This window comes from Phyllostomus discolor, chromosome 3 (genome assembly GCF_004126475.2).
Source record: "Phyllostomus discolor isolate MPI-MPIP mPhyDis1 chromosome 3, mPhyDis1.pri.v3, whole genome shotgun sequence".
NCBI classification, from domain to species: Eukaryota; Metazoa; Chordata; class Mammalia; order Chiroptera; family Phyllostomidae; genus Phyllostomus; species Phyllostomus discolor.
This window is the reverse complement of record NC_040905.2, coordinates 58769583-58841671: the sequence shown is the minus strand read 5'-3', so window position 1 is coordinate 58841671 and position 72089 is coordinate 58769583.

The window sequence follows — 72089 nt, the reverse complement described above, 5'->3', positions numbered from 1 at the left end:
AAGAAGCCTGAAACACAAATTCAAAAGAAACTGTGTACCCTGATGTTCATAGCAGCGCTACCCACAACAGCCAAGTGCTAGAAACAGCCTATGTGCCCATCAATAGGTAAGTGGATTAAAAAAACAGTGGCACATTTCCACAATGGAATAATATGAAGCAGAAAGAAAGAAGGAATTCCTACCCTTCATGACAGCATGGATAGAATTGGAGAGTATTATGCTAAGTGAAGTAAGCCGGGAGGGGAAAGAAATATATCATATGATCTCACCTATAAGTGGAACCTAATCAATAAAACAAACAAGGGAACAAAATAGAACCAGAGACATGGATATAACTAACAAACTGACAATGGCCAGAGGGGGTGCTGGGGTATAATGGGGGAAAGAAGGGGAAGGGTGATCAAGGAACATGTTTAAAGGTCCCATGAACAAAAACAATGGATGAGGGACTGAGAGGATTGAATGTGGGAGGTGGAAGTGGGTAGGGCTGGGGAGAGTAGTGGGGGGATATGGAGACAACTGTACTTGAACAAAAATTAAACAAAAATATTATAAGAATATTTGTAATTTTATTTAGGATTGAAATGTTACAGGTTTTGAGTTAAAATATCTTGTTTTTTACTCTATGAATGAGGTAATAGAGGAAATAAAAATTTATAAATGAGCAAAAACAGAAGAGGTAATGCAAAATAGTTCATAGAAAATGTAGGAGAAAAAGATACTCTTGACCCATAGTATAGTTTATCCCCACATTAAAAATATATTTAGCCCTGACTGTTGTGACTCAGTGAATTCAGTGCCGGCCTATGAACCAAAGGGTTGCTGGTTTGATTCTCAGTCAGGGCACATGCCTGGGTTGTGGGCCAGGTCCCCAGTAGGGGGTGCTCAAGAGGCAACCATTCATTGATGTTTCTCTTCCTTTCTCTCTCCCTTCCCTTCTAAAAATAAATTTTAAAAATGTTTTAAATGTATATATTTAGATTTTACACCATTTTTCAAAACTCTCTTTGAGTATGCACATAATTTCTTGAATACTTTTGCTTAAATATTCTGAACCCTTGATCTACTGCAGTACCTTCTCCATAAAGCTTGATAAAATAAATGGTCTGAACACCACTGCTTTGCTTTCCTCTCCACCCTCATCCTGTGTAGCAGATTTGATGTCCATCCCCACTATTCCACTGAAAACACTTTTTTTAAACACACCATTAATTTGTGTTGTTAATTTGGTATTTTTGTTAATTTCTTGCTTGATTTCATTTTATTTGGATTTCCTTCTTCCTGAGATCATTTCTAATATATCAAGCACCTTCTCCCCTCTCCCATTACCCTTACTCTTCCTTCCTCTAAAAATGACTTCTCCCTCTTCTCTAAGTATATCCAATCTATTTTTTAAGAACTAATAAAATCAACACCTCCTATTGTTCCAGCTCCAAAGAATTCACCACACACGGCATTGAAATGGATCACCTAGTAGAACTATTTAATGAATATATTTAATCTCACAATAAATTTTAAACTAATTGAAGGGAGACTGCATGAGAATCTTATATTTGTGCATTTCTTTGCTTGTTCATTTCTGTCAAGGAAGCCATATTATTGGCAGAGTGCTGGTATATTATAAGGACTAGATGACTCTAGAATCTCGAATAGTTTATAATTAAAACTGTCTCCTCTACAGCCCTTCCTCATCTACTCTGTGTCATATGATATTTGCCCTACCATTGTGACATTACCATGGGCATTCTCCCATGAAATAATACATTTTAAAGTGTCTCATATAGTATCTAAAATATAGTAAATAGTCAATACATTGATACTATGTCCTAGTTCTTGCTTCAATTCTCAGTCTTTATTACCACATTTTCTGTGAAAATTGGCCATTTCTTGGCTTCCAAATATCTAACTTATGTTCTTGTTTGTGGGAATCTCCCTCCACATTGTTCTATAGAATCAGTTCTGCTCTAAGGTAACATATGTTCTCCTAAACATTCCCATGCTAAGCAAAATTATATAATAAAGCCACTAGATCTACAGGAAAAAAATAGGGCTAGGCCACAACTTTATCAGTGTCATATTTAACAACTTTTAAACCTAACAAAAAGAGTAGTACTACTTTACATGTATCAAATAGTTAATAAATACCCATATATTATAATAAGTATTGAACTTTACCTTCATAAACTCCTGAGGTTTGCTTATGAGTGCATGATGGTAGGGATGTAGCATGTGAGTTATTGTGAAGTGCTGGGAGGAGGGTTATATGAAGCTGAATAGGCCATTGTTACACCAGATGTGGATGGGCTAGTTCACAATGCATATGGTGAAGTGAGGCAGCTGGTAGATGTCTGAAGTGTGTTTGTGTTGGGTGTGTTTTGTTTAGTCCTAAGTGGTTCGATTCAGCAGAGTGTAGTTTTCTGCATTCATCTAGTCTTTCTCATAATTATAATTACAGAAACATAAAATGTGTGTTATGCTCAAATTGTCTTCCAATCTATCAATTGAAGCTTATCTTTTTTCAAAGTGAGTGTTATATCAGACTATGTGCATAGAACGCCATTAGAGGTGCTTTCTTATCCCAATTACTAGATGCCCCAAACACTGCCAGCTTTGTGTGCAATTCAGAACAAGAACAGGATTTTCAAATGTTTCAGGTTTAATGCATGTGGCTCTGTCATTTGGCCCATGTGAACTAGTGGGTCTACTGGTATTCTCTATACCTGAAGTGGGTGGGGCTGGTGTCTAGGACTTGCTACATACAAAGAAATAATCACATCAATGTCTTTGGGTGTATACTAAAATCACTAAAATCATATCTTCTTCAAATAGTTGTTTCCTTTTTGAGAAATAGCTTTTGATTTTTTATACCTTTACTGTTAACAGATACCCATATGCCCTGACCTGTTTAATGTTATTCAAAGCCATGAACTCAGATATACCCAACATCTGTTCATAGTCAAGTGAATGTTTTACTCACTGTAAAGGCCAGGAGGGTCTTAATGTCTAAGTTGCAGGGATATTTGACTTACACTAAACTTGGTAATTCCTGCTCCCACTATGTTTCTATTGGTCTCTCAATCTACGTTTACTCATGGGGAATTTCATATGATTAGTTAACTGAGGAAGGGAAAACTAAATTTGGTTTACAGGTGACTTTGTACTATATTCTTGTTCCAACCAAAGTGTACCTCAAGGATAAGCCCTAAAGAACGAGAAGAGAATCTTCTCTGGGGTGGAACTTTATTTATACAACATCTCATTACCCTCTTTGCCAACAAGGAGAAATAGTCTAATACAGGCTGGTGGTTACAATTTGGTCAGAGGGTCGGAGATTCACAATCTCTGTTATTTTTTGAAAATTAATAACAAACTGGTTTAGGCAAAGTTATCTGGGCATATCTCTGGAAATGAAATAGTTCCAATGTGGGAGGATGTTTGTGTTTTCAAATGTTCATCTCCACTCTGAAAGAGGTTCTCAGTAATCAAGTGGACAAGATATCCCTCTCTGTGGATGCCGTTCAGCCTCTTTTCCATAGTAACCCCCTAAAGCAAGTATTTTCACAATGGCTTACAAATAAAGTTTAGCATGTCAAAGACAGAAACCATATATGAGCCCATTCAAATGGATTCCCCTTCACCAAAACTAACCTTGTTACTACCACTGCTAAGGGTCAAGATTGCAACATGATAGATAAATCTGAGGCCCCCATATTTTGCCATAAGGCTCTAGAACTTATCATCCACATGATGGCTTGCTAAACTATTTCCATCATGGAGAGAGCAAAGATTTGGCTTACTAGAAATTTTTTTTTCTAAATTTGTATTTTCCCTATCTGTCTACCATGTTTCTGCCAGAAAAAAAAATCATCTGGTTACTTACTGCATGTCTCATTCACCATTGTCAAGGAATATGCTTCATAATTAAAGAAGTAAGTAAAGGATTGACGCTTACCAGTTGCATTCTTCTTATTATATCCATTCTGAGAAATAAATGAATTTATATAGAATTGAAGATGGTCTATTAAATATAATGGTGTCAGTAGGTAGACAAGTTATTGAATCATTGGATTGCTATTTCATGTGATGAAGTGTTTATTCTAGACTGGAAACATTATATGGAAAAATGGAACTGCTATTTACTGAGAAGGAAAAGACTGCAGAAGGAAGTATAATAGAGACACTCAGGATTTGTTTTGACATTTGAATGTTTAGTGCCTTTTAGATATCAACATGGAGAACTAGGGAAAGCGGTCTGGGAAGGATGTATTTTAAGAGTCATCAACAAACAGGTGGTATTTAAAGCCAGAAAACTGAATGAACTCACCCAGGAAGGGAAAGTTGACAAAAATGAGAAGAGGCTCTGTGAACTTATGGCTCTCCAGAACCAACCGAGGGGGCACAAACAAGCAGTCACTGGGCAAGACAAACGAAGAGGAAGATGTCTTGTAACTTAAGTGGAAAAACAGTTTCAAGAAGTAGAGGTGATCAGTTATATCCAAAGTACTGATGTAATGTCAGGCTGTAAAGCAATCCCCACATTCTGCAATGCAGAGGTCACTACTGCCTATTACAACAGCTGTTTCAATGGATTGTCAGGAGCACACACCTGTTTGGAATGGGTTCAAGACAGTTTGGGAGAAGAAATAATGAGTAAATACAGGATTTTTAAGTAACTTTACTGTGAAGGAAATACTGGTAGGTTGTACATAAAATAAGGATAAACTGTTATTCCATAGGAATAACAAGAAAGGGCAGAACAGAAACATGCAAGTACATTGATATGCATTGATAGACATGGGAGTGTGGAAGTTTTCTTCTGATTTTTTTCTTGCTTCTGTTTTCTCTGTGAAATAGGTAGCAAGAGCACTGGTATAATGTGAAGATATGGCACTGGGATAAGAAGTTTGAGGAGAGAAGAGAAAATGTGAAGTCGTCTAGTACAATAAAAGATTGTGGGAAATGTCACTCTGCAAGAATGATTTTTCTCTAATCTCTTTCAGCTCTTCAGTGCACCCATGAAAGTAGGTAGAGAGCTGTTTACAAAAAGAGATGGAAATTTGCTAAGCCACTAAAGATGCAGAAAGAGGCAGGAAATGGGAAAAATGCAAGGGCATCATTATAATGGGCCATACAATATAACCAGAAGAAAAGGAAGCAAGAATCACATTTTATCCCACCCTGCAGAAAGCATTTAAATTCCTTAGTTTCTGCTTATTCATCTGGGCTCCTAACAGACACAATTTCATACAATTATTTAACAACTTTGTTGTATGTCTTGAAGAGTAAGATTTCTTTTTTTTCTTTTTAAGATTTTATTTATTTATTTTTGTTGTTTTTGCAAGATTTTTTTTCCGTTACCATTTAGTCCCCTAATACCCACTTGCCTTGACCACACTGTCATCCATGTCCATTAGTCCTTTCTCCTTTTTGCTTTACCCCTCCCACTACCCTCCCCCACCTTAGGTGTCATTCAGCTCTCTGTCTATCAGTCTGTCTCTGTTCTGCTTATTAGTTCAGTTTGTTCATTAGATTCCACATATGAGAGAAATCATATGATATTTGTATTTCTCTGACAGGTTTATTCCATTTACCACAATGTTCTCTAGGTTCAACCATACTGTCCCAAAGGGTAAATTTTTTCCCTTTTTATGGCTGAGTAGTATTCCATTGTATAAATGTCCCATAGTTGTTTTATCTACTCATTTGCTGATGGAACTTGGGCTGCTTCCAAATCTCGGCAATTGTAAATAATGCTGCAATGTATATAGGAGTGTTTATGTTATTTTGAATTAGTATTTTAGGATCCTTCAGATTTATTCCCAGAAGTGGGATCTCTGGGTCAAAAGGCAGATCCAATTTTTTTTTTGAGGTATCACCCTACTGCTTTCGATAGTGGTTGTAGCAATTTGCATTCCCACCAACAGTACAAAAGAATTTCTACCCCTTTCTCCACATCCTTGCCAGCACTTGCTATTTGTTGACTTATTGATGATAGCCATTCTGAGAGGTATGAGATGGTATCTCATTGTAGTTTTAATTTGCATTTTTCTAATGATTAGTGATGTTGAACATCTTTTCATGCCTATTGGCCATTTGTATGCCCTCTCTGAAAAAGTATCTATTAAAGTCCTTTGCCCATTTTTTAATTGTTTTTTTTTGTTTCATTGGGTTGTGTTTTGGGTGTTGAATTTTATAAGTTCTTCATAAATTATATCTATTAACCCTTTATCAGATGTATCAGTGAATATGTTCTCCCATTCTGTGGGTTGTCTTTTTATTTTGTTGATGTTTTCCTTTGCTGTACAAAAACTTTTTAGTTTGATATAGTTCCATTTGTTTTTTGTTTTTGTTTTTACTTTTGTTTCCCTTGCCTGGGAAGATACATCTGATAAAATATTGCTGCAAGCAACATCTAAGATTTTGCTGCCAATGTTTTCATCTAAGATTTTTTGGTTTCAGGCCTAGCATTTAAGTCTTTATTCCATTTTGAATTTAATCATGTCTGTGGTATAAGAAGGTAATCTAGTTTAATTTTTCTGCATATATCTGTTTAATTTTCCCAACATAATTTATTGAATAAACTATCTTTAACCCATTGTATGTGCTTCCTTTCCTCTGTCAAATATTAATTGACTATAAAGATGAGGGTTTATTTCTGAGCTGTCTATTCTGTTCCATTGATCTATGTGTCTGTTTTTATTCCATTACCATGCTCTTTTGATTACTATGGCCTTATAGTATAGTTTGATATTAGGCAGCATGATTCCTCCAACTTTGTTCTTCTTTAACAGGGTTGCTGTTGCTATGTGGGGCCTTTTGCAGTTCATATAAATTTTTGAAATATTTGTTCTAGTTCTGTGAGATACATTATTGGAATCTTGATAGGAACTACATTGAATCTATAGATTGCTTTGGGTAGTATAGACATTTAAATGATGTTAAATTCTTCCTATTCATGAACATGTCATGTGCTTCCTCTTATTTGTACCTTCAGTTTCTTTCTTTAACGTCTTACAATTTTCTGAGTATAGATCTTTTACATCCTTGGCTAGATTGAAGAATAAGATTTCAAAACACAAACAGTAAGATCTCAATAGCAACTCAATAATATCAATAAATAAGTGATCTCTGGCAATGTTTTACATTTTGAAATAGTCAATTATTCTATTTTGGATCCACAGGGAGAGACAAAAATTAACTAGTGGACATAACTTAGTAGTAAAACATTTTCAGGAAATAAGACTACAACAAATCAGGAGCTTTGAAATCAAATAGACCTGGGTATGAACTCTCGTTCAGCTGTTCATATGGTTTCTACCACAAAAGCAGTAACTAAACTAATCTGAACCTTAGTTTTTTCATTTCTAAAATGAAGATAATACCTACCAATTAGCTTTAAAGTAAATATTAAACAGGATAATATTATATTACTTAATACCTATAAACCAGTTTATTTTTAAATGGAATTACTTTTCTCCACTGTCAATTGATATATCTAAATGGTATTATCTGAAATTCTAGTTTCCCTAAGTATTATGTAGAACAGTGATTCCACAAATATTTTTTAAAGATTTTATTTATTTATTTTTAGAGAGAGGGGAAGGAATGGAGAAAGATAGGAGAGAAACATCAATGTGTGGTTGCCTTTCGTGAGCCCCCTGCTAGGGACCTGGCCTGCAACCTAGGCATGTGCCCTGAATGGGAATCGAACCAGCGACCCTTTGGTTCACAGCCCACACTCAATCCACTAAACTACACCAGCCAGGGCCACAAATACATTTTAAAATGATGTATCAAACAAGGGTAAACAGTTTTCTTGATTGTAGATCTTTTCAGAAAGGTTGATATGTTAATAAGCTTTTAAAATTTGAGAGACGGTTATAACATGCACACTGCCCTATGTATTTGACAGGAGAATTCATTTTTCCAGAATATTTAAATGACCTACTATTTCATAAGATGTACTATTGGAAAAAACTGTTTTAGACCTTTCTGTGCCTAAATTTCTACTTTGAAAAGTCATTCAAGGAGGGCCAAGCTCTATATACTCTATTTGGCACAGCTAATGGTGTTTTAAAGGCCATGCCATACTTTTAAAGATCTAGCCTAGTTATTTTTTAAATAAAAGAATTTTATAGCTTCTTGAGGAATCAAATCAGAAATCTAATTTTAAGTATAGATTTCTTATATCTAGCTAAATCCTCTGTATTTCAAGTTCAGTTGATTTCCTCTTACTCAATGTAATTTTGTTACAATAGGTATTTTGTCACATCCATAGAATTTGTAAATTGTAATACAAGTGATTTCATGTTTTCATTTTTTACTAACTCAGTAAGTTTTTATATAATATATTAAACAATTTTTGTTCAGTAATAAATCTAAGTAAATTTTTGTAATCAAATTATCTTATGTCTGACATAGAGAAAACAAGTCAGCTAATATCTAGATATACAATTGATGGAGGAGATTTGAAAAAAATCCCCAAGCAAGGACCAGTTATAAAACTATATTGGAAAAATAATACAAGGACCTGCTCTTTTTTTATCAAAATAATGCCATTCATTTAGCAGGTAGATAACAAATATTCATTTTTAAAAAAATTAAAAGCAGGGTTATTTTTTCTTATTTTATCCTAAGATTTACCTTATTGTGCTAGTAAGGTCTAGAAAGTTATTCTTCCTGTGTCTCCCTCATCTGTTATAGAGTAACCAAGAAGTGAACAAATAACAAATAAAGGATCATCACTCTTTCACATAATCATTTTTTCCTGGAATTGCAAACACATCTGTGGTCTGCCTTAACCACCGGAAATTGACATTTCCCATATCTTCAGGCTAGTATGACATTAACTGGAGCATCACATTCTGCTAGTATCTCTTTCCTTTATTATTTTTATGCATTTTTTGCTATTTTTAAAGTCATGCTGTTGAACATGTCATGACTGAATATGAGTGAATCCAAATATCAGATCTTTTAACATAAATACAAATGTCAGATTGTAGGCAAGCCCTTGTTGGTGGAATTTGGTAACAGAGAACACATCCCGTGTCCAGCTAATGCTAGAATGTCATCTAACCAAGTATCCTTATAAAATACAAGTGTTACTGGTGTGAAATGTTTTATATGACTTCAGGAAAAGATAAAAATGTCAGGTTAATTTTGAGAAAGGAGTAAAGCTTCAAATGTATTAGATTCAGTTTCAACTAATTATAATATGTAGGGAAATTAAAACTGTATCTTCCTAAGTAATTTAACTACAGTTTCAGATTATTAGTGAATAGTTTGAATAGGATAAACTGAAAATAAAATAACACTTCCCCTTTTGTTGTTGGATTTTACATTTACTCTCTTTATTGGGAAGTGTACATAGCCATGTCATTTAAATTTTCAGTAATGTATTTCAAAAAGTGACCACAGTTGACAGGGGCCTTTCGACATTGTTTTGTTGTTGTTGTTGTTGTTTTGTTTTGTTTTTTTAAGTTCTGATGCAACCGTTTTTGAAGGAAATCACTGAAAGCCAGATGACCCCAGGATTCAGGGCCCTTTGACACACCATATTTAGAGCATCAAACATAGGTGCATGCCAACTTGAATCTAATTATCTTGGCCTGCTTGAAAGAAACATCCTTTTACTTCGTTTTGGTCTAACCTTCATTTTGCCATTCAACTGAAAATAATAATACTTAATGTGCACTATATAAAGACTTATTTTGCCTTTGCAGCATCCTGTGCTCTGAGCAATGTCAATCCATACTTCTTTTATTTGGGCAAATCATTTTCTCTTTGAGTCTGTGGAAGAACACCAGCAGAGGGAAGGATACTTAGTAGAGTCGCAGTATATAAATAGCTCTGCCGAGAGCATTACAAAGGCTCTGTTGTGCTATCACACAGCAGAGCCAATAATGTACAATATGAAAAATCCCTGCCAAGTGCACAGAGAATACTGACAATGTTTGCCATTTCTCTGATCGGCTGTTTGTTATGTGTTGCAAGAGTTTATAGCTATAGAGTCAAAAAAGCCTACCACACCCCAAAGCGCTTCTGTTAGAACAACAACATAAACCATAAACATACATATCCTTAAAGACTTCAGAACCACATCAACAATAACAAAAACAAACAAATAAATAAACAACAACAAAAAAAACAGTGGGTGGGAGTGGAATTAAAACACAAATATTTCTATAGAACAGAAATAGAATTTTCACAAAGCACCAAAACTGTATACAACCACTTCCTTGCACATGCCTTCTGTTTTCTGAAAGCACATCAATCTACAAATTTTTGAAAGAATTAGAATACCAGAATTTTTAAGGAAAAAATCATACTTTGAAAAATCATATATGAAATGAGTATTTTATTTAAAATCCTGAAACAAAGCCATCTATTCTCCATAAAAACTTAAATTTTTATTTCTAGAAGATGCATTCCCAAATTAGCATCCCTGATTTATGTTTTCAGAATATACCTCATATACATAGCAAGAAAATATAATACATGAAAGCTTCCACTTAAGATACTCTTTGACTTTAGGTGTTATATTTGAAGATGCAGTTGCATCTACATCGCCCACAAATACACGTTCTGGGCATTCTGGATCTTAACTACTTTCAACAAGTATCTTCAATTTTGTATGAGAAAAGTTTCCACAAAAATTGTTTTGTTACTATATTTTATTATAATAGCCTAAAGTAACACCACAGTAAGATCTTTCAAAGTTTTTCTTATCTTCTCACTCAAATCTCTCCTGTGTTTCCTTCACCGTGACCCTTCTCTTCTTATTTCACTTCCAGTCTTGTGATCTCCTCTCTCTTCTTCTGCCTCTCTTTTCTTCTTTCTAGTCACTTCTAAAATCATTTGTAACCCTTCTTTTGCTTTTATCTTTATTTACATATACCTATTTCTGGATTTCCCTCCTCTTTCTTGATTTCCTCCCCTACCTTCTACTTTCTCTATTGTCTCTTTCTCTCCTTCCCTCTGCTTTACACCATTACCCTTTTTCCTCCTTTTCTCTTAAAAGCATGAGGCAACAGAATGATTTTTTTCAAATGATACTTTATAATTTTTCTTAAGATGCAAAAAACAAAATGCTCAAACTGAATCATTCCAGTGTATGCAAAATTCCTTTAGTAGAACCCAATTATACTTTATAGTGCAATTTAAACTTCACCTCTACTGTGAAATCTTTCTCTCATTCCTTAGAAAAAAAAGTCTGCTTTCCTATCTGCTGCCAAAAAAATATACACATAGTTCAATTTTAGAATGTGTCATGTTATATTATAGAAGGTGGTTTTCATATTAATCTGGTCTAGTAAAGTGTGAACATCTTGATTGGAAGAAACATGGCTTATTCCCTATACCCAAAATGATATCCTAGACCCAACAGGTCCTTCCCTGATTGGTATGGCTCAGTGGGCTGAGTGTCATACTGCAAAGCAGAAGGTTACTAGTTCAATTCCCAGTCAGGGCACATGCCTAGGTAGCAGGCCAGGTCTCTGGCAGGGGTCTTGCCAGAGACAACCAATGTTTCTCTCCCTCTCTTTCTTACTCCCTTCCCCTACCTCTAAAAATAAATAAAATATATATATATATATTTTTTTTTTAATCTAGCAGGCCCTAAACTTTTTTTTAAAGGGTAAAGCAGTACAGGCACACAAACTGTATGAGTTTACAGCCCTGCTTTCCATTGATCAGGAAAGTCACTTAACTTATACAAACTCAGATTCCTAATTTGTAAATTATAAAAAATTATTTCCTGTCCTGATGAAACAGAACATTTAAAGAACTTAGCATAGTACTTAGCATATAGTATTTGCTCACTTTGTCTTAACTGTTTGCTCTTCAGGAAGGTAGACCTCACTTGATATCAAACAGCTTTGATACAGTTATAATTTATCTTTTTTTTAAGCCCTTTTTTTGTAAAGATTTTATTTATTTATTTTTAGAGGGGGAAGGGAGGGAGAAAGAGAGAGAGAGAGAAACATCAATGTGTGGTTGCTGGGGGCCGTGGCCTGCAACCCAGGTATGTGGCCTGACTGGGAATCAAACCTGCGACACTCTGGTTCACAGCCCACTCTCAATCCACTGAGCTATGCCAGCCAGGGCTCATTTATCTTAAAATAAACAGTTAGAATTCTGCTAAACACTTTTTTATGGTCAACATCATTCTGCAAATGTGCTGCTGGATGTCTCATTAAATGATATAAAGATTCCCTAAAGGTGAAGTTGAGAACTTGAAACTTTTCTGTAATGGGCATCACGAGGGAATAGGAATTCCAGATGGTTTATGCCACCGCCAGCTGTCCAGGGAGTGTTGCTTGACAAGAGCTGTGGCCCGCAGAGGACAGTGAAAAGTAAGGGCCCATCTGAAAGTCTGGCTCAGTGGCCTAAGGTTAGACTACCTGCACATCAAATATGAGATCCATCATTTGATCCATTCATGACTTGAATAATGATAATCAATTGTCGTTCTATTCAATGTATTTATGATGTAAATTCTATTACCTTAGAGAATCAACAAACATGTGCTTTGTATACAATCATTCCTTTCTGGAGAAAGTTTATTTCCCTTTTAGTACCCTTAAGGAGAAAAGTCACAATGTAAATTATACCTAGAACATGCTATAGATTTCTGGTGTTCTGTTTGAAATAAATATATCTATGTAACAATTGATTTCTTTGTGCATTGCTCCTGATAGCCTATTGTTTGGCCATGGGTAGAGATGAAAGAAACTTCATAGATGTTTTTTTCTTTCTGGCAATTAGAAAATTTTACTTTTGCTTCTTGCTTCACTCATCCAATTAACTTTTCAAAATGTTGCTAAATCTCCAAGTTTCTGAAACTATCTAAAAGAAAAGAACCAAGACTTTTATTTTCCTCCTTCTAATTGACTTTGTTTAGATATTACCCAAGTCTATTATTTTTCACTCATATTTGTCTATTTGTTTACCCTGTTATTGTATCCTTGTGCTTCTGTCCAAAGGACACCACTTATATCAACTCAGCCTCATCATGGTTTGTTTTGTAAAATAATTTTCCTATTTCCAAAAGGTAATTTTTATTTTCACTGCTAAGTCTCTCAACTACTCAGCCCTTAGAATAGCTCTAACATATGTAGTTCCCAATACATTTGAAAAAAATTTGTGGCTCCTTTATCTCTTTCTCTGATGTCCCTACACTTGTAAAAGTTTCAAGCATCACCCTTATTTTTGTTACAGATCTCTAGCTTTTTCTCCTGGCCTTACCTTCTTCCTTATCCAGCCCAGAATGCCCAGTCAGTGACTTGCCAACATCCTTTGTGCTCATACTTCCTCTACCGTTGTTACACAGTTATTCCTGGATAAACCCAGTAATATATTCTCTTTATTTCTACATACTGAGTAATGCTAGAGAAAAGTCACAAAATCACAACATTTGATGCCTTATTCAAAAAAACAGTCTTCTGATTATAGCAATGCCCTCCAGGTTAAAAGTAATTTTTAATGTCTTCTATTAGTACTCTCTTCCCTTTCTGAAGAATCTGTTGCAAAATTTCATTATTTCTTTAAAACCAGCATCAAATGTTTACCAATACATGTTTGCCTCTTATTTTTTTTTAGACGAAACCAAGATCATCTGGAATTTATTTCCTCAATTTTCTGCCTCTTACTTTAAAAAAAAAAAAAGATTTATTCCTCAAATATCAGAACCTCATCTTATACTGCTTCCAGGAAAGAAATACCCCTATTCCTATTCAAGAACAGACCTTTGCCTCTTATCAGTGCTGCTTCTCTATGATCAGTTTTTACTGATGACATCATAATGGGAAAAAATAGGGAGTTTTTTGCAGAGTGTTTAATATCAAGGACCATTGTTATTCTGAGATATACACTTTTACTTTCCTTGGCATTAAATATTTTGTAAACAGATTAAAGGAAATATTATATGCAATTCATTTCTTTAATGTTTTACCTCTCAACTGGGTTCTTTTACTCAAATTTCATTTTAAAAGGATAAAATAAAAGATTTTTAAAAATATTTATTGTTTGCCCACCTTCTGCATAACTTCATCTTTTTTTATTTCTCGCTTTTCAGATTCAAGCTTCTAAAGGAATAATATACATCTACTCTTTAATTTTTACAATTCCCAGTCACTTCTTAGCCATTAACATTTAACTGCTGTTCATTAAAATTGCTTTTAAGATCAGTAATTACCTCCTAATCACCAAAGCCAAAGGTCACTTTTAAGTCCTCATTTTCTTTGATCCCGAAGATACTTTTGGCACTATGTTTATTCCCATATTTGGAAAGTTTTTCTTCACTTTGATAATGCAACATTCTTTGGTTTTTCTACATACTTTCTGACAACACTATTTGTCCTCCTTTTGGATCTGCCTTATGTGCAAAAGCTCCTAAGTTTTGATGTTCCTCCAGTGATTCCTTTCTAGTTCGTTCTATGCACTCTTGGTGTAATCTCATTCCTATTCCTGACAACTTAAAAAAAAAACCTGTATTTCTTGACAGGTCTGTTTATAGAGCTACACATCTCTGTTAACTTCCCATTTTGCATTTCTATCCATATATTCTGTCAACCTCCAGTTAGAGTTGCTTAAGTTACCAATCCTCTTTTATATGCTTTCTCCCTCCATATGTTCCATCAAAATGATGCTACTCCACAGCTAGTTGTCCAAGTCAGAAACCTGCTTCTCCCTTTCTTTCATTACCAGTTACCTAAAACCACATAGAAGTTCCTGTTTTCTCAATTCTGACTATCACTCCTTAATCAGTTTCCCATTGATTTATTGTCTTGATTAGACCGATACCATTCTGACTCCAATCTCTTTCAAAATACACTTAGAATGATCTTCCTAAAACTGCTATGGTTTCTATAGTGTACAGGATGAATTCATATGCCCAACCATGCTTTTAAAAGCCTCCTGCTTGTCCTTTTATATTCTCAGTACTCATCTGCATTTCTCTGATCTTGACTTACTATAAATATCTTAGTGCAACCCTCATGGCTTCTACCAGGCACATGCTTTCCTCTTCCTGGAATGTCTCCTTTTCTCCCAAATTCTTGAATAATACTCAATATACAGCTGAAAGTTCTCTGTTAGGTGCCTTCTTTGGTCTCTATTGGAGTGTTTTTTAAAGAATGGCTTACTTGCTTTTCTTTGTTCAGCACAAAGTTACAAGCTTCGGCACTAGAAGTTTGCCTCTTTTATCTGGTATGGAGCCTGGTTTGTAGCAGCCGCTTAATAGATGTGCACTGGTAAATAGCATTCTCTCCTCTCAGCATTGAACCTAATTTCTCTCCTTGGTTTAAACAGACTATTAAAATCCCCAGCTCATCCCTAGGAGTTTCATGATTCTTTTAGTCATGAGCATTATATCAAGTTTGTTAATGGCAATGTTAAGTAGTTTTCATTTAAAAACAATCATAAGGCTTAGCTCACAAAATCTTTTGGGGCAAGATGAAGCCTATTAATGCAAAAAATTAACAATGAAAGCAGAGGTATATCTTGGACTAAAAGTATTGAAAATGTATGACACTATTTAGAATAGCTAATTTATAAGCTGATACGGAAACAGCCTAAATGTTCATATCACTAATAATGTGTTAGGTAGAAAGCCAGTAATGACTTGAAAACTTAATTTGGAAATTTTTTTTTTGAAATTAAAGACTTCTGATGTCAAAGGAAGAACCTAATGAGAATAACTTATTTTCCTCAAATATTCTGTCCTCCCATTAAGAAAAGCATAAATGGCAATAAAAACCCAATTAATTCAACAATACCCCTTTTATCCTTACATTTTAGAACCATAACCACATTTAACTAGACTATTCACAGATCAAAATCTATTTTCTCATGGAAGGTTCTAGAAAAAAAGTGTAAAATATGTGACTTTACCCTTGGCATTCTCATAAGTTCCTATTGCTGCATGTCTCCCTCTCTTACAGTGTTCTCTTCCCACACACCAAACACTGCCCTCTCTACCCTCCAGGAGCCCAGATCATAATTCTGAAGTTAGTAGAGTGATATGCAATGAAAGACTGAGTTATATTTCTTCACTATAAATTTTACTGAAAAATGACACTCCAACAGACTAAAGAACTTTTAGGATCCAAAGGAATTATACTCAAATATGTACTTTAGACTCTGACTAGCAATTGGTGGAAATGGTTTTGTTTGGGGGAATGGAGTAGGAAGAGGAAATTATTTGGCACTGCCTAAATTATAACTATTCATAAGACCAGATGTATTGTTAACTCCCTGGAAAAAAAGTATCAGAACTGGTATGTTAACTCCCTGGAAAATATATCAGAACTGATAGCTTGCTTTTTAAAAAATTAAGTTTTTCCAATGTTGAGGAAATCAGGATTAAATTATATGCTGCTAAGCAAAGAAAATATCACTCAGCAACCAACTTACAAACTCATGAGGTGACAGGCAAGGGAACAGGCAACATACAAGAGAAGCTTTATAGAAGTTTCTGATAGAAAACTAAAAAACTAAATTTCTCAAAAATACTTAGTCTCCAAAAAAATTTGATTGGTGTTTACCCATATACATGCTTGGTGTGTTGAGTCTAGAGGAACATGAATAGTTTTTGAACACTTTTATACAAGTTATCTTAAGCCATTAGCCAATCACTCATTGCTTTCTTAAGTCTCAAGAAAAAATAATGCAAAGATGGATAACATTTAAAGTAAGATAAATAACAAGGGCAGCATCTTCAATCTATCATTGACTATTTCCTATGCTGGTAAACCACAGATTTTAGAGTGGGAATACAATTATTAGAAGATTTTTATGTTTCCCTTCATTGAGCTGAGGATCAATAGCATAAGAACTGAAGAGAGAATTTTCCCAGAGCTGGAGAGTTTTAGTAATTATCAACTTGCTATTAACAGATAGAGAAAGTAAAAAGAAAAAAAACTATTCTTCAAAAGTCTATTTGAGTGTTGGGCATATAATAATGAATTGCAGGTTGGTTCAAAATTATTTAAATGATAAATATATCTTTAAACTCTGATCTTGTGAGAGTTTTTAAGGTATATCTATATCTTACTAATCACTATAACCCCAATCTACAGAAAAATGTTCCAGCATGTGATGGTACTCAATAAATATCTCCTAAATAAATAGTAGAATTCATAAATTGCATTGATTTTCATGTTAATAAGGCTTAAAAGTTTATTAAGTGCTTCCTATGTACCAGGCCATTGGAACAAAGGCCTTCTGTGGAATATCTTTTTAGTCCTCATGACAACAATATAAAGGAAGTAGAATTGTGGTTCTCAGTTTAAGTACATGGTAAATGAGGCACTGGGTGATGAAACAATTTGCCCAACTAATGTCTAACAGAGTCACATACAGGCAGACTGATTTCAGAATCCCTGCACTCAAACACCATGCCAAATCTCTTCTGCATCTGCTATCTTTTTTGACCCCCTTATTTATTCAATAAGCATTTATTTTGTGGCTTTTAAGTGTTCAGCCCTGTTGTAGCATTGAGGTTACAAGAACAAACCAGCTACCAAGTATTCAGGCTCCCATTAATCTTATATATTGGGTAGAGGGATGGAGAAGAGACACAAATTAAGCAGATAAATCAAAGATAAAAAGGAAAATACAGAAGAAGAAAGTGGACAGAGTATGACAATATAGGTTGCTGTTTTTAATAGGGAGTCAAGTAAAGTCATTTAGTTAAGGTGACATTTGACCAGAAATACACAGAATGGAAGAAGCAAGCTATAGAAACATGTAAGGGGAACCTGTTCTAGTCAAGGGAAGGGCATGGGGGTAGGGGGTGGACATGGCATCTTTAGAGAACACTGAGGTGGCAAGTATGGCCAGAGTAGATGAGAGAGTGGGAAGAGTGAAGACAATGAGAAAAAGGTGTGCTGGGAGGAGGCAAAAGAACCTATAGGCCTTGCTATAATGGCTTTGGGTTATATTTTGAGTAGTTTAGGAAGTCATTTCAGGACTTTGAAAAGAGAAATGTTTTAAAATAATAAACATACCCAAATGTACCTCTTGCTATTATACAGACTATAGACTCCCCATGATCAATTATGAGAAATGTGTGTTCAGAAAGGTTTTAAAATTACATGTTTTATTTATTTAATTCTGTGCCTCTTAGGCTAATGTGTTGAGTTGAGTAAATCTGGCCATAATAACAAGAAAAGTGTAAAATTAAACTAGATCATCTTTTGAGGCAATTTGCATCTGTGTGTAGCCCTCTTTTTTGGGGCACTCACACTCTCTGAACATTTTTTTCTCATTATCTCATTTATCTCCTGTGTAATGATAACTTACAGATCAAAAGTTCCAACCCATACTGCTCTCTTCAGTTCTGAATCCACATATCAAAAATCCTACTGCCCTGTTTTGAATATCTTGTTTCCAAATTAAACTCATCATTATCTCCCTTAAACTCCATTGCCTCTTAAATTACATTTACTGTAAAATTAAACCACAATCCACTTATCTAAAACCACAAGCCTCATTCTGTTTATAGTTTCATTCAAGAATATTTATTAAGACCCTCCTATGTATGAGAAAAAATACTGAGCCCAGGAGATGGAAGCACAAAGTCAACACATAAATCTCTGAGTCTAGTGGGCACATGGTCAAGAAACAAATAATAACACTAATGGGTATATATACAAGAAAAGCAGAGGGTGTGAAAAGATTATATAATCTAGAATAAAAAATTGAAGATCTCCCAGTATAATTTCCATTGAATCTGAAACATAAAGTGTTAAATAAGTGTCACAATTAGTGAGAATTGGATGGAAGCAGACAAGGGGGGATATTTTACAAAGGGAAAGAAAGAGAATTTATTTTAAATTTTAGGCAGAAGGAGGTACTCATGCAAAGGTGGCAGTGGATAATGAAAAGAGAGTTCAGGATGATATTGTGAACATCAATCATTAAAGATTGGGTAAAAAAATAAAGAGTGCAAAAGAAGCAGGCAGTGGCAGAAAAGGAGATTAGAGTAGAGAAAAATCAGAGGAATATAATGCCATGAAAAAAGGAAAGTAATAAACAATCAAGTAAAATGAAGGCTGAAAATTGTCCATTCGAGTTATCAACATGGAATTCAGTAAAGACCTCAACAAGAACAACTTTATAGGCATGACGTCAGGAACAACTAGTATTGGATAGTTTTAATAGTAACTAGAACTCCTAGAATTCTATGTAATAGGAATAATAAACTAAATGGAAAGTGTCAAACATCTTAGAGAAACAATTCACACGGTAAGAAGTTTGGTTGACCAATAAAACATAAGAAAAGAAGCTTAATTTTAGTAATTAAGAAAATTCAATGTTACTTTTATACATACCAGAAAACCAGATTACTATAAATATTCCCTTTTGATAACATCAAGTATTGACAATACTCGATGGCTATACAAGGTATACTAACATACAGTAATATGAAACCCCTGGAACACTTACACACTACTGGTTACTGTACATGCACCTTGGAAACAATTTGCCTCACTTAGAAAAGTCAAAGATATATTTTGTGATCCAAAAGTGCCCTAGACCAATTTGTACACATGTACACCATGTACACATACACTAGAATGTACATATATATAGTGTGATTTTTTCAGAACATAAAACATGGAAGTAAATGTCTACCAATAATAAAATAGATCAATATATTGTGGTATAAAAATAATAGGGAGTACTATATACTTGTAAAAATAAATGAACTGTAGCTACATATATCAACATAGATGACTCTCACAGTTGAGTGAAAAACATAATAGATGAATATTACAGAATGCTTCAATGTTCACGAACACAGACAATAGTGTGGGGATTTCCAGGAGGAGGCTGGGTAGAAGAAAGTGGAGGATGGTATAGGGCAGATAAATGGTGATGGAAGGAGACTTGACTTGGTGAGGTGAACACATAGCACAGTGTACAGATGATGTGTTGTGGAACCCTGCACCTGAAAACTATACAATTTTGCTAACTAGTGTCACCCCAATAAATACAAAAGAGAATGATTTAATGTGTAAAATGTTATTAAGCAGGTAAAACTGAAAACTAGTGTTTAGTAATATATCCATAGTGGTAAACCAACAATGAAAAACATAGAAAAGACAAGCAAAAAACTTGATATACTGCCTACTTTATTGCAATACATACAACATAGCACAAGAGGATATGATTAAGGAGAGATGCACTAGAAATGTTAAGTTACTGGTTATATTCTATTTATTCATAAGTAATTGACACATGGTTATTCATTTTAATATCATTTGTGTCTTTGAGTCTATGGTATATTTTTCATTTTTTTTAAAGAATGACTAGTAGGATAAGAAAGGAACATAGAAACTATAGATACTCCTTTGCAGAACCTTATGAAAAAAGATACAGTGATAAGGAGAGAATGTGGCCCTGGTTGTTGTGGATCAGTGGATTGAGTGCCAGCTTCAGAACCAAAGAGTTGATGGTTCCATTCTCAGTCAGGGTACATGCCTGGGTTGTAGGCCAGGTCCCCAGTAGGGGGTGTGCAAGAGGCAACCACACATTGATGTTTCCCTCTCCCTTCCCCTCTCTAAAAATAAATAAATAAATAAATAAAACCTTTTTTAAAAAAGATAGACTTTATTACAAAAAGAAGAGAATGTGAAGTCCAAGATAATTTTTACAAGGTGAAAGAGATTTTTAATACCACTGAGTAGGGTCTAGAATAGAAAAAGTGATTACAGATCCAAAAATGACAGAATGAGCCCTGAAGCAGGTCAGAGAAGAACATGAATGAAAAAAATCGCATGGCTTTCCTTTTCATACTTATTAATTGAAGAAGTAACTTTACTTCGCACAGATGTATGTGATTAAATACCAAAAGATATAAATCATTTTTTGGAACATTTTAAAACTTTAATTGTGGAACATTTTCAATGGATAAAAGAATAAACAGAGTAAGTATAATAAACCCCCACATATCCACTGTTCATTTCCAAAAATTAGCAACACATGGCAATTTCATTTCATCTGTATTCCCCCACACTCATGTCTCCTATTCCTGTGTTATTTTAAAGCAAATCCTATATATCATATCATGTAATCTGTAAAAATTTTTATATTCCTCTCTTTAAAAAAGACCCTTAAGAAACCATATTCACAATGCTATCTCCACACTATATATAATATTCAATATATTAGCAATAATTCATAATATCCTCAAATAACCATAGTCGACCTTTTAACACAAAATCCAGAAAACTCTCACTGTTCACCTCACTAGTGCTTACCTCTGATCAGTATCATTTAAACATAAGTTAAAATATTTAAAATACTCTTGCCTTTCATGAGACACCATCAACTTACAGTCATCAAACCTGTAGATATTCCAAAATGTACACTGCTTTCTCCAAATTGACTTTTTTCTTAATGGAAGAATGTGTTTTTCCAATTCTCCCACCTGTGTTCAGTCACAAGTCATTCAAGTTAATTTACATTCTAAGAAATTGGTAATGGACCCACTTATCAATTATAATTTATCACAATAACAATTAGAATAGCATTTCATAGGAGAGCTTAAAAGGAAGTTGAAAAGAAAATGGAGATGAAAAATAGTTAAGTCTATAAAAACTTCATAGTGGTGATGAAATTTCGAGTTTTCATTGTGCACTTGGTGCGGAAAAGGAATTTGGTACATGCACAGAGAAGCATGTCAAAATGGTTCAGTTTTTTCCCAGGGCTCTGACACCAGCTGACTTCGATTAAATAGCAGTGAGCTGGAAAAGCATTCTGGGTATTGGTATGCAAATGAAATCACCCAGCATTTCTTCCTATGGCTTTGGAATTCCCATAGCCACAACTACAATGAAATGTAATTTTAAAGTTGGAATTTTAAACAAGTAAATATAAGGCTAAAACTGTCTTGTCCAGGAGCCAAATATAATCCTAATTGAGCTAAATTTTTTCTCTAAGAGGAACAAAAATTTTTTTAATATAAAATTATTTTAAAGGGTGTCTTCAAGATATATGAAAACATATGCACACAGCATAATCCTTAATCCATAAATTTTTCAGCTTCATGACATTGCAATGCCTTCTCTGAATTGAGACATTTCTTTTTTGACATTTTTAAGGAAGGTTATAATTGGCACGTGTACAAAGCAATTAAAGATCAATGATTGCTTGGACAATAAGAAAACATTGTTCATATAGCCTCTAGGCCATTAGTTTGGCTTTTCAAATAAATACTCTCTCAATCATTTAATTTTAGAAGAAACTAATAGTGCTCTGGAGCAATAACTAATTTGAAAAGAGAAAGAAAAATCATTTTCTCTTTAGTCCAGAAATTAATCTAGAGAATTATATATTTATATGTGACACCTTGACTGTCAATTTCCCTCACCCTGAAGGGAATGAATTCTAACAAAGGCATCTCTGGCTCAGAGAAAATATTCTGCTGGCAGTGCTTTAGTAATGTGACACAGAGCCTTGGTTTTTCCTAGTGCTTAACTCCCCACCCTTCCCATTCTTCATACCCCACCACCACCTTAAATAAAGTAGTATTTGATTCTAAAATCATAACCTGAAATACCAAGTGCATAATGAAAGCCACCCCTTTTCTGTGTAAGTCAAGATCACTTTGCAGCATACCCCTGCAGGGAACCTAACATGGAATTTCCAAAAACATTAATGTATTCAGAAGAAATGTCAAAATAAAGAAAGCCTGTAAACATTGTCTGTGGGAAGCTTCTCTGTGCCCTTCCTGAGTGCAAAATGAACTCTCATTTTCCCACAGAAGTAGGATCTGTTTCTGCCATCTAGTGACAATGAGGCCAATGGTTGCTTAGAAAAGAAAAAAAAACATTTTCTAAATTGGTTCAACAAATCAATCCAAAGCAACCAAGATTTTATACAGATATTCAGGCAAGCACAGACACACAAAGATTCTTTTAAAAAGTCTTTTAACAAGGCACCAAAGTGTAATCAGTGTCCAGATGTCCCTGGCTAAGGCTCTAAAATAAAAAGAAGAAAAAAAGTACCTACAACCTATATGGGCAGAGTACTTTTAAAGTTGTGGAAACACTTTTGCATGAGTTATCTTTACAAGAACCCATGATGCAGTTCAAGCAGTGGTTGAGTATATGGGACCCAGTGTCAGACTGCCTGAATTCGAAGGTCACCTGCTCTCATGTTTGATGAAATCTTATGAATGACCCACCAAAGGCGAACCTCTGTTCTTGAAAAATTCAGTTCTTGAACAATCCTGCTCTCGACCAAGTTGTTCATGAAAAAATATCTCAGTTGTCTTATAAAACCTCGGGTCTCAATTCTCTACCAACATCCTTTTGTGCTGATACCTGTATGAAAATATCAGGTATGTGTCCTTCAGGAGACAAACAAAGGAGGTTCTGTTTTCAAAGGAATAATTTCTTGAACAGTTTTCTGGAACTATCTAAGTTTGAGAACTGATGTTCTACTGTATAGAATTCAGCACTCTTGATTCCTAGAATTCTGTTCACTGCCTCTATCCCATGTTCTTCTACACATTAAGAGTTCTACTGTGATGAAAATAGTAGAGTGAAAAAAAATCACCTTTAATCCAAATATTCTGATTATAGAACTTTGTAAGAATAGTAATGTCTGTGAGCAAATACAGAATTATTGAGTAGCAGAGACAGCTATGGTAAAGGACAGTGAGGTGGGAGGGTTACGATCTAACAACAACTTACCACCTTTCAGGAAATTTAGTTCCCTAGGACCCCTTGGAGCTTGAAGTCTTACAAAGACAGAAAATAAAAGCAGTAATTACTTGTTTATTTTTCTCCAGTAGTCTGTTTCTCTCCTCATTTTTACCTATGCACAAAGCAAAACCTTTCCATTTCACTCAGATTATTCTTTTCCACATCAGACAGAATGGAAAAATAGAGAAAAGAGAAAGATGACCTAGTTCTGGAGTTTGAGCTCCATCCACAAACTCTGGAGAAAAGGCGGAGCATGAGATGTATGTAGATACAGGCTGCTGAGAGGTCTGTGCAAGTTTCATCTCCTGTATTTTCCCCACTTTCCACATTTCATGTGTCTGCCTCCAAGACTATGTTTTCCTAATTTTTTACTCTACATCTATGACTGCTCATTTTCACATTTTTTCCTGGTTTTCTCTATCACCTCAACCCTTTATGCTGGAATCCCAAGAACTCATTATTGAACATTTTGCCTTTTCTATGTATTCTCACACTACAACAATTTCATCTAACCTCATTGCTTCTAATTTTATCTACCTATCAATCTATCTATCTATCTATCTATCTATCTATCATCTATCTATCTATCTACCTACCTACCTACCTATCTATCTATCTACTAACAACTGAAAAATTTGTGTCTATGGCCTGGATAATTTCTCTGAACACTGCTTTGAGGGAAAAGAGGCTGCCTTGCACATGGAAATGCTCAATAAGAGAGAATGGTTCTGACAAAATAATAAATAAGTAAATAAATAAACCTCCAGATTTATATAGCCAGCTATCTCATTGAGGTTCCCCATCTGAAAACACAATTGTCACTTCAAAATGAATATGTACAAAACTGAGCTCTCAAACTTATACCCCCAACCACCTTTGAAAATGTGACTTCCATCCCTCTAGTTGCCCACACTGTTTAGGTTTTTTGTGATGATATGATTTGAGCCTTTAGATATAGCTGGGCCTAAAACTACCACTGAACTTCCTGGTTACAGCAGCCAATAACTCCTTTCATTTGCCACTAAATAAGAGTTTTAACTACTGTACCTCATATACTTAACCAATTTCTCTTAATCATTTTGATCTCAGACTGGAAGTTTTATACTCTGTAAAACCTTCTCCAGCATCACCAGACTGAGTCTGGCACCCTTTCATGTGATGTCAGACATCACATATTTTCATACTAACAGTGTTGTAGTGTAGAATGATTGTCTACTTATATATTCAATTGCAAATTTGAGGGCAAAGATTATATCTTTGTTATTCATCATGTATTCTCTTTTGCAAAGTCATGTTACATGGACAATAAATATTTAATTCTTGAATAATTGAAGCATACCCCAAATTCAACTTTTCAATCTATGTATCAATTGAAATTTCTTAATCCAAAAGTAACAAAAAGTCCCACTCAATAAAATAATTAAAGGTTATCATCTTACATGACAAGAAGTCTCTAGCAGTATAATTTCAGTACTATTTTAACCATATTATCAAAGATCTCGGTGTATCTGAGTTTTCCTCAAAACAATATCTTAATGGCCATTAAGTGATTACAGTAACTCTAGGCATCATGTCAAAACATGACAACATTTGGAGAAAAAGACTATTTTCCTCTTTTTTTATTGAGTCTCTCATAAAACTGAAGGAGTGAGAGGAACCTTTGCCAGAAGGGCCTCCTACACTATCTCGCATATATCAATGGCCAGAATTGGGTCTTTCTGAACTAGTCCCTGGTAAAGAAGAATAGAAATGCTTTGATTATTTTTGGTATAATCATTTAAAGTGGACAATTTGAATATCAACAACCATATTACAAATTTTTTTTAAATGAGATTCATGGTTTTTTTAAGATTTTTTTATTTATTTTCAGAGAGGGAAGGGAGGGAGAAAGAGAGAGAGAGAGAGAAACATCAATGTGTGGTTGCTGGGGGTCATGGCCTGCAACCCAGGCATGTACCCTTACTGGGAATCGAACCTGCGATACTTTGGTTCCCAGCCTGCGCTCAATCCACTGAGCTACACCAGCCAGGGCCATATTACAATTTTTTAAGTTTGAATTTCTCCACCTGTCTGAATTTCATAATAAAATATCCTTCTAAAATATTTAACTAGAAGTTAAACTGCTGAGCACATCTATCCCAGCTCTCAGAGGCTTGCATTCATTTATTTAAATAAACAGCTCAGTTTGTCAAGATAGCAGCTCTCCTACCACCATTGTTCCATTGTTGGTGAATGAATGATGTACTACTCCAATTTCCAGAAAGTATAACTGCCAGTGTTCTTCCAGCATGTGTTTCTACCTATAAAATTTCATGTATGGAGATTTTTGGGTCAGAGTACATGGGCCAATACCCCAGATACTTGCTCATATAAATCCCAGTAGTTGCTATCTCAAAGTAGAAGCAGAGAGTTGGGAGAAAGGGGAACAATATTTGCCTACCTTAGAAGCTAACACCTGTAAGATAGGAGGTAACAGGAAGGGGGCGCAAACTGGGAGATTATAATACATTTTTTATTCTCACTCTAGGACATTTTTATTGCTTTTTAGAGAGAGAGAAAGTAAGAGAGAGAGAAATATTGATGTGAGAAACATTGATTGGTTTCCTCCCATACAGACTCCAAAAGGGCATCTAACCCTCAACCTGGGTATGTGGCCTGACCAGGAATAGAGCTGGCAAACTTTTGGTTTATGGGACAATGCTCCAACCAACTGAGCCACACCAGCCTCAGCTACATTTCAATAGATTTAAAATAAAATGGAAAATTAAATGGTACACAGTCAATATGTGTAGACTAGAATTAAGTGAGAGAAATCCTTAGCTTTTCATTCATAATGAAATAAATATAATAAACTCAATTAAAAACACCTAAGAGTCCAACAGATAGATACTCTTTCTAACATTCCTACAGAACCTCAAAAGCATAGCTAATCAAACCTGGGGAAGTAGAGCTTTCTATTACCACTAATATCTTCCTTCCTTTTATCTTAATGCTCTCTCTCTACCTTCTCAAGTCCATTTAGAAAATGTCCCCAAATATCTACCATTTTTGAACACATAGTATATATAAAACATGAGGTCACTTGCATTATTTCATCTAATTCACAAAACCATGTGATATAATAATGCATAATTTCATTTTACTGATGAAAAATGAGACCCAGTGAAGTGGGTAGTATGTACAACGTCACCAAGTAACTGACTGAGCCAAAATACCTGCCTATACCTTGTGGCAAAGCCTATTTGATAAGAGATTAAATTTCATAGAACTGAAAATTCTTTCATCTAATACATAATTATAAAATTGGGTGTCTCCAATCAACAAAAATTCTGACAACTCCTAGGGCATAAGATCAAAGTATTAATCAAACAACTAAAGTCTGTTCAGTAATTGTTATCAGTCAGGTACAATATTTTATGCTGTAGTAATAAATAACAATAACAAAAAAATTATTACTTTTTCACTTGAAATAACACACACTATTTTGGCCTACATGTCACTGTCCAGAGTAAGTCCCATGCCTACCTTTGCAAAGAAGCAAAGACCAGAGGAGTTGGTGAAGATTAATGATGTCTGTGTAATAACCACTGCGACATCTGTGGTCTTTGACGGTGGACTCATAGAAAAGAGGAAACTAATGACATAGCATAGCGGAAATTTACTTCACCAGGTTTGCATGGCTAATTCTACTTTTCTACATCATATTTCACATTTGTGAGGACTGCATATAAACAAGGTATGAAGTATTTCTACATACTTGTATATATTCCTGAAGAAATCTAGTGTCAAAAGTTGGAAGTAGAAACTTGTAAAGAAAACCAGAAATGCTTAGCCTAAAAGTAAATAATTTTAATTATAATAAAAGTGCCTCCTAAATAATAGTGGCAGATCCATTTATTTACTACATTTATTCCTCAATTTTTCTTTAATAAACCTTTATGGACTTTTTCATTTTCAAAATTACAAGAGAAATGTGCACTTACTATGCCATGCTAAATAATACAGAGGCACTCCCTGGCTATGCTACCCCTGAGTTAAATGTTAAAATTTTAGTTTGCTTTCTTTGAGGTATGACTCTATGCTCAAACTAACAGAAAATTTTCTCTTTTAAGAGAAATTATTTCCCAAAGTACCTTTTGTTCTACAAATGCCCTTCTACATATCAAGAAGATCTATTTCTATCAGAACACACTAATTTAACTAACTTACATTAATAGCTGAAAAATATTTTCTATTATATTTGTACCATAACTTATGTAAACATTTGCCTATATTTAGATATTCAGATTAACTCCAGGTTTTTGCAGTTATGTGCAAGAACAAACTAAACCACATTCTATACATGTTTTATGTATTACCACTTTCATTTTTGTACAACAGATTCTTAAAAGCTAAAAGCTTTTTAAAAAGATATGTGTATATGTTAAAATTTAATAGATACTGGTGTGTTATTTCCCAAATGTTTACTGTGATAAGATACATCATTTATTATCTAGCTATGACTCCATGTCAGAGGTATAGAGAAAGGATAGATGAGTTTTTACGTACATCCAGGCAAGGTTATAATATCTAAATATTTGCTTGTAACTCATTAAAAGTTATCTCAATCAATGATGTAACAAAAAAAATCAAGATAACAGATGATAAAGAAATAAGAAGGAATGAAATTTATACCCATCCTTTCTGTTTCATTAACTGGAATATATATGAATTCCCCACTGCTTCTTCCTCCCTTGGCTCCCCAAGAAAGCTCAAAGATCTCTACTTCATGACAAGAGATATTGCCCTAGAGAAGATATTCGTTATTTGTCCCTTGGCTGATACTCATCTAAACTTCCTCCCTTGGCTCCCCAAAGAAAGCTCAAAGATCTCTACTTCATGACAAGAGATATTACCCTAGAGAAGATATTCGTTATTTGTCCCTTGGCTGATACTCATCTAAACAAAAATGGTGCTTTATTTTTAGTTCATTTGTCTACATGAATTGTGTTAACTTGGAAGATGATGAAATGAAGGATCCTCACCGTTTCAGTAGTTTATTTTGAATTATTTCATTTGAATGACTTGCTTCCAGTTGGCTTTTCCTCATGTGACCTAAAAACATGGAATAAACCTTTCATATAAATTTCCTCATGTGACCTAATGATATGGAATAATACTTTTAAATAAGTTCATTTATAAATTACAACATTGTGTCTCCTAAGCAGATGGGCAATTCAGACAACAATATGATTTCAGAAGTTAGGTAAAACAAAGAGGAATCCAAAGTCAGATTTGTATACCATAGTGGATAGTTTGCAAAGTGTTTGACCAAAAAAAATCTTGTTAAGGACATTTAATATGTCAAACCAAAAGGCATCATCAGAAGAGAAGGGGGGGGGGGGGGTCCCCTTTACTTTATATGAGGGGAACCCAAAACACCCAGAATTTATTTATTAAAAAATTATATATTTATTCTTACATGATTAAACTTCAGTCACCTTTAAAGTACTCTCCACTTGAGGCAAAACACCTATTGAGGTATTTTTTCCACTGCTTAAAACAGTTTTCAAACTCATAGATTTTGATGCCTTTTAATGCTTATGTCATTTTTTTATTTCACATCTTCCACATTGGCAAAACATTTCCCTTTCAGAACTTGTTTTAATCCAGAAAACAAACAAAAAATGTCACTCAATGTGAGATCGGGTGATGTGGGAGGGTGGGGCATGGGGATCATGATGTTTTTTGGTCAAAAACTGCTGAACATTCAGTGCAGTGTGGACAGGTGCACTCATTAATCACCCATCATGAAATGGGCAAACACATTGAAAGAGTCTTCAAAAAATTTTCACTGGAGCCAAACACAACCTCTCACAACAATGCCAGCTGGTGCACTAATACAGATGGGCTCCTAGAACATTCACCTATTGGGAGAAGCCTGTACTACAAGGGCTCCCCCCAGCAAGAAGATAATTACAGGCTTTTTGGGGACCCCCCCCTTATATGTCATCACCATCAGTGGTCAGTTACAACAGTTTGGGAGAGCACTACAGCAATGAGAGCATGTGTGGCCAGTGAGCTCTGCCCGGGTATGTGATCACAAGCATTGCCCCAACCCTGAGTATTTCTTTTAATGGACACTGGGCTCTGAAGATGTTTGAGGACTATAAACAGGTAGGATATTTAGAAGTCAACCACCCAAAGTGGAAGCAAGATGATATAAAAACCATACCTTACTTATAAAAATGAAGCACCAGTATTGTTTCAATCTGGTAAAGAACAGCACATTAAACATCATAAAATTCTTGGTTTAAACACTTTAAAGCTAAAAAGAAAAACAAAATTCTAAAGTTTGATGTTTTCTGATATAGCTTGTTAAGTTAAAATTTAGCCAAACGTATTTCCTTAAATGTTATTATGAAAGTACATATTATATATTTCATTCTCAGTCTTTGACAGAGTTTCACAGAAACAGATTCTAACATAAGGCACAAGTAATTTATCAAGGAAGAATTCCCAGGAAAAAAACTTATAAGGAAGCTAAGAAAGCAGGGCATAGAAAGGGGGAACAGGAAGCAAGGGTGAAAATTCAGGCAAGGTCCCACAGAGGGTCACTTCATTCCGATCCTGACAAGTAATTTTGAAGTGTAAGTTTATCTCAAAGTTGTTCTCTATGCAGGTAAGGTAAGGTAAGGTAAGGTAAGGTAAGGTAAGGTAAGGTAAGGTAAGGTAAGGGTCAGGGATTTCATACACCAGTCAGTCACTGGTTTGTCTGATCCTAAGAGAAAGTGTCTGCATTAACCTTAGGGTAGTCTTCTGAAGAGCATTTTAAATGCATGATACTAGATGCAAAAGCACACAGAAATGGAAAACCAGTGTCTAGAGATTGTAAACAGGATCTGCAAGGTCCTGGGTGGACCACTGGCAATGTTTGCTGCAATCTCAAACACCATCCAGAAAGTGTCAAAACCAAGCAAAATCTGTTATCAGTCAATCTTTCAATGAATTAGGTTACACTGCAGTTTCAAACAATCCTGAAATCTCAGTAGTTTAAAATAAAAAAAGTTTATTTTTGCTCACCATACATTTTAAATGCTGGCCAGAAGAAGGCTTTCCTTATTGAACTGACTTAGGTCTGACAGGTCAGCAAAGTCTTAAATGCTGTTAGACAATGTACTAGGACTAAAATAATTCTAGAAGATCCCACACTGATATAACAATTCTCAAAGATCCTGCACTGATAAGGACATAACTTGGTCCAGAAGTGACACACATTACTTTTGTTCCAAATTCACTGGGCAGAAGTAACCCTATGGCTTCCCCCTCACAACTATAACAGGGCCTGGGGGTGACAAATTATCTTATACCTAAAGGTGAAAAGCTGGAAATAATTGGCAAATTAATAAACAACCACAATGTTCAATGAATGCAATATCTAAACCATCACTTTTAAACAGGAAATGCTATGAATAAGTAAAAGTCTAAAACTTGAAATATTAAAATCAAAAAGCATACAGGTGGCTCAAAAGGACCAAATACTATTGAGGCAGGAGATAATCAGGAGTGAGAAAACTCTGGAGGTGCCCCAGGACTAGGGCAAAGGACATCAACAGAGAAAAGAGACCCTGTTCTAAGACCAGTTGTCCCCGCTTTCTGGAAAAGCACCAAATCATGGTGAATCATGACTGCACCTGCACAGAAGGTGCTTCATTATAATAGCATTAGAATAAATTAGCATTGTAGGTTCCCTCTTCCCCAATTGGCAATCAAGAAAAATCATGGAACACTGCATGTGCAGTAGTTTAAAAGTAATACAACTATTTGTACATGCACAATAAAAGCCCATCAAAACTAGCCAAGAAATAGCTGCCCTATAAAAATAGAATCCTTCTAGCCACTGAGATCAACTTCTGCTAGGAGCTGACTTGCTCCCATGTTCTGTGGAGTGGACTATCACTTAGTAAATCTGCCCTCTCTCTTTCTGCTATAAATTCTCTGTTTCATTGGTTCAATTCATTGTTCACAATAACTAAGAACCTAGTTATCTGTGTCCACCTGCAACATTATGAGTTGAATTCTCATATGAGTTAACTTAAATCACAAATTGGAAAGAAATACATTGAAAATTATATTTAAATGTACTACATAATTTAGATAATAAAGTTAATGTAGTATCTATGAAAAATCTATCTATATTAACATAAAAAGGACAGAAAAGCTAGAAAAAATGGTATATATTTCTCAAATATAAAACCAAAATATAAAATGTTACTTTGAACCAAACTGACCATTTTGGAAATTTATAACTCAAAATTATGTTATATAGTACAGATAACGTAAGAACAAGTATTGGAGATTGTATTTCCAAAGCAATATGAATGAAAATAGTATTTATTATGTTGAATAGGAGAAAAATGTATTATTTTATAGAAGGGTTGCATATGGAGGATGATTAATTACTTACTAATAAGTATGATTATATGATAGCAATTCTAGACTAGAAAATTTAAGTGTATTTAGAAACAAAGGGTTTGCCAATCAACAAATTTATTGTCAATTTATTGACAAAACATCCAAAATCCACTAAGTCAGGTAATATCTTCAACTTAATACTATATAATATTAGTCAAAATATCAATACAAAGACAAAGAAATATTTAGGGAAGATTATGACAATTATGCTATCAATTCATTCTAGATTCTAGATCAATGTGATCAAATTTTTAGAAAGAAGGCAATGTAATAGGAAAAAAACTTCCCAACTTTTTATCCACATTCAAAATAAAATATAACAAGTCTCATAGGAAAAAAATGTATTCTAATAATTTGGATTATTTACTAAAGTAATGTCAGAACAATAGCACTGATGTTCTGCCACTAGAATATTTATTGTGGCAGAATTGAAATAATTCACTAATTACTCATTTCTTATATTGAATAGTGTTTTAGAGTTTATTCTTCAAATCAGAATATATTTATTAAGCCCTTTACATTGGCCAGTGTGACACTATGTATTATTGATTTCTCTTATTCTAGAAATATCCCATCAGGTTAGTATTAATTTCCCTCCTTACAAAAGCAAAGTGATTTGCCTTTGTTTAAATAGTGAGTTAATTTTAAAGATTGACATTATTTCCATAAAGCAACAAGTAACAGGTACCTATTATGTTCCAGGAGTTCCACTAGCAAGCCCTGGTGTTACAGTTCTAAATCAGAAATCACCTCTGCCTTCCCCTAAGTAGGGCTTTTTTTTTCTCCTGGCTTTGGGACTTCCTTGCTAAAGCTGGTGAGGAAATGGGAACCATGTACTTGGAAGCAACAACACCATCAGTTTCCAAGAAGGTTCAGGGGAATGTGAGCTAAACTGAAGTTACTTTATAAAGCTGCTTAAGTTGAAGCTTTGGAGCCTTTTACAGACCCAACGCTGCACAGAGTATCTATAGATATTCCAAAATCTCGCCCTGCACCAGCTGGACCATCAAAGGGTGTCATGACTGAGTCACTTATGGTATAGCTACCCCTCTCCCATAAAAATGTTTTTTATTGCATCATACCACAGAAGTTTGTATCTGCCAATATTTAGAGACATATCTATGAAATAATACAGATCTATGAAGCTCCTTACTCTGATAAATGTTTTCAATTTTTATTTTTTACAACATATACAAATGCATAAAATTTTGTTTCCAAACTTGGTTTCATGAATAGTTATTATGTTTCTTTGAAGCAGGTCATTTCCTTTGACCTTAGAGTTAGTGATCACATTTTCCTCTTCTGATTAGTTTCAAGAAAGTGTGGAGTCAAATTGTGACCTACTTACAGCAAATTTACAAAACTTTAGGACAAATATTTTATATACCAATCTCACTCCTGGCTTAATTTTACTTTTTCATTCTTATTTTCCCTCAGTTTTTTTTTACACATTTAAAATTCATTTCATCTTACATGCATGTTTATAAGTTCTGATAAGATATTTTTTCACAATCCAAAGTACTGTAAAATAGATGGCTAAAACCCAAATATTCCGGAATTTATTTTCAAGGGAACGTTTCATAGCTCATAGAGCTTATTCTTTGAAAAGGTGGAAAACAGCATTAGCAATAGAATCCTTCAGTAAATACTTGGAAATGAAGATAATTTTGAGCATGTTGTTGGTAAAATAATAAAGATATAGGTCAGAGTTACAAAATATGTATAAATTACTGGCAAGGATTCAAAATAGCACAGTTAGGGCTTGTGGGCTCACAGACAGGCTCAAGCTGAGCTGCTGGTAGAGCTCATTTTCAGCCTCCCTTGCTCCCATGCCAAGAGCCATGACCACAAATACTATGTTAAACAAGAACAGCGGGAAGCTTGAACAGGGAGGTGACCATACTTTCATAAGGTACCGATGGAAGATACAGCACCAGGAATCTAGCAACTACAGGTTTATTCATAAGAGAGATTAAACCTGAAAGATCTCTGAGCACATTTATTCCGTATCTTGTGAAATGAAACTGAGAGTCCAGGAATAGCAGTACACAAATTTCATGGCTCTGAACTTAACTCTAAGTTCATAAATTATCACAAACATCATATCTATTCAACAAGTCAATAGGTAAGCCCATTGGCCTTCAATTCTAGTGAATGTGTACACTGCAATCAACTCCTAAATGGGTTGCAGAAACCTCTCCCAGTGGGAAAAGTAAAGGCACCACCAAGGCAGGAGAGTCAGGGATGCATGTCTTCCACTGGTCACTACCATTCTAGAACCTGCAGGGCTCAATTAATTTTTTTTCCATATTTCAAATTTTCACTTGGAAATGAGAGGAATTATCAATAACACACCAGAAATAATACTGTGTAATTGAACACATGGAGAAATGACCAACTTTGTGACCTAATAGACTGGCATAATATTTAGCAAGTATAAAACATGAGGGAAATAGGAATTTCTCTGGGAACAGTTCACATGTCAAAAAATCATACCCCATTTTTACAATGTCTTAATTCATGGTTTTAATAATATAGTTTTAATAAATACTATGTCTGGAATTACTATACCATCAAATTCAAGTGCTGAGTGTCCAGAAAAGAAGCTAATAGAGCCATCCTTATAAGCTACCCACAGCAGGACAAGCCAGGGTCTTGGGCTCCTGTTCAGAGTAGTGAGGAAATGCCTGTGGTTTCAAGTCCAATCACCTAACCTAAAAATCTGTCTTCTGAAACTTATTCACAAGTTATATAGCTCCTGAGCTTAATTTAATTACAACAAAGAATGCTGAAGAACAGAATAATTGAGATGTATACAATGAATATAACAACTGAATAAGCATTTGAAAATTTCTAAATAAAAATGCTTCGCATACTGTGTTTTTAAGTGAGAAATTTTAACCTTAATCATCTACTTACTTCTTGTTCATTCCAGGTTTATTTAAATTAACTAACACAAAATAAAGCCTAAGCTTATAAAAAGTTTTATCTTAGATCCTTTGTCAATAGTTTAGATCTCAAATAATAAAAGGGTTAAGATAATAAATTCATCAAATATTTTTAACAAGAAGAATTATGTTCACAGTTCAATTTTGAAATTAAAGAGAAAACAAAAAAGACTGCTAGCAAACATATGTCTGACATCTTTTATAACTATTCTTTATTGAAAATTATATTATTTAATCCATAAAAGGGGCTTTAGAAAACCACTTTCTCAAGTTAAACCTGATCAGATGGGAGGTTTTACTTACATTAATAAATCCAATGAACAGTTTTAATTAAAAACTCATGCTATTTTCAAAATAATGCTGAAGAGTAGATTTCTGATCAATTGTAACTGCCAGATGGGAGATTTTCATAAGCTGTTTTTAATATTTCACTTTCATGAGCACATCACTTAAATATGTTGCCTACCTATCTCAAATACAAATGCTATTCAATCACAGCATTAAAATAATGAAATCACTTAAGTACTTTTTCTGTAAATTTTACATATAAGGCACGAAATTCAATAATTAAATTAGCAAAGCTTTCCATCAAATTACTCTAAGTAAATTTGCACAGCAAGCACATGGACGAGGAATTACAGTGTACCTGGTCAATACGTTAAACGTGTGCAGAGATGATAATTTGACAAGTGTCACTGATGCCTGCATGGGAAAAAATAATGCGTGTGTGCATTTTTCATAAGATTTTTATTTATATAAAGCTTTATGAAATTAAGTCATATTGATATTTATAATTGAATGTGTTAGACTTAGTGTAAGAGAAAAGGGGTAAGCATGGTTTATTTGCAGTATTTTACATTTTTCTAAGTATGACATTTTGCTTTTGCAAAAAAGATTTTAATATTCATCACATTACCTGACTCTCAGGATATTACAGTGGTGTAAGGAAGATATTACTTACCCTGCTTAATGAATAAGAAAACTGAGAAACATAGAAATTTAAAGGTTTGCTAAAGACACAATGCTAATTATAGAAGTGAGTTCTGGGGTCTTCCATGATGGTGTTTCTTTTCACTATTTACCCCACATCAGGTAGAGTTAAAATAGCTGAATCTAACTTATATTCCTCAGCTAATTGTGAAAAACATTAGAACCTAGACAGAAAATAATGAGAAGAACCCATTTTTTTTTACCTTCTTTTAAAGTTCCTCATAAAAACTTATGAAGAGACAAAATAAGCAGTAAGCTTATTTTGCACTGGTTGCAAAATGATAGACAAAGCAGTCATATCAGAGTCTTTACTGACCAACAACCAGCATATAACACCGGAGGAGTGATTAAACATCTTGCTCATCTCTAGCTTAGGACTGGGCTACACACTCTCTTCTTAATTTTGGCTTCTTTATTACTCATGCTACAACTTTTTTGAAGAGAGTTATTTGCAAATTCTCTTGTCAGATTAGAAAAAAAGGGGGGTTACAGGATTTGCAGAATGATCTTATTAGAAACATTAGAATTTAGCAGCGACAATGAAGCGCAGGATCAAATGGAGATCTTGGTATAACAGATAATCACAGTGAGGAAAGAAGTCATGTAGAGATGGGAACATCTTCAAAAAAACACAGGCATGTGCCCAGGAGGAGAGTATGAATTTGTAAGATTAAATCAAGAACTAAAATATTGAGTACGATTACTTTTTTCTGTATGTTAAGGCCAATAATAAATAATATGTCCCTGAAAATAACCCTCAGGGGAGGTCATATAGAACAAATGCAGAGTTGAAATAGCATCAATGGAGAGAGTTTCAATCAGAATCAACATGCTCAAACCCCAAATGCCATTTCAATAGTTTTAAGGCAAAATATCTATACTAGACTCTATGCTGGTCATTTCCATTTATGTTATCACATCTTTGTAATTTCCATTTGAGGTACATAATAATATTCCTATTTTACAGATGATGAAACTAAGATTCAATTTTTGAAATAATTTCCCCAGTTGATAAAAGATATAAGTGGGGTAAATCTCAGATTTTTGGAAATCAATGTACTTGCACTGAATTCCTGGGTGTATACCCACAGTAGGACAGATTTTAATAAAAGACACATCAGCATATTCTGCAAATATAATGAAGTCTCTTTTTGAGGACAAGGATGTAACCATTGCCAAGCACTTCAGTACCACAGAGCATCAAAAAGGAGTCTTGTTGGTTCTCTGCAAGGTGACAGCTATGCTTCTTCTCCCTTATTTCATTCATATCATAAATAACACACCTTGAATTCATGATCTTCTATTCTGATTCAGAAAGACATCTTGACTACTGTCTGCTGACTCATGCTCCAGGACTATTAAGTACATTTTAGCCAAGTTTTTGCAAAGCATTCTCACAATAAATATACCTGTGTAGAAACAAATTTCCATACCTTGTTAATAGTTAAAAAAACCTCCAACAGTAGGTTAATCCCAGGTTTGCCCACTGTTTTGGAGGCAGTTGTGATATAAGGATTCCATTAAGAAAGGAATTAAGGAAAATATTGTTAATCAAATCAGCATATTTTTTCTAACTGTCTTTTACCAGCAGTGATGGAGCAATAAGATAATTTCCAGTTTGAAAGTCAATAAATTGGGTTTTCATTGAGAGAAAAGCTGGAGATGAAATAATCAGAGTGCATTGATTAAAAAGTCCTAGGCTAAGGTACTGCTTATATAAAGTTTGCTGTATTGCTTTGCAATGGTTATGAATCCAGGCAAGAAAAAGTAGTCTTGCTTGGAAAACTCTATGAGTGTAACTCAGTAATGTTTATATGGTATCAGAGAATTGTCTATAAACACCCTAGCCAAAGCTAAGATTTGCTTTGGTAACAACAGTGGAAATGATTCTCAGGTTAATTATAGGCATACCTTATTTTATTGCACTTTACTTTATTGTGCTTCACAGATGTTGTGTTTTTACAAACTGAAAGCAATAACCTCCACCAGCAAAAAAGATTATGACTCGCTTTATTGCGAACTCACTTTATTCTAGTGGTCTGGAACTGAACCCCCAATTTCTATGAAGTATGTCTATACTCTTTCCTGAGAAAATCAGAAATAAGATGGTAGTTTTGCAGAAATGTTTGTTTTTAAAAGTATATAAAAAGTCTATATTGTACAATTGAAACTAATATAATATTATATACCAACTATACTTAATAATATGCAAAGCAATGCAGAGTGCTAAAGAGTATCAACCAATTAAAGTGAGTCATGACAGCATCATTTCAATAAATTAGAGGTCCAATTACACTCCCAATACAGAATATTCACGTGCAATAAAAACTTAGTATAACATGGTTAGGATACTTGACAAAGACTGTGCCACAAAACTCCCTTTTTTTCTTCTTGGCACTTATAGACTGCATTTCCCAAGTCTCCCCTATAGTGAATAGAGTAAGGTGATGTGATATCTCACAAATAAGGTAAAGAAAAATTCCCCACAAAACCCTCCATACTATCATTCTTGTCTTTTTAGCAACCAGATGCAGAGTTTTTCAGGGGAGGGGATTGAAACTCTAAGGTTCCTGGGAAGGAAAACCACTAGGTGAACCTGGACCCCTTTAACTTGTATTGAACTGAAACAGGAACAAGAAATAAAACTCTGAGTGGTTTAAACCACTGTAATTTGCAGTTTGTTTGTTTTGCATATAGCAACCCCTGGCCTGACCAAAACAACCTACCAGCATCACTTTCATCACCCAACAATGGTTGGTCTTCAGTATGCCTAACCTCCCTATTTTCTCTCGCTCTCACGTGTCTTCTCAAATTCTCTGGATGACATTTTTCTTTCTCTCTTTTGTTCAGGTCTCCATTCTTTTCAGGTACACTTCTACACTGTTGGAGCTGGGTGAAATAACATTCTACAATACAAAGGACCTTTTTTTCTCAGGGGCACTGGGGGTCAGATTGTTACAGGGTGCAGCCAAGAGGGAGGACCCCAAATGGGCATTTGAAATGGGGTCCAGAACTTAAGGTGTCCAGGAGATTTTGGGATGTCTCCATCCCCCGCCCAGGGTGTGGGTTGGGGGAAGGGACAAATGGAGCAGGGCCATTGAGAGCTGTTTAGCATAGCAACAGCCTTGCAGCTAAGCTCTGGCATGGTCATTTAACATATCTATAGCCTTTGGCTGGTCGCTTAGATATGTTAAATAGCTGTGGCCATGCCCTGAGCCAGGGGAATGGAAGTAACTTCCCCACCAAGACTAACTGGGGAGCAGGTCCGTCCCCCGGTCCCTGGAGTTACAGCGTCTGCGTGGGAGCTTGGAGATGATTGGCTCCATGACATGGGGTGACACCTGCCCAGACCCACGATGGCGACCAGAAAAGCTGGAGAAGACAGCAGATTAAGGGCAAGTGTGCCCAAGTGTAGGAGGAGTCGGAAATGGGGCTGCAGAGGAAGGCAGGCCCGGGGATTTAAAACCCAGAGGTGGCAGCCCTGAGAGAGGGGGAACCATGCAGCAGCCCTGGAGGAGAGAACCATAAAGTTTTGGCAGAGTGGGGACTCTCCCTTCCCACAGCCCTGAGAGAGGGAGGACCATGCAGCTGTAGAAGTGCAGAGAGGACCGCAGCCCTAGGAGAGGGGGAACCATGCGGCCTTGACAGAGTGGAGACTCCCGCAGCCCTGAGAGGAAGAACTAGAGGACTGCCTGAGCCATGGACTTCTATTTCCTTTCCTGAGATACGGTACTCTGGACTGGGCAAAGGGGGAAGGAAGGAAGGACTGTGTGTGTTTGTGGGTGTTTTTAGGGACTTTAGGATTTTTGATAAAGACATTAGGTCACTACTTTAAGTTAGTATAGCATTAAATAAACATTTCCTTTCCTTTTCACAAATCTCTGGCATTGAGAGACGTCTTTCCTAGGGTGGCAGACATAACAGACCCGGGGCCTTCTTTCAATAATAGTATATCGTCCCAGGCCCCCCCTTGTTGTGTTCTGTAACAAGATGATACAACCCTATAGTGTAAGGTAAAAAGTTTGAATGGAGTTTGACCAGTAGGTAATTTGAGATGAGAGGAAACTGGGGAGACAAATTCCTTGTTCTTCTTTTTCTCTTATAGGTATGATTTATTTTTATCACACTCACAGAGAAATTCTTAAAGTTGAATAAACATACCTGCCAAGCATACTGCAGTACATTTTATGACTGGTCATAAAACAGAACCACTCTGGGTTCTATTGCCCTGGGTTCTAATGCTATGAGTTCTATTGCTCTAGGTTCTATTGCCCACTGCTGAAAAATTGTGACTTCCAATGCCAGAGTCATATGAAAAGGAAAAAAACTATTTATTCAAAAGTTATACAGGTTTTAAATAATGGCATAATTTTGCTGTTAAGTCCCACTCCCTTTAGAAACAAAAGAATACCCATAATCACACAGTCCTTCCTCCCCTTGCCAAACCAGGCCAGTCAGGGGTACCACCTCTCAGGAAAAGAAATAGAAGTCTGTAGCTTAGCAGGGCAGATTCCCATCTTATTCTGCTTCTTCCAGTCATCCATGCTGAGCTAGGTTCCTGCTCTTAATCCAAAACCACATGGCACCTTCTCATGGTTGGCCAGTAGTGGTCCTTTTGCATCCTTTCAAACCCCATGGCCAAGACCCCCCATGGCTGCTACATGGTCAAAAGGCTTCATCTTCCCAAGCCGCATGGTCAACAGAACAGGGCTGAGGGAGAACATGGCTGCCTCATGCTTGGGATTAAATCCTTGGGATGGGTATTCCTCTGTAACCCCCTTTCTGACTCCTCCCACAAATGGTTACACCTGCCAGTACTCTGGCCTCTTCTGCCTTTCTAGGCTGTCACTGTTAATCGAAGCAGGCATCTCCCCTTGACATAAATACTGCCTCCAAGCCTCTCTCAAACAAGTTAAAATCACACCCATCTCCCTCACTCTGAGCTAGGCAGGCATAGCTATCAGCATTACAAAAATACTGGCCAAGTTGTTTAGGTATGCCAAGAAGTCTCAATGGGTCTGCTCTGCTTCCCCTCCCCCCAGTCACATCAGTGGGGGTTTTCCCTGTTTTGGAGACCTCTAACTCAGAGCCTGTACAGTTTCAATGATGACCAGTGTTGTAACACAATGTGTTAAACTGCTTTGCAAGTTCCTCACCTCACTTATGTTTTTCCTTCCTACCTCAGTGGGTTTGCAACTTCCAGATAAAATAACAGCACAGTAATCCTTACCTCAGGCTCTTCTTTTTAAATGATTAAGATAGGACATCTCACTTACATCATCATTTCTCAAGCATCTAGTACTTTCTGTCCTTTTCATCCCCACTCTATCAAGTCCTAACTCAAGATACTACAGTCACATAAGTGAAAATAATAATTATAATTTTATGGTATAAAGTTCTAAATATAGGAATACTGAACTTCTTACATTAGATTATTTGCCAACATTTATGGATAATCCTAATTATCATCAAGAGAAGTATGAAGAACTTCAAGACTAGTTCCTGCCTTAATGAAGCACAGTTTAGTAGGCTACAGTTTAATAAAGATATAATTGCAAACAGACAGATATGTGTAAAATACAGGTATATTAAATGTGTAAGCTATTATGGGTGGTAAGCAAAATAAGTTGTTACAGTAGTCTTTCTCATATCTTTTATATCATATCATGTAAATAACTAACCATAAATCCCAGGTAAATATTTCAGAGAATATATCATGTTTGAGCTATATATTCTATTTAATTACTGGTCTCTTTTAATTGGTCTCTTTCTTCTCTATTTTTACTCAACATACAATCTTCATCTGAGTAAACAAAACCTTTAAAATCCAAACACTTACCATCATTTCTGCCCTATAGAAATTTTGAAAAGAGTTAACTTTTCTTAGAAAGTAGTTGAATACATAAAAAAATAAAAGAGCCTGAAATTAGGTAATAGTGAGATAATTTCATTTTGTTTAAATTCCCTGAAGATCAGAAATAACCATATTCAAAATTTAAACAAGACACATTTTCAAATCAAATATTGGCCATGTGAGTTTTACCAGGAGTATTCATTCTCTCTCACCAGTTCAGATGGCTAATAGCTTGTACCATATAAAAATGGAAAAAAATAATAAATATTTCTTCTTTATAAGGTGATCCCCCAGGCATTTTATATATGCTCCTCATTTAATCCTTACCTTTGTCCCACAAGGTAGCTGTTATCCCCATTCTTGTGGAGAAAACAGGCTCAGAAGCTTGAAACTATGCATAAATTCACTTGGCCAATCAGCTGTTGAGATACAATTCAAACTCAGATTTGACATCTAAGTTCACCTAGAAGATTAAAAAGATACATTAACTTTTCTAGGTTAAAGTACACCCAAAAAAGCAAAAGTACCTACATTATTTTGCTAAGGTATATCTTGTAATAAATAGAATACCACAAAGAATACCAAAATAATGATGTATTAAGTTAAACACCTCTGATGTGAAAAAAACTGATAAAACTTTTTTAATTTTTTAAAAGATTTTATTTATTTATTTTTAGAGAGAGAGAGAGAGAGAGAGAGAAACATCAATGTGCGGTTGCGGGGGGCCACGGCCTGCAACGCAGACAAGTGCCCTGACTGGGAACTTGCCTGACTTGAACTTGCGATGCTTTGGTTCGCAGCCCACATTCAATCTACTGAGCTATGCCAGCCAGGGCGATAAAACTTTTTTAAAGCAACCTTACACTAGGGTATGGTTTTCTCCTTAAAAAAAAATCTGGCATACTTAAAAAAGTAACAGATGCTATCTCAATGAACACAAAATATAAGAGCATTTTTCTTGCATGGGGCATTTAGCAACTTGTAAGGGAAATCAGGCAGTTGGGTCATAGCATAGTAAATTATTTAAAAGTAATATATGCTCACCTCACACCATATGCTGAAACAAATCCCAAATATAGTAAGAAGTTTAATATTTTAAAAATCAAATTAAAGAAAGTGAAAATAATAACTTATCAAACTTCTGACAAACAAATGAGTTTCTATGCCTTGAATTTATAAAGAATACACATAAAAAACAAATGTTACTGTAACATTTGAAATGTTAATATTAAAATAAAAAAATAAAATAAAAACAAACATAATAGGAAAGTTTTCAGCAAATATGACATTGGATTAATAGCTTGATTGTATTTTTACATGTATAAAACATAGACAGTTTGGCCCTGGCCAGCTAGGTCAGTTGGTCAGAGCATTGTCCCAATATGGTATCCAAGGTTGTGGGTTCAATCTCAGGTCAAGGCACATACAAGAGTCAACCAATCAATGAATGCATAAATAAGTAGAAGAACAAATTGATCTCTCTCTCTCTCTCAAAATCAATAAGTAAAAAATTAAAAAACATGGAATATTCAAACTTCCAATAGAAAAACCACTAAAAATATAACATAAATTTGTAAGACCTTAAATGGGTAATTAACATGTAAAGGAAAAATAATTATTAAATACAAATTTGAAAATATTCACATTTTCTAGCAACCACAATATCTAAGTTAAAACAGACACCATTTAACATGAAAAACTACAAAAATTAGTAAGTAAATAGATACCTAAAATGTTGCTAAAAGTACAGTGAATTCACTATTGATTTCTCCCTGATGACAATATACATTGGTACAATTCTTTTAGAAAACAATTTGGGAAATACCTTGTCAAAGTTGTTTCCAATATTCAGAGTCCCAGGAATCAAGTCCAAGAAACTCAGCCAAAAAATGCGAAAACTTAAATATATGAAGGGACATTATTACACTATGGATAATTAGAAACAACTCAAAACCTAATAGTAGAGAAGTGTTTTAGGACTTAATCACAGATCCACTGGATGAAAGATCTGGCTATTTTTAGAATATTAGTTCAGAAATTCTTGAAGATGAAAGGCAAGTACTTAGGTATTTTTAAAGCAAACTTATATGCATCTCATTATTATAAGTACATTTTTTTAATGCTAAAAAACTAGAGTAGAAAACACTAAACTTCTAACAGTAGTTAGAATCATAAATGTACTTTTTACATTTGTTCTATTTTTCACATTTTCCCTAAGGTGGATTCTCTATATCTATATATTTTTATTTTTTATATATTTTATTGAGTATGCTATTACAGTTGTCCCATTTGTTTCCTTTACTCATCTCCTCCCTGTACCCCGCTCCCACCAGCATTCCCTGGCCTTAGTTCATGTCCATGGGTCATACATATACCTAAGGTCTTTGGTTTCTCCATTTCCTGTACTATTCTTAACCTTCCCCTGTGTATTTTGTACCTACCATTTATGCTTTGTATTCCCTGTACCTTTTCTCCCATTCTCCCCCTGCCCCACCCCCTGATAACCCTTCATATGACCTCTGTTTCTGTGAATCTGTTCCTTTTCTAGTTGTTTGTTTCATTCACTTTTTATTTTACTTTTGTTTTCTACATCTATATTTTTATAAAGAGGTCACATATCAAAACTATTAGAAAAGGACATGTCTAAACATTGGGATAAAAAAATAGCATGATCAAGATAGACAATAAAAGTCAACTTATTTTGTATTACCTCTTATCTGCTGGAATCATACACACTTCTTGACTTCAGTGGGACATGCATATCTGCTGAGTGAGGGAATGATCTAAGTTAAAGAACATAATTAGATCTAAAATTTAAATATCAGAGAACATCACTATCAGTGTAAGTGACAAAAAAAAAAGAGCATGATGATACAAGGAGTAACAGTCAAGTAACATCCTGATTTATGTTACATTTACCTATACTACCTAATATCGTGTAGGGTAGTGCCCTCAACTTTGCAAAATTTTTTGTACTTTGCAAAGGTGTTTTTTTTTTACTCTTTTTTATTAATTGTTGTTCAGTTACAGTTGTCCTCATTTTCTCCCATTACTCTCTTCTGCCCTCCCCTCCCCCATCTTCCACATTCAATCCTCCCCATACCTTGTCTTTAATCAAGAAGTTAGGAAGCTAATTTAGCCAGTAGGAGAAAGAAAAGATAAATACAAATAGACAGAATCACAGGTAAAAAATAAATGTCTCTTCTGTGTCTGAGTATTTTGTATATAGCCCCCTCCAAGGTGTTTATAACAATGTTTCTTGCAGCTCCCATTAAACAATGAGCCTGCACACTGCCTGGGGCTCAACATTCACTCATAATGTGGAAGTCGAACTGAATTGAACCTGTTGATATGGCTTGACAAATCTCATAAACAGAACAGCGTAAAATGACTGATGCTGGATTTTGAGATTGTTTATTTTCTTTAACACACAAACCAAATATTTCCTAGAACTCAAATATTGTCTGGAAACCTGGAAGTCCTCTGAGGCATTAGTACAGAGTTGCTCTTCCACCCACTCACTTTTATTGCTCTTGTGGCCATCAGGAGAACATTAATAACAGCTAACATTTGTTAAGCCATGTGCCTCCCTTGTGCCAGGCACTTTGCATCTGTTATCCCATTTATTTCCAACCACCACATTGTGAGCCTTGGACAATGGCTCTCAAAGGGCTGGCTATACAAGGCTCCTGAAACACACTAGCAGCAACCCTTCTGTCTATCTGCTTATAAGACTAATTGGGCCAGCTCTCAGACATCCTGTATGGAAAGAATTTTTCAGGATTTATGATCTATACAGTGATCTTCTTCCACATCTTCTCAGAGGTGATCTAATAAAAGGTGCAAAACCATAAATGAGGAGTAGACTGTTGCAGCAGAAAGAAACCAAGCTAAAATTCATGAGTACATTTGTTTCTGTTCTTGGTTCCTGGCTCTGTTGTTCTGAAGTTGGGAGATCTTAGTTAAGTCATTTCAACTTTCCAGATCTCAGGGACCTCATATCTCTAAGTCAGATTATCTACCTTTTTAACTGAGGCATTTTTTTATTGTAACAAAAGTCATATCAGACATGCTTAGGCAAAAATTAAATTTACTAGAATTATACAGGGGTGCTGACAGAACTGCAGCTAAATTTCCTCATAATTTTGGACCAGAAACTAGTATGCTTTTAGAAACCTGAATAGCTCCTTTTGGCGGAAGATACTTCAAAACCCACCCAAAGGCCTAAATTTAAACCCAGATTTCAGCATCTAATTGTCTCATCACTTAAATTGATTTGCTGATAGTGCTTAAGACACTGTGTGGCCCCAAGTAGTCATTCAATAAAGGGGAGCTATTTCATCATTATTTTGTCATCAGGAATGATTTAATAATAATTAGTGATATATTTTCCCTACAGAGTTATCAGAACACATTTTGTAAATTACTAGGTATGCAAAAACAGTATAGAGAAATTACTAAGTGTCAGACTCTGGAGCCAGTTTGCTTGCATTCCAATTCCAACTCTACCTCCTAATAGCTGTATGACTTTATGAAAATAATTATGGATTATGATAATAAGAACATTTGCTTTATTATGAAGATTAAATGAGATAATATGTATACAACATTTAAATGGAGTCCTGAGAGTCACTAAATGTACAGTATTAGCTATAAAATTATTGATTCAAAATTTTCATATGTTTAGGAATTAAAAAATTCTATGTAAACCAAAGAAATGAAAAACCTTAAAAGAATCAGAAACCAGTGTGACAACTACAACAAAATGGCACTTACTAGAAAAACCCACCTAACTTTGCCCCTAGTCTGTCCTTGCATTTAATTTTCACATCCTTCTTTTCAAAGTCATCGGGAATTTTTAAAATGACTTAAGTGACATCACTTAAATAGCTTACTATATATTCTAGTGCAGCAACAGCATCACCTGGGAACTTGGTAGAAATGCAGATTCTCAGGCACTTCCCAGGCTCAGTGGATCAGGAGCTCCTAGGTATACACAGGGGGTGTGGGGTGGGCACAGCATTCTGTGTTTCAGTAAGCCCTCCACCTGATCCTGAGATGTCATGACCACCGACTGGCAGTGACCACGGAACGCTGTGGATGGCTCGTCAAAACACGAGAAAAACATACATAGAGACAACCAGGTCCTGTGGGGAAGTAGGAACGAAATGGCCACTACTCTCTGTAGTGGGGAGCGCCATGGCCACCCTCCCTAGGGGAGAGCACCCCTAAGGGAGAGCACCTCGTTCTCCCACCTGAGCAAGCTTTTATTGGGTTTGTTTGCATAAGAATTCAGGTAAAGCTCATTAATCATCGCCAGGAAGTAAGGATTGAACAATAGGTAACAAGGAAGTCTGAGGGCCTATTTTGAGTCAGGGTCAGAGAGCTGTGAAATGTTAAGGAACAAACTTACTTCTTCCTTGGACTCTTATCATTCAATTGAGAGCATTCTAAACAAAGCAGATTTCACAGGATTTTACATATTCTTTCTTAGGCCTGATCACCCGGGGAACCCGCCCTTTCCAGCACAGGGCTGAACCACCCTGTCATTGCTTTAGGCTTAGGTGGAGCAAGGGAAGTAAGGCAGCCAAGAGATTAGGAGATTTCCTCATAGACAATGAGGACTCAGGCTTTGTCAAAGCCGAGGAGCGAGGGTCCATCACCCCCTTTTGCTGTAGCCCCCAAAGTCCTTCCTTGGGGGCCTCCCACATAATCTGTGCCTTCCTTGGGGGCCTCCCACATGCCTGTCTTAGGTCGTTCCCCCCTTGGGCAATCTTACCCATCATTGGCTAACCGGCCAAGCACTGGGGCCAGGCAGGGTGAAGTAAAAGGAGAAGTGGTGCTCCTGCCAGGGAGATAAGCTGTTGTCTCCTTGCTGGCTTCTGGTCCAAGGCATTCCCTCAGCCTTAGCCTTGACAGGGGTTACAACTTCTGATACCAGGAAGGGTAGTTCCCAACAATGAGACACATGCTCAAGTCAGAGAACCATAGTCAGAAAACTCTGGCTGCATATTAGAATCACCAGTGGAATTTTTAAAAAATATATCTATAGTAATGCCAAGGACCTATCCTAAAACAGTTCAGTCAGAATCACTGAGGTTGGGGCCAGGATCCTAATCTAGATATTTTTATTTTTATTTTTTATTTTTTTATTAAATACTTTTTAATTTTATTGTTGTTCAAGAACAGTTTTCTGCCTTTCCCCCGACCTCTCCCCACCACCCCAACCTTCCCCACATCCCTCCCCTGTTTCCACCTCCCCTTGTTATTGTCCACGTGTCCTTTATAGCTGTTTCTGTAAACCCTTCACCCTTTCCCCTCATTATCCCCTCCCCTCTCCCTTCTGGTTACTGTTAGCTTGTTCCCAGTTTCAACGTCTCTGGTTATATTTTGTTTGCTTGTTTGTTTGTTGATTGGGTTCCACTTAAAGGTGAGATCGTATGGTATTTGTCTTTCACCGCCTGGCTTATTTCACTTTGCATAATGCTCTCTAGTCCCATCCATGCTGTTGCAAAGGGTAGGAGCTTCTTTTTTTCTGCTGTATAGAATTGCATTGTGTAAACGTACCATAGGTTTTTGATCCACTCATTTACTGATGGGCACCTAGGTTGCTTCCAGCACTTGGTTATTATAAACTGCTGCTCTGAACATTGGGGTGCATAAGTTCTTTTTGATTGGTGTTTCAGGGTTCTTGGGATATAATCCTAGCAGTGGAATTGCCAGGTCAAAAGGCAGTTCCATTTTTAGTTTCCTGAGAAAATTCCATACTGGAATTCCACTGTTTTCCATAGTGGTCGCACCTGTCTGCAATTAAAATATTGCCAAAAGTGTCACCCCAGAAAGAGAATACTAATTATCCATTTCACATGATCATGATACACGTGGTTCAGCTGCCATAACCAAGGATGCCTCTAAAAAAAAATGAAATTGGAGGTGGAGTCAGTTTTCAGCACCTCCAATCCTCACATTACAGATATTTTAATATTCTAAAATCTAATGGGAGGGTGACACTCTCTCCTCATGTGCATCTGGTCCTATATGGAAACCATTTCTTAGAACTTTCATTCCTACTGAAAGAAATTTCAATTGACCCAGAAGAAAAAAGAATTTAAGTGAAATTGTATACATTAGCCAAATAAATTTTCAAACATCGACCAAATGTAGTATTTGGGACAGAGTAGAGAACCCTTTCTACTGTTTCATGTTAATTACCCAGCCTATTTTCTCAGCTACAATGAATTATAAAGCATTGATCATTTGTTATATTGAGTGGCATTTCAATCCTTTTGGCAACCACCAGAATTAACTGAACTGTATCATGATGAGAAGAGCCACTCAGCAGCAGCAAAGGTGCTAATTGGCACATTAAATAGCCCCGAAAACACAACCTGCAAAGATATTTGGAGGCAGAAAAATGCAAACACATTGATAATATAGCCTATAATGAAATTCTTATTACACAGGGCAACAAAAATAAAGCCATTTTGATATAATCATGCCAAAGGACCCATGTCTCCTGCTTTGAAAACAAATGTGTTGGCTTCCAGTCAACATTTCCAGGGTTTAGCAGCAGGAGGTCATTACCCTTTGACAACATTCAGTTACACAGACATTATCTCCAATTAACAAGTTTTAACTGCAAGGGTTTCTCTTATTGAACATGTTGTTATTCTTAAAATAAATAACCACAGAAAGTACTCAGTAATTTTGTCTCATTGACTAAAACAGGGGGGATTATATGCACTCCTAATAACACACACACACACATCTGAGTCAATAGAGTACTTTAATAGTGTCTTTTAAACCTTTTTAAAGCATGGTAGAAAAATATCTTTACCTAAACAGTTCACAAAGACATCTTTCTCATCTCAAAAAAAAAAAAACAAAACCCCAAAACAACAAAAAAAACACCTCTCTATGTTGATGTAGCCAAGACATTCTGAGTGTTTCAAATTTCCAAAATGAAGTATAAATGAAACATTTATCATTTGTAATACATTATGTTTTCTGACTCATTTCAGAAGGTATTCTGGAATTTTGGATGAAGGCCAGAAGCACAGAGAAGAATTTTTAACACCCTCTCAATAGACACATTTATAGCTTTTAACTATACAGAGTACTGGTCTTATCAGTGCATAGCAGGAAAAGGATTAAAATATTTCAAGCGAACTTAAACTTGGTTGTCCTGAGGTGAAATGAAGCAACATTCTGGTCTGAAACCTCCAATTATATAAGATAGGAAGTTACAGAAAGACATCAGATTCATACACTGTCAGTCTACATGGCAGATGGTAGTGTCTGGCAAGCCTTTTTTATAACAGAAAATATTATTATAAAAATATCCACAGAATACATTTTTAGTTCTTGACTTAATTTGTGGGAAAACTAGAAATTTCTATAGAAATCAGATGTCTAATACTCAATAGTATGAAACAGTAATTTCTTTGAAATCTATGCATTATCTATTCTGTTATTTCTTAAAGAACTTTTTATAACTGGAAGTCATCTGGTCTCTCTCTCTCTCTCTCTCTCTCTCTCTCTCTCTCTCTCTTCCCCCCCCACCTATTTAAATTCAACCTAAATCTATGTTTTTGAATAACAGTTAAATCATATGACTCTAGTGTGTTATGGTATACTGTAAATCACATTTTAGCCTCCTCAATGTTATTACAAAGAATTGACTTTATTTCAAAGAGGATATTTCTGTATAGATGAAGTTTCTTGAAGGTAGAATTCTCCTGAGAGGCACACTTTTGAGTGGCATGTTCTTAAGCATATTGCATTATATGTCAGTACAATGAGCATGTTCTTCTGGATTGTACAAAGTAACAATAGTTGACAGTTTAAGTATGTAGGAAAATGGTCTGTAAAACTATCTAAGAACTAGGAAACCCAGTACTTGTATGGAACAAGCAAGAGTAGCAGAGTTTTTGTGATCGTGTTTTGGAAATGAATGAAGGAGGCTTAGACTCCCAAGTGGTTAGACCATTCCTGTCTCAAATTCAGACACCATGTTCAGTGTTTACAGCTGGGAGAGCAAAGGCAGCCCAAAGGGGTGCCTGAAAAAGAGGAAACAGAAATGGAAATATCCCTGCCTGATTCTGGCAAAATAAGATGTATCAATATAGCGATGAGAATGTCCCCAAAGATTTCCAAAGATCTTACTACCTGGAAAAATATCACTTTGCCCTCTGTAATGTAATTCAGCAGTGTATATTCTCAAGCTACCAATAAAATAACTCTCGTTCACCAGAATGAACCTGGAAAAAATGGGTAATCAGATCTATTGAAGAACAAAGACACAGATTCAAAATGTGCAAGGCACTATTAGGCAAAATAGCCAAAGCCAAAAAATACTATTTTGGAGAATATTATGGGGCAGAGAAAATCTACTTAGTTATGTATACTAGAAGGGTACTTGAAGGATCTGAAGGAATATTAAAGTGTCCTGTGGGACACCATGTGGTCTTCTTTCCCTGATGTGTGCTTGTTATTTTGATATACTTGTTAAATTTCAAATTAAAATGATAGGATAAAAACTGACCAAGGTTGTTTCTATAGTTAGCTTTTCCTTATCCTAAACCTTAATTTTATGGATAAACATTTTTAAAATGTAGAGGATACCGGCCAGCAGTAGCCATCTAAGCTGCAGATGTTCATCAACACACGAGAAAAACATACACAGAGACAACCAGGTCCTGTGGGGGAATAGGAACAGCAGGGCCACTCCTCACATGGGGAGCACTTTGTTCCCTCTCCAGAGAGGCTTTTTATTAGTTTTGTTTGAATAAGAATTCAGGTAAAAGCTCATTACTGATAGCTAGGAAGTAAGGATCAAACAATAGATAACGAGGAAGTCTGAGGGCCTATTTTGAGTCAGGGTCAGAGAGCTGTAAAACTTTAAAGAACAAACTTACTTCTTCCTTGGATCCTTATCATTCAACTGAGAGCATTCTAAACAAAGCAAGTTTCACAGGAATTTACATATTCTTTCTTAGGCCTGATCACCCGGGGAACCCGCCCTTTTCAGTACAGAGCTGCACTACCCTGTCATTGTTTCAGGGTTAGGTGGAGCAAGGGAAGTAAGGCAGCCAAGAGATTAGGAGATTTTCTCCTAGACGATGAGGACTCAGGCTATATCACAGCCAAGGAGCGAGGGTCCATCACCCCCTTTTGCTGTAGCCCCCAAAGTCCTTCCTTGGGGGCCTCCCACATGATCTGTGCCTTCCTTGGGGGCCTCCCATGTGCCTGCCTTAGGTCATTCCCCCCTTGGGCAATCTTACCCATCATTGGCTAACCGACCAAGCACTGGGGCCAGGCAGGGTGAAGTAAAAGGAGCAGAAGTGGTGCTCCTGCCAGGGAGATAAGCTTTTGTCTCCTTGCTGGCTTCTGGTCCAAGGCCACTCCCTCAGCCTTAGCCTTGGCGGGGGTTACAGCTTCTGATACCAGGCAGGGCATTTCCCAACATTAAAATTTTACAGATTTTCATTTGCAAATGAAATTTGAAAATTAAAAAATATTAGACCCAAGTCCTGAAATTTTGAGAAAGAAGAGAAAGACATAGCAGTGTCCTTACTGAATATATGTATTTTCATTGCCATTGTCTTCTATCTGTAGCCCTAGTATAGGAAAAGAGCACTGAAGGACCCCTACTATTGTCATTGTAACTGACACGTTATTCATTGCAACTTATCACCCCCAACACACTCTCCACAATTTCAAATGTAAACCTGATAAATCCCTATGGTTTAGAGAAGCCACTGGAAAGGGTCCAGATAGTCTGATTTTTGTAGTTTAACTTTACTTAAATTTACAAATCAATGTAACACTACCACACATGGACTACACCATATATATTCTTTTAGTGTGAAGCAAAATGCACACTCCAATCCCAGCTGCAACTTGATTTCACCCACCCACTACAGTCTTAACAACTAGTTACTGTGGTAGAAGCCCTCTCACAGGAAGAACACTGGAACAAATTAATTTATATGTTTTTTTGCCATAATCTGTTGCCTTTGGAGACAAGCATAACAAAAAACATCCAAAAACACAGAGGCCCAAATGTCCCTAGTAGATATCAAAATCCCACCAAGAGAAACACATCAGCATCTACTGGAGATTCTCTCTTATAGTAAAAAGCCTTCTAGGAAGCCCAACTTTTTAAGTGCATACATATTATAGAGAATGTCTTAAGCATTGTAGAATGATGGGAGAAGGTCAAGAAATGTGTGGCAGCATCATCGCCCTCCTTGAAGTAACTGGAGATTTCCTCAGGAGCTGCCCAGGCAAGTGCCAGTTATCTTTTAGATAGTTTAATTTTGAATTGACCACAGTTAACATTAATATACTATTTATTTCCTAGCTTAATATTTATGGAGGCTCCCAATATATAGTCAGCATTGTGCTAGATGCCAGACATAACACAGTAATCACCCAAAGGTGAACAAAAGTGAGATATAAGATTTAAAGAAATCTGTAAAAATAAAAATTCATCTCAAAGTTATTTCTGATATAATAAATACATATTACATTGGATTATTTCCGAAAACCATGGACTTCTTAGTTAATGAGATAACTAGTGATCATTCTTTTCCTGGAGGAATTCAACCGAAGCCCAGAAGAACTTGTTTTTTCTGAACGCTTTGGTTTTGTAAAGGTGTCCAGACATGCTAACAGAGCCTGGTCTCATGTCCAGGACCCATACCAAATACAGATGACAAGCAAAGAGGCACACACAGAGTTAAGTGAATAACACAGAAGCTATTGAGTTGACAAATACAAAGAGAACATAGGTGGTAGACACTAACATATGCTGGGTGGAGCATAAATTCTATTTCCTGGTGCTCCGAACCTCTCTCTTACAGTCCACATGAAATCCCATTCATTTTTACATCAAATTCATAATACTTAGCTTAGATGTTAAAAGTCAGAATTTCTGGTTAGTTCATCAAGGTAAGTGCTATTTGGGCATCTCTATACACTCAGAATGTAACATAATATATTGAATCACAAGAATGACCCCTAAAAAGGCTGTTTTAAAAAGCACTTGATTTAAAACAGAGAACATATGAAGTAATCTTGGTGATGTTCAACAGTATAATTTTCTAAGTTGTTTAGTTATTTTCTAAGTTATTTAGTTATTGGAATACAAGAATTAACCCTAGTCATGAATTAACCTTAGTCAGAAAATGGGAGACATAAGTCACATCCCAATTTGTTAAGGAAATTTTGTAGGAAAAAAGCGTAAATACTATTCTTTACCTATTCACTGAAAGCCATGTTAAGTGATTTTCATAAAACAATTAAATGGACAGTGAAATATAAAGTTTCTTTTACAAATAAACTATCCTGGAAATAAATCTTTAAGACATATGAATTACTGATCCAGAGTTAGAAGAATTTTAGGATATTTGGTGAATGAGTCAAGGTATTATAACATAGCACATTTATTATTTCATAGTCTATATAAAAAGATAAACCTAACATTTTATATTTAATTTCATTTGTATGCAGTTATTTTTTTGTAAGTATCAATGTTAAAAAATTAACTCATCCCTCACACTTTAGCAATGTAATTGAAAGTAATGACAGATATTAAGTGCATATATGTGTGTGTGTGTGTACATATAGATAGAGACAGATAGAAACAGAGAATGATCCAGAGAGAGGAAGAGAGAAGCGAATATAAATTCCCTATAGTTCCAAATGGAAAAAGAAAGGGAAGTTCTACAATGTAATATTCTCCTTCTACATTCAAACATTCAAATTGTGCCAAATTCTACCACTTTTTCTTTACAGAATTTCTAAAATCCATCTGTTTTATGATGAAATATACATTTTTATCCCAGTTTTGTTCATGTCAACTCTCTTATTCTTACATCATAGGCTCCTTGAATACAGAGATATTTTAAATATGAGTATGTGTCTGGCCAAGGCAAAATTGTGAAATCATTAAAATTGTCTCTAAATCATTAAAATAATGAAATCACTAAAATATTAAATATATGTCTGTTCAAGCCAATATTATGAAATCATTAAGACTTTAATTATGAAATCATTAAGTCTTCCCTTCCCCCCATCTTTGTCTGCCAGATTGGTGGCTCTACCCATTTCCCTGATGGTCGAAGCTTTCAGGCTCCCGACGGCCCCCTGGAAACCCCATTTGTTCCCCTTCCAGGTCTGTGTCCTCCAGTTCTACATAGTCTTCTCATCAAATCCACTAATCAGACCTCAATTTAGTTTAGAATGTACTCAAGTTCATTATATAAACTACTACATTGAGATGTTAAAAACTTAAAGACTGTGTATTTATTACTTACTACACAGCTCATGGAGGCATTTGTATTTTAAATGCTGACTGTTTCTCAATAAACAAACTATTAATTTAGCACAGACTTGGCACTGGCTGAATAGCAATGGCTAAATCAGACAAAAATATAAATATATAACAGACTGTCCATGTTCTTAAAGAGTATCAACACTTTTGGGGTTGGAGGTGATATTGCCAATATAAAATACTTTGAGCTAAATTGCCGATCTGTTAGTCCAATATAATTGAACTTGTCAGTGGAAATCATTCAGGGTGGGATGAAGTAGGTAGAAAAGTCTTCAGGAAGGAACTGAGTCAAATGGAACCATGAGTAATTCCCTGAACCTGAAAAGGCAGAGCCAATGATCAAAGTCGCTTCCAAAGCTAGAAAGAGCATGAATAAAGGAACACAGATAGGAGGAAAAAGATAGCCTGTGCCAGGGACACTTTGGAGGCCAGACTAATTGAATGGGACATCTTCTGGCCAGCCATATCAGCAGACTCAGCCTAGGGATGGGGAGGTGATGGCAATATCTGTAAGGAAAGCGCACCCAGTGAGCTGAAAAGTAAACTCAGGTTGGTTGAGTGTAATGTGAATTTTCTATTGCTACTCTCCTTTTTGAAGACTATATAAAGGAATCTCTTTTATTATCTTTTCCAGCTTCTAGTGACTGCCCAAATTCTTTGACACCCCAGCTGTGTCCATTTCTAATCCTTAGAACCTGTGAATAAATTACCTGACATGGAAAAAGGGACTTGGCAAATGTGAGTCAGTTAAGGGCTTTGCCATGGGGAGATTATCCTGGATTAGCTAGATGGGCCCAATCTAATCACAGAGGTCCTTCTAATCAGTGTCACTTCCCCAGTTGTGGTCAGAGGAAGACACAAACACCGAAGAAGCATCTGATAGATGTAATATTGCTGGCTATGAAGATGGAGGAACAGAGCTATGGGTCAAGGGATGTGGGCACAGCCTATACCTGAAGAGGCCACGAAAGGGGCTGTCCCCTAGGGCATCCAGAAAGGAGCACAGCCCAGTCTAACACTGAGTACAGCCTAGTGAGACCCTTGTCAGATTTCTGACCTGCGTAACTGGAAGATAATAAATCTGAGTTGTTTTAATCCATAGAAACTAGTAAGGGCATTTAAATGCTGAACTAGCTAGATATTATGCACAAATAAAAATCACTCTCTATTTAAATTCCTGTTCTATTTAACATCTGCCTTCTCAGTGTTAGGAGTCGAGTAAGGACCCAATATATACTGTATATCTATTTTCATTGATTCTGAACTATGGTGCTTCTGAAGTCTGTCATATATGTGCAGTGAAAATGTCATGAATGGGGCATGTAATATTATCACAAATATAGCAATTCATGTAAGAAAAATGTTTTTACAATAAGGAAATCTCTCAACAAATCATCTTTCAAATAAACAATATTTGATATTATTTTTATTTATTTTTTATTATGAGGAAAATGAGACACAAAGAGATTAAGTTAGTTACTCCAAATCTTAAAGTTAGCAAGAGGTAAAACCAGGATCTGAACTTAGGTCCCTGTGGTTCTTCATTACTGGACTAGCAAAGTATATTTGTTTTCTTAGAATTTGATAGTTCTTCCACCTGAATTTCTAGTACAGAAAACATTCCCTTGACTATCTTATACATTTTACTTCCAAGTCATGCATAAAACAAAAAGGGTAGGAAAGTGAATAGAAGGTAACCAGAGTGTTTTTGCAGTCTGGGGATTTATATGCCTATAAATTCATAAGAAAATCCACATACGCCAAATCATATTTGCCCTTTGTTACAAATGAATGTATAAAAGTTGTTCCTTCTTAGAAGTCTATTCAGTGCCATCTTTAAAAAGTCCACTGTGCCAGCCACAGAGTTGCCCTACTCCAGTCTCCTTTCAAAGGAGGCCTGCCACAGCGACGCTGTCAGCCCACAACCTCTAGTTGCAGCCTCTTCAAAGTCCTCCCTGGTGTTTAAGATGAAAACAAACTTTCTGCAGGTAGCTCCAGCCAACAATGGCACGTATGTTCTAGGACCCAACCACTATTTTTTTTATTCTCACCTGAGGATATACTTATAAATTTAAAGAGAGGGAAAGGAAAGGAGAAAGAGAAAGGGAGATAAACAGCGATGTGAGAGAGAAACATCAATTAGTTGCCTCTCCTATGGGCCCGACACCCGACTGGGGATGAAGCCACAACCTAGGTATGTGCCCCAACCAGGAATCAAACCCATGACTCTTCAGTGTATGCAACAATGCTATGACCAACTGAACCACACCAGCCACTTTTGCCAATCACAGGACTTCCCTGTGGGCAATCTCTAAGCTCCGTACTGTGCTGGCTGCTACTTCATCAGAGCAGCACTATCCTCTGAGGCTCTTTTTATGTAATTCCCTTTCCTTCATCTTTAGTTCACAAGGGTCAGACCTGCATCATAGTCTGCAGCCTGTCTCTCATTCTCTCCTCTTTATCTTCAGTGAGTATTACCTCTAATACTCTTCTGTGCTTGTAACTCACTCAGTCTTGGCACACTTCCAGTGTGCCTTAACTGAAACTTCTATGATTACAAGGAAATAAGGAGTCAATTTCCCTACCAAAATAAACCAAGACATGCTTTCAAATAACAAGGCTACTATGTCTCTACACAAATCAATTGCTGATGACCAGAATTCTTTCTGCTCAGCAGGTGGCCACCTGGGATGCATAGTCCATGTTGTTCTACCATAGTATCAAAGGAGAGTGATACTGGTGGCAACAGGCTGAAAACTATCTATAAATACTTCCAGTTTTCTTGCCAGAAAGCCTGCTGTGTTCTCTTGTTTCACCCATACCTGTAAAGAACAACCTGTCCCATTATTTCCATCTGCTGCTGTGAGAAAATCAAACCTGTGTTTCCTTACTGAGCATATTTCCAGCATATTTCCAGCCTTAGCTTATATTAATATGACTGGTCTCCCTTTCAATATATTAACCCACTAGTGAATTATGGGCCTCCAGAGGAAGTATTGTTTCTAATGCTACATCTAATATCATTTCACAATTATGATTTCTTCTCCAAAATACCTCTAATGCTATATAAAAAAATAATCATGTACATAAGCATGTGGTTGCATTTTACCTCAACCATTTCCTAGTTCCATTATGAACCTTTGTTTTTTCTTTGCTTTTCACCATGACATATGTGCTTTTTTCATACTCTGGTAAAGCAACTTGACAGTTGGTAGCTGTCTCGCTGTTTATTCAACATATGTACCACTTAATGCACAGGTCTCAGTGATACAGTCCCCAAAGTCGGTCCAACTGGGATAAAAGTCAACAAACAGAGCTTTGCGGGAGTTCATTTACTTGGGGAGAGTTAAATATTTGAAAGGTGTTTAGCAGTTAAGATTTAAACCTAATGTCATAAGAATTTACAGGGTCAGCATCTCCCCCGGCAGCACATTCTCTTGATGTCACATAGGAGCTCCATATGTTAAGAAATCACCTTTTTAATTAGATCTCTGTAGCCTCATCCTAAGTTACCACTGTCACAAGTCTTGGATAAAATCCAGTTCTCAGGAAACCTTTCCGTAAACATTTAGCTGCAGGTTCTCACAAGAAGATATTGAGACAGATTCTCCCAGATTGCAAATGATTTTAAATTAGCTGCTTGGAAGAGTGGTGGGCGTGGTGTTATTTCAACACCCTCATATGTTACCTGTGCCTTTTCCCTAGGGAAAGCAAAATGTGCTTCCTAGTTTGCATGCCTAAAAGTGGAATTGGTTTTGGAGTTCTGAGGCCTATTCTGGTCTGTCTCAACTAGCAGACAGGATAAAACATAGAAATCCCCATTTCAGCCATTAGGGCTGCTGAGGTGTGAGTCTATCTGACAAGTAAAGATTCCTGAAAATTTAGAAATGGTATTCAAGAAGGGGGAAGGAAGTAAATTGAAAAGTTATATATAAGGAGCTATTCTGTACCAAGTCCACTAAACAAATGATCAGATATCATTATCCTCAATACCCTAAAGGGAAATTGGTATTCATATTTTTACACTTTTAGATAAAAAATAATTGAGGCTTAGTGGCAAAATGACTTTTCCAAGGTGATAAAGATAAACAACAGCACAGCACAGATTTCAAGTCCCACTGTGGGTGATACTAAAGTCTGTCCTGACCAGTGTGGCACACTGTCTACAAGCAATATAGTTTATAGGAAAGATGCTTAAAATTTTTGTAAAATTTGCAGGGCAACTCAATCTGGCATGAGTCTCTGTTGGCCTTGAAGCTAATCTAGGCTCCAGAGATAAAGTTCTGAATTCACTGACTATCAAATTTGGTGTATCAGACAAAATGTTATCTTTTTCAAATTCCCATGGTCCTCCAGTTTCCAGGACCATACTGCTATCAAACTGGTTCAGAGACCCAACCAATCATTCACTCTGTGAGTGTCCACACACCTAGGCAGACCAGCCGCGTGCCTAGAGTTTTTGTCCTTCCCTTCTACTTTTAGATTTGAATGGAATACCTCATTGAAGAACATGGGAGCTTGCACACTATGTTCTGCATCCAAAGGAACTGGATGACACAACTTGGAAGCAATGGAGGGTTAATTTACTATGGTAAAAAACATTGACCAATGGGAAAAAGCAGGCGGGAGGTAGCCAAGCAGATACATTTTTTCATCTTTCCTGAATCACCTTTGGTCATTGCATTTAGCATGCCAAAGAAGGCAATGTGTGTAGAGCATATACATCTACCCATACATCTGCCTAGCAACAGCATGGCTCATTGAGAAGTAGTAGTCAGGCATATAAACACAGCATTTCATTCATTTTTCCATGTCTTTTCCTTGGTTCACTGTCCTTATTCCTTACTCTCCCTATCTTAGGTTTGCACATAAGAAATAAAGCACTAGTACTTAATCCTTATCTTAGCCTGAATAGTCTACTGAAACTGGCATGCGAAGTCATTTAGTGTATGTAAGAATTACTATAAGGACTTTTTTAAAATGCAGATTCCCTCCTCATGCTGACTTCCTGTACTTTAAACACGGAAAATTTTATGGATCATTATTTAATTCCAGATGCTATCCTTTTTACATATTAATGTAAAATGTAAAAGGGATTCAGTGGGATAACTTAATTTGCCCGAATAGTAAGCTTTTGCTTTCCTCTTCCATGCTAAGAAAAGTACAATTGTGTTAGTCAGTGATATGTTTAGAGCTAGGCAATGAGCTATGATTGGTCTAACTCAGTTATGACAACACTATTCCCAACTTTCCAAGACTCCCTTGAAGCAAGGGCTGCTATCTGTCCCAGCTGTGATAGGATGGTTCTGGAAAAGCTTTGTTTTAATAATAAAGAAGGATAGGTAGGGCTGGCTCAGTTTCTCACTCTTCCCCAACGCTTCTTTCTGAAGTGTAGACATGCTGCCTGCAGGTGCAATACCATTTATCCACCAGCTTGCAGTGTGCAAAAACAAACAAAAACTCTGTTTCTTTAAGCTGTTGTAGTTAGGTTTCCTAAGACTTGGAGCCAAATGCATTATTAATTGATATAGACTCTTAGTTTCCTGTATCACGTTGACAACCTCTTGAAATCTATGATTTTCCATGTGGAACTTATCTAACAGTAACATTGACTTTAACCTGATCAAAGTAGGGAAACTAAAGCCACAACTAAAATAGATAAGTGGTATGTACAGTAAGGTGGTATATTGTATAAGCCACAAATGTTAAACTCAACAAGCATAAGATAAATACTATTTTCCCTGTTTTGAAAATAAGGATTAACATCTAAAAAAAAAGATAAATATTTTCTCCTGGTATTGTGTTACAGTTATATGGTTCAGTCAGTATTTAAACACAAGTGTAATAAGGTTTTAAAATATGCATTTTTGCCAGTACAAAGTTTCTTTCCAAAATTTACATGTGCAACAGTGATGGAATTTTTAATAAAGATTTAAATTCATTATTATAATGAGAGCAAATAGGTTTGGGAATCACTGGCTTTATTTTTGTATTATTTCTCAAAGTCTTTAATTTTCCAATTCATATTTAAAATCTCCAAGAATCAGGTGGCTCCGTGGCGCAATGGATAGCACATTGGACTTCTAAAATCTCCAAGAATAAAAAGTAAATTCACATTTATTTTAACAGGGATACTTTTTCCCCTACAAAGAATGCCCATTAATGTCTTATTAAACACTAATCTTCCAAAGAACAGTTTAGTAAAGCCGTACCAGCCCAACTGTATGTATATACTCAATATTTTTGTGACATACTGAAGTATACAACTTACGACGATAATTTATACAATCATACATAAATATGTTCATCTAGACATATTTTATATCCATTCAAAAACCTTTAGGTTCGATACTAAGGGCAAAATTTTTTTACATGCTCTATGTATCTCAACTTATGAACACTTATTAAACTATAGTTCCTCATGGTCCTTCTTAAAAGTTTCCAAGAATACAAATGTAGGAAGGATTTTCTAATGTGCTCTAGTTCATATGACATAATAGGCCTGCAGTTGAACTAAGTCTATTCTTGTAGTCACTGGAAAATCCTTCTGTAGAGTATAAAGCTACTTTCTGTGGTGTGGAAGATAAGAACAGTCAAATAAAGTACATAATATTTAATTTCAAAGTACAATTCCTTCTAATTTTCTTTTTCAATTGAGGAAGGATACAGAAATATTATATGTAAAACTGTCACTTGGAAGAAATTGTATCTATTTAAGACTAATTAAAAATTACATTTTTATTAGCATAGATATTGTTTATTTTAAGTTTTACAAATTTATGATAATTGTCCTATTTTCATAGTGATGATAGAGTTCTTATTTTAATTATGAGTTTTGTTTCTACACAAAGAAAAATGTAGACTTATCAAGTTCTAATAGATAATGAAAGGAGAAGAGTTCAAACTCCAGATAGTATAAAGTCTTTCCTCAAAACAGATCTTTTCCTTTTAAGTTTCGGATCAATAAATGACTTTTCTGATCAGAGAACAAACTAAAACCTCATCTACATTTTGCTTGTTACTTTTATTTTTCCCCGAAGAAAAGATGAAGCCACTTAAGTAGCAGACCATAAAAGCACTGTGGCCCTTTCATCCTAGTAAAGATTTCAAAAACTAAGCAAAACTTTTTGGAACTTATAATTAAGAACCAAGCTAGTATCCAGTAATGCCATATGCCTTTGATGTTAGTGGTTTATTCAGAGCATCAAGAAATAGTATTTTGGGGTGCTTGGTTAAAAAAGGTGACAGGACTAAGCAAAAATTATAATAAACTCACAGACACAGACAACAGTATTATGATTACCAGAAGGAAAGGAAATTGGGAGGAAGTAGAAGAGGATAAAGGGAGGATAATGGTGATGTAAGGAAACTTGACTTGGGGTGGTGAACAGTTAACAAAATATCCAGATGATGTATTATAGAATTGTCAAACTATATTATAAGGCCACTGTAATCAAAACAGTCTAGTACTGGCATAGAAACCGACACATAGATCAATGGAACAGAATAGAGAGCCCAGAAATAAACCTATGTCCCTATGGTCAATTAATATTCGACAAAGGGGGCAGAAGCATAAAATACAATAAAAATAGCCTCTTTGACAGGTGGTGTTGGGGCATCTGGACAGCTACATACAAAGAAATGAAACTCGACCACCAACTTACACTATACTCGAAAATAAACTCAATAAGGATAAAAAATTTAAATATAAGTAGTGACACCATAAAAGTTTTAGTAGAGAACATACACAGGAAAATCTCAGATATTCCATGCAGCAATATTTTCACTGATATGTCCCTTAGAGCAAGGGACATAAAGAAAAGAATAAACAACTGGGACTCCATCAAAATAAAAAAGGTTCTGTGAAGCTAAAGAAGACATCAGCAAAATGAAAAGGGAACCGATCATATGGGAAAACATATTTGCCAGTGATACCTCAGACAGGGGTTTGATCTGCAAAATATACAAAGAACTCATGTGACTCCAGTCCAGGAAGACAACCAATGCAATTAAAAATGGGCAAAAGACATTAACAGACACTTCTCCAAGGAGGACATACAGAGGGTCCAGATACATATGAAAAGATGCTCAGCATCACTAGCCATCAGAGAGATGCAAATTAAAACCACAATGGGATACCACTTCACACCAATCAGAATGGCCATCATAAAGAAATCAACAAACAAGTCTTGGAGGAGATGTGGATAAAAGAGTACCCTAGTACACTGTTGATGGGAATTCAGACTGGTGCAGCCACCGTGGAAAGCAATATGGAATTTCCTCAGAAAACCAGAAGTGGAACTGCCTTTTGACCCGGAAAATTTCACTGCTGGGATTATACCCTAAGAATCCTGAAACACCATTTCAAAAGAACCTATGCACCCCAATGTTCATAGCAGCACAATTTACAATAGCCAAGTTCTGGAAGCAACCTAGGAGCCCATCAGCAAATGAGTGGATCAAAAAACTGTGGTACATTTACACAATGGAATACTATGCAGCAGAAAGGAAGAAGGAGTTCCTACCCTTTGCGACAGCATGGATAGATGTGGAGACCATTATGCTAAGTGAAATAAATCAGGTGGTAAAAGGCAAATACCATATGATCTCACCTATAAGAGGAACCTAATCAACAAAATAAATAAGTGAAGAAAATATAACCAGAGGCACTGAACCTAAGAACAAACTAATAGTAACCAGAGGGGAGGTGGGAGAGGATAATGGGGAGAAGGGTTTTCAGGAACATCTATAAAGGACACATGGACAAAACCAAAGAGGGGTAGGATCAAGGTTGGGAAGTGGGGATGGCTGTGGTAGAGGCAAGTGGTCAGGGGAAAATGGAGACAACTGTACTTGAACAATAAAAAAAAATGTGAAAAAAAAAAGAGACAATACTTTTGAATGTATTTTAAATGTGAGGGAAAAGTACCAAATCATTCTCTACCTCCACCCTCTAGCATATTGACAACATAAGGAAACATCCAATCAATGGTTTATTTGGTTCACACCTGGAATATTGAGTAGGAAAAATTACTAAGAATACAATCAAGGTTAAATTTCAAGTTTTGGTAAATAAATCTACAATTTATTTTCTCTTGGCCCTAAGCAGATTTGATACCTGTTTTGGCTCATGATCACAGTTAAAATTGCCCAAACAATTCTGTAGTGAAATCCATTTAGAAAGGAAAAATGCTTAGAATATTTATGTGGAATATGTGCCCTGAGGAAAAAGCCACTATAATGTCAGAACTAAAAAAGTGCAATTTTGTATTTGAACATTTCTTACTGGAAATGTTAATTGCAAAATGTGCCAACTAAGATTTGCTCTGTCATTACCAGCACAAATATATCTCATTTGCTCCATCTTGCTTTATATCCATCCATACAGCAGTCTGAGTGAGTGATGGCCTTCTTCAATGAATGTGCTTTCCAAATCCCTTTCTTCTACTTTCCTTACTTTACTAGTTCTCAGGTTTTAATCCCCTTGCCTGGTACTCCTTCTGGAATTCTAGCTTTGTAATATGCTGTAGTGAAGGGTTGCAAAGTTTTTTTCCCCTCCATGCGTATACTGCCAAGGGACTCTTTTTGAAGACCTTACTTTCACCATCTAGAACTACGAAGGCAGACCCAATGGCCTTCAGGGATTTAATTAGAGTTCACCAAGTAGAATCTCCAAGCTCTCAAAGACCTAATTTAAATACAAGTTCACTCACTTTTTCAACTATTTCTTAGGCCCTTATTAAAATTTCAGGTTATAAAAGGGAACATCCTGTTTTCTGCAATATACAGAAAATAAACCTGGGTTATACAGAAACTCAAACATCTTCCAGTACAGACACAAATTTGCCAATTGCTAGGGAAATAATAATGAATTAGCTTATAAATTATTGAAACAATCATTGTGGAATTTTGTAGATCATAGTCAATTATACTTATATAGGTAGGATCAGTTTTATAAGAGATAGTTAAATATTGACAGTATGTTAGTAAAAAAATATGTTTTACTGTATTTGTGGTTGGTTGTCCTATTATAGTCTTGTATAAAAATGATAATTATTATGATTAGTCTTGACTTTTGTTAAGCTGTCAGCCAGAACTCTTGTTAAAAGCTAATGACAAATCATATCAATTTACAAAATCTCTGATTAATTAAATCTCTCATACATGGATAATAAAAGAGCCACATAAAATATGATTTCTTGTCCATTCCTTTCTACATTAAGACTTGTGTCTTAATTAAACCTTATAACTGGAGATTGACTTAAATTGTGAATTGAGTATACTATGATGTCAAAAGTTAAACAACTATAGCTACATTTAAATTCACATAGTTTTGGCATGAGAAAAGGCAGAGCTATGATGGAAGGTGCCACTATGCCAAGTGTCGTATGAAGAGAAGAAATGGGCAAAAAGAAAACCAACAGGTTGCCATGGCAGCATTTTAATTGTTGAAGCCTCCTTAAAATGATAACACAAAATGGAAGAAATTCATATGGGCCAAGAGATGGAAAGAAAATGAAAGCTTTGCCAGATCAATTTGATTTGGGGTGCAATTTACAAAACACTTTAACATTATATTGTTGTTCTTTAAAAAAATTCCTACCAGAAAGAACACTTTTTAGTGAAATAATTGTGAAAACTCTGTCATAGCTATTATTTTCAAATAATTCTCAACTCACATTCCTGTAATATTATTATATAATTAACATATTAGATTTCTCAAAATTAACCTCCACTATGGCTTTAATAACTGGATTAAAGATATGATTCTTTTTTAGAGTGCTAACTGGTGAGATATAGAAAGAATTTAGGTTGTCTGTGCACTTTAGACTTTTTTATTTATATGCTTTTAGTAGGCATAAAGTCTTAGGTACTTCATCTAGTGTTTCATTCATTTCATTCTTAGAAAAATATATAGCAGTAGAGATGCATATAAGAAACATTTTATACCAACATACACTATATATAAATCAAGTCATATTTTAAACCTGATTATTTTGGGCATTACTGCACAAAAAATAGTAGTTATAATCTTATAAAAGCACACTAATTCTCACTTGTAACATTATAAGACTAGTTTATTGGTATAAATTCACATAAACTTCCAAGATGAGATATTTTTCATAATTTACAATTTTAAAATTACGGTTTATAATGATCACCCTGGAGTGGGGAAAGGAAAATCTGTTTCTTCAGTAGATGTGTTAAAAATTCTTTCCATTTGCTTTCCACCAAAAGATCATGCTTAAGTACTTCCATTAAATATAAAATATTTTTCAGGTTTGCCTTGTTATTTAACAAAATTCAAAATCAGTTTGCAAAGGCAATCTCCCCATTCCCCCAACCCTCCAAAAAAAAAAAAAAAAAAAAAACCTGTCATTTCATGACAAACATAGATTTCCTGAGAGATGGAAAACATTCACTGTGAAAATTGCTATATTTATCTTTGAGACATATTTGGTATAAAATTCACTAATCTGCCCAGTGCATAATTTCAGTATGTTCTTGGGAAGGCAAAAAAAAACTGTCTTACCAATGACTCTAAAACAGAATCCCTCTGCTCTTAGAATTTGACAAAAGCAAGTGCTATATAAATACTAATGACTGAGTGTGATCTTTCCAGGCAGTGGGAAGGAACATGCTCATTTTGGTCTCAAACATACATACACACTCATGTGAGTGATTTGGGAAAGACATTTATAACATAATCATAAAAAATAATTAAAAGGAAAATTTGCAAGTAAACACTGAAGTCAGGGAAGAAGATCAAGACTGACACAACGAAGTATGATGACTTTATCACATAGGTCAATTGCTAGTTGACTTTTAACTGGTCTTTGAAGATTCTAGTTGTACCTAATTTGTTTTAAGTTGATGTTGCAAAATTTTCTTCAATAATGTGCTAAAAATAAGAGAAGTCTACTTGGTTTTCTCTGATATCATTTTTTTAGTTGTGTATAAGAGAGTTTAAGAAAAGAAATGAATTTGAGAAATGAAATTCTCAAATTTGAAAATGAATAGATTTTCAGTTTGGAATGGTGTTTCCAATCTCCTGTCTTGGAATAATTCATACACATCAATTTCATGCCCAGATTGTCTCTTGTTCATTATAAAGTAAAAGCCATTAGACATTTAATTTAAAATAAACATACAATTAGATTTTTCATTTGATTATGACTACTCACTTGGATTTTGTATTGTATATTTCTTCAAACATTGTATAACAGATTTCACAAAGAATTGTCAACAAAACATAAACACAAAACATTTATGATTAACCATTTTTCTACTTATAATTTCAGCATCTACAAAGGCAGTAAGGTAGCCAAAGTAAGCGATATTATGATACCAAAGTAGACACAATAGACTATATTATGTTTAACTCCTTATACACCAAAATAGCAGTGAGCAAACTAAGGGTAGCTGCTATAGACTGAATGTCTGTCCCCGCTTCCCCATTCATATATTGAAATCCTAATCCCCAAGGTGATAGTTAAGGAGGCAAATCTTTGAGAGGTGCAGCTAGCTGATCATGAGGGTGGAGCCCTAATAAAAAGTATCAGTGCTCTGATAAGTGAGCAGAAAGCTCTCTTTTTCCTTATGTAAGAAGATGACCGTCTCTGAATCATAAAGCAGCTACCATCAGACACCAAATCTGTCAGAAGCTTGATCCTGGACTTCCCAGCTCCACAACTGTGAAAAATAAACTTCTGTTGTTATAAGCCACCCAGTCTATGGTAATTTGCTATAGCAGCCAGAACAGACCAAGCTTATAACTTAATTCACCTATATTTTGGGGAAATACTTGCCTTTGTAAAGAAAACCTCATCCTACAATCCGTCTCTCTTTTTTAGGGCAGCAATTTTCAACTGGTGTGTCACAAGGATTTTTAAAACATGCAATAACTGACAAGTTTGGCCAGGGGCACTGACCTCTTTTTCCTGAGATAAAAGAAAAATGACAACAGCCAACACAACAATAGATGTCTGGTGTCAATGAACCAAAATCATACCTATTTTTTGTCAGATTAGCAAAAAATACAATTTTTGGTGTGCCACAGAATTTTAATAAATAGTTCATGTGTGCCACAAGATGAAAAAGGTTGAAAATCATTGGTCTAGGGTATTTGAATATACACAATTACTATTGTAGCATGACAAATTCAAAAATAATTATAAAAATAAATATACAAAGTAAGAGACATAAGATTGGCAAATCATAAAGCCTCATTAAAAATGACAATGGGACGGTGTAGCTCAGTGGATTGGGTACGTGTTTGTGAACCAAAGGGTCACTGGTTCAATTCCCAGTCAGGGAACATGCCTGGGTTGCAGGCCAGGTCCCCAGTACAGGGTGCATGAGAAGCAACCACACATTGTTGTTTCTCTTTCTCCTTCCCTTCCCCTCTCTAAAAATAAATAAATAAAATATTTTAAAAATGGGTGTGGGTATTGGCTGGAGAAATACAAATGCTTTTCTGTATTGTTTCAGAACCTGTCCCAATACTCTGTTAAACTAAAAGAACCAGGGAGAACCCAGGAAGAGTCCAAAGTCCAAGATTCAAATCACAGAAGAGTTTCAAATACAGACTGACTGACAGGAAAGTAAAAGTTTAAAATAATACATTTGCAGCCCAAGAAACTGCTACTTATGGACTATGAAACATTTTGAGCATTATCATGAAAGAGTGATACTCAAAATATATCTCAGATCTACCAGTTTTTCATGCCTATTCTAATCCTTGCTCTCCTTATTTTAATTCTAGGTTATTACATCACCCACTCATACAAATGCATTTGATTTTAGGAAAAGAACCAGAAGCTACAAAAGAGCTAGAAATAGTCACTAAGTTAGTCCTCAAAGCTCTTACGCCTAACCTTCCACAAAGACATTCTGTTTATTACTGAACCACAAATATGTAAGACATATGATTGAATACACTCATTTTTTAAAGTCATGTTTAACATTTAATGATAAATTCAAATTGATGATACCGAGACCTTCATTGTTTTCACCTGATAATGTGGCAGGCAAAAACCTAAACTAAATGTAAAAAAATTACCAACTCAGCCATTTTCTTACAGTTTACTTGTGTCAGTACTTTTAGCACAGCCTTCAGTATGAACTTTCTCTGTAAGATGCTTTTAATTCAGTAATAATCTTTGAGGAGTTAAATTAGATAAAACCATAAAATATATGAATCTTCTAAGTTGGCTACCTATGAAATGTAGTATGTAGCAAGATGTGGAAAGCAAATGAACAACCGAATGTAACATAAGGTAATATGGAGCACCTTAAATGCCCTCAGAATAACTCACATACAGTATTTAATTTGTTATTCTCTTATGTTTTGTCCAAGAGTAGGTGACAGTATTGACTTTTATATTAAATATTAATAAAGCCTGAGTTCTTATACAAATTATTTGCTATAAAAGTTATATCATCTTCTAGTGTTCTAACATTTTGTGCTAGGTCTTCCTCTGGGATTAGTGCATGACCCCACACGCAGGACAGAGTAAATAACTATATAATACTACCAGACCATATCTGTAAAACTACTAAAGATGGGTCAATCCTCTTAAGTCTTTACATAATGGTTCATTGTGGATTTACTATGAATATCCATTTTATTCTAACATTTGGAGTTTTAATATCATCTGCCCTCATTTTATCTTTCTCCCTCAGTCCTCATTACTCCTCAACACTGAGGCCCTGTTTCTTTGCCCACTTCTCCACTATACAAGGGAGTTTTTCCTAAAAGTGCCTTTTTCATTTCCTTATATCCCTGTCCAAGTTCCATTTCTTAAAGTGTTCTGCAATGATGTAAGTCTACACTGCTTATCCCTGTTACAAAATTGCTTTGCTTGTACCATGTAAATCATGCATTCATTTGAAAAAACACGGTTCTTAGTCTTCTGCCCCCAATCCATTTTCCAGTCTGTAGTCTTTGTCTTTTATCCAGATAAACACTTTAAAATGCTTCCCGATAAGATAAAGTATAAAATATTTAACATGTTGTTTTACTAGGTACATGGCAAAATTGTGAGTAACAAAACCCAACATAAGAGTGACAAACTCAGTGGAACTAACTTCTTCCTAACATAATCTTGGGAAGGCAGTTTAGGGTTGCAGCAGCAACACAACTTCCAGTATCTTTAAGAGACCCAGGATCCTTCCACATTTGCTGCTTTAATATCTATTAAGTTACACCCATGGTCTCATGATCCAAGATGGTTCAACACACCTCAAACACATTCCAAAAACCAGAATGGAGGAGGGGAGAGAGGTGGGAGAACATCCTTTCCCTCAAAGGACACATCCCATGAACAGTGCACCTCACTTCTGCCCACTACATTGCCCTAAATTTAATCAAAAGTCACACTTAGCAAAGAGACAGGAAAGTTAATATTTCTTCCAAATATTTATATGCCCAGCTACAAATTGGGCATTTTGTTACCAAAAGAGGAGTGAATGTATATGAGTAGACCTAATCCCTATTATACAAGGATTACATGGCTCTTTACTATTGACTTCATGCCTGTTTCTCTAGTATTACTTTAGTAATAATAAAATTCTCTCAATTTCTCAATTTCTTTATTTTGCCTGAATCACACTCTTTCTGTCTTGCAGTAGTTAACATCTATTTTCTCTATCCCTCACCTTAACATCACTCTCAGGCAGTTCTATACCCAGTTGAGTCTTATTTTAAAGTCCACTAGCACTCTGACTCTTTTTCTATGTTCATTGTACTTCTGTTTGCATGTTTAATGCCTGTTATTTTTTATTGAACAGTCCAATCCATTCAGACAGGTCAGTGTGACAGAAGTTCAAAGTACCTTGAGAAACAATTTATCATAGAATGTTAGAAATGACTTCAACTTGAAAAGTTCATTTTGGAAGCTGAATTTCGATCTGTACAAGCATACATGATGGGAAAAGGATACAAGGAATACAACTCATTTATTGGATGAACTGGACTTCATTGAAAGAAGCAATTTTATTTTTTCACACTATAGGTTTCACAAACTCACATTACGTGGATCCATTTTTCACTGTCTCTGGGATAAAATCTCAGATAAGCCCCATAGATTTTTCAGTCATGTGTAGATCATTGAGATGCCCAGTTCATTCTAATAACCCTATAACTTCAGGCCAGTACAATATACTTTAATAACTTCAAACTACTATCCAATTTAAACCACTTCCAGGGCCTCAAAAACTTGGATTGGGAAAGAGAAATTAGAGATAAAGAACTTAGTTTTGCACTCAGGCTAGCACTATAATGTGGCATTGGTAGCATCTGGATGGCTGCTGAGTCATTTCCATTTTCTCTCCTGTTGAGGGATTTCTGTGGATTTCACAGAGGTGCTCCTGCCTGACCTCCATAGTGTGGGCACTGCCTGCCAGTTACAACTCCCCTCTCCCCATGTGCCTCTGTTGAGATAACTTGACTCTTCTATGCAGTCCCCTTGAGTGGAATTTCTTATAAGGCAACATAAAACAGAATATATTTTGTGGCTTCCACAGTCAACTTTGTCCCTTCAAACCCTTGAACTGAAGCTCACACAAACACAAGTACCTCTTTTTGTGAAGTTAGCGGGAAGATGTGTCTTCAGCCAGATCCTGTGTTGTTTTTTACCTGTGAGCAACAAGTTTGTTCTGAGTTCTGAAACATCTCATGTTAGGATGAAGAAATATCTGACTCCTCATGCAGTTATAGCCTTTGTGTCCTCAAACAAAACAAAAAGAGAAGCACTCATTTAATATGCACTCATTTATGGGGCAAA